Source organism: Acomys russatus, chromosome 16, assembly GCF_903995435.1.
Source record: "Acomys russatus chromosome 16, mAcoRus1.1, whole genome shotgun sequence".
NCBI classification, from domain to species: Eukaryota; Metazoa; Chordata; class Mammalia; order Rodentia; family Muridae; genus Acomys; species Acomys russatus.
This window is the reverse complement of record NC_067152.1, coordinates 15,651,841-15,722,457: the sequence shown is the minus strand read 5'-3', so window position 1 is coordinate 15,722,457 and position 70,617 is coordinate 15,651,841. Positions and strand designations below refer to the sequence as shown.

The following is a 70,617-nucleotide window of genomic DNA, read 5'->3' as shown; positions in this document are numbered from 1 at the left end:
AAAAAACCCCCGCACACCTAAGTGGCCAGTAAGCACAGGAAGATGGCTCAGCACAGTCCCTAGGAACTGTGACCACACCACACAGTAATTAAGACAAAGACTTCTAACTAAGAAAAACACAAACAGGAAAAAGCAGCTGCTCCTAAGGGGTCGGTGTAGCTGCTGTGAAACAGAGCGAAGGTTTCCCAAAACGTTCAAAACAGAATTCTCACAAGAACCAGCAAGTTTGTGTCTGGTTTTACACCCCAATGTCAGAGTAGGGTCACAAAAAGCTGTGTCCCCCAGGTGTTCACTGCAGTGCTATTCTTCCTAATCCGAGTGACCATCCAGAGCCTGGATAAATAAAGTGTGCTTCTACTTACATGAAGTACTTAGAATAATCAAAAGTATAAAGAAGGAAGTGGAAGAGGAGACGACCTGCTCAGTAGTTAAGAGCACTTGTTACATGGTTTTGAAGACTGGAGTTTGAAGTCCAGCACCTGGGTAATAAACCAGATGTCCAGCGCATGCCTGTAATCCCAGCTCCACGGTGGGCGAGGACAGGACCAACCACAGGAGTTTACTGACTGGCTTCTTAGCCTAACTGGGGAAACTCAAGAAGCCTGAGATCCAGGGAGAGAGACCTTGGCTCAAAGGAGTAGTTGGAGAGTGGTAGAGGAAGACCCCAATACTCTCTGCTGGTCTCTACATGAACACAAACGCTCTAAACCACACATAGACCAAACAAACCAAACAGAAAACAAATCTTCACAAATAAAAGGAAATAGAAAGATGGTTGTCAGGGTCTGTGGAAAAGGGAAATGGATTTTATTACCAAATGGCTATAAAGCGTCAGGTTTTGTTTGTTTGTTTAAGATTTATTTGTTCTGTCTGCATGTGTGCCCGCAGGCCAGAAGGGGCACCAGATCTCGTTATAGATGGTTGTGAGCCACCATGTGGTTGCTGGGAATTGAACTCAGGACCTTTGGAAGAGCAGCCAGTGCTCTTAACCTCTGAGCCAGCTCTCCAGGCCAAGCTTCAGTTTTATAAGATGAAAAGAGCCCTGAACATGGATACTGGTGGTGATGACACCAAAACTTCATGCGTGTATTTGACACAACTGAACTATACACTTATTCGTAGTTAAGGTGGCTGGGTATAGAGTGGTGCATGCCTGTGTCCCAGGCACTTGGGAGGCAGAGGCAGGCGGATCTCCATGAGTTCAAGGCCAGCCTGGTCTACAAAACAAGTCCAGGACAGCCAAGGCTACACAGAGAAAGCCTGTCTCAAAAAACAAAATCAAAAAACCCCAAAAGGCTGAGTATAGTAGTATACACAAGCCTTTACTATTTGTGAGTTGTAGGCCAGCCTATTCTTCATAATGAGTTCCAGACACGCTAGGGTTACATAGTGTGACCCTGGCTCAAAAACAAACAAAACAAAACCCCCAATGGTTAAGATAGTAAAATTTATGTTTTGCATATTTTATAATGAAAACATAATGGAAGCCAGATATCTTGGAATATTCCTGCAGTTCTAACTCTCAGAAGAGTGGGGCAGATGGATTCTGTTTGAAAGCCAGGCAGGCTGCTTAGATCCTGTTTCAGAGAAAGAAATGGGGAGAGAGGGAGAGAGGAGAGAGCAAGGAGGGGGAATTTTAATTCCTACAGCTGAGAGAAGACAGTCAAATGATAAAACCGCATGTTTCTGGTTCTCACTATACAAGGAGGCTTGGGAATTCAAGGCTGGTACTGGCTCAATAGTGAACTCAAAGCCAGTGTGGCTGACTGAAACCCTGTCTGAAATAAAATAAAATAAAATAAAACAAAACAACAACAAAACCCAGAAAACAGCTGCTGGGGTCATAGCTCAGTAAACAGAGTGCTTGCTGAGGACACGGAAAGCACTGGGTTCCACCCTTAGAACTGCACATCATGACAGGTGGCACGAGCCTTTCTCGCCAGTTCTCGGGAGGTGGGGGAAGAAGGGTCTGAAGTTCTAGGCGGTCCTCAGCCACAGAAAGAGTTTGGACAATCTCGGGAAAAGACTTGCCTTAAAACAAAACCAAAAAAATCTACTTACTTCCCTCTGCCAAAGTGACTTTTAATCTAGCTATTTCAGCGTTTGCAAGCTCCAGTTTCTGTACTCCTGTGACTGCTGCCTGTGTCTTATGGTTCTGCAGAAGACGGACAGTCTAGAGGGTGTGCGGGGGTGGGGGGCCCTCGGGATTAAAAGGATGAGTGTGAAAACTAACCCGAGGTCAGGGAGTCGACTGGAATCTGAGCAGTTAGAAACCTCGCTGCCCTCCCCCTCCACAGAAAGGCAGCGAGCCGCTCGTGATTAATCCCCAGGAGCCTGCTTCCTGTCAGGTGTCTAGGAAGACACACCCAGTTCCCCGGCCCTTCCTTCGGACACGCGAAAGTGAAAGGTTGTCCTCGAGGCTACCGACCAGCAAGGGTCCCTAGGGGAAAGGGATCCAACTCCCACAAATTGTCGTCTCACGTCCTCAAAAGTACACAACACATTGAGTAAAACGTAATAAAAGACAATTGACACTTGAGACTGGCTTACACATTTGGGGGTCGTGGGCTTGAGACCCGTAGTCCAGGCTGGCTTCAAACACACAAATGGGAGGCGATGTCGGGGCGGGGAGCAAGTGTGCGTGCAGTGGGGGGCGGCGGGGGGGGGGGGACAGCCAAAGCTACACAGAAAAACCCTGTCTCGACAAACCAAAAAGGAAAAAGAAAAAAGAAAAAAAAAAAAAAATTAACTTCTGGGGCTGTGAACGCAGTTGTTTGCTTCCAATACTTAGGTAAAAAGCTGGGTGTGGCCACCAAGGTGCCTGTAATACCAGATCTGAGCTGGAGGTAGGGACAGGAGGGTCTCCCCGGCTTGCTGGACCTCCAGTTTAGTGAGAGACCCTACCTCAACAGGACAGCTAATGTCCTCTGCCTTCCACAGGAGAGCACTGGTACATACACCCACACACCAGCTGAATATACACACAAACAAAACTTTAAAATGTTACTTATAAAAGTTGCACAAGCCGGGTGTGGTGGCGCACGCCTTTAATCCCAGCACTTGGGAGGCTGAGGCAGGTGGATCGCTGTGAGTTCGAGGCCAGACTGGACTCACTTAGAGACCCTGTCCTGAAAAAACAAACAAAAAACTAAAAAACATGAGCTTTTCCAGACTCACACATTTCACTTGGTCGAGGCCAATCTTGAAGTCTGGTTGTAAAATTCTCATATGATAACAAAATGCATATTTTTACTCTCCGGATATGCAAGCATAAAAGCTATTTTTAAAAAAATAATTTCTCCTTCCAAAGTAATGTCAGTGTAAAATTAAATGCTAAATTTTCTGCCATGTTGATGCAATGGAAAATGGCAGTTGTGCAGTTGTTAATTTGAATTGGATTGTGTTTTTTCAAGAAATGCGTTTATTCTGTCCGAAGGCTATGATAACCATTTTTCATGCTCACTATCTAATAAGCATCATAAACTCGATTTTCACATTTAACTGCAGCTTTTATTAATGCGATTTTGTTCATATGCTAATGGACAGGTCAGGGCTGCTTTTGGCTTTCTGAGTTAAGAGTTTCTTATGAACATTTCTTTTTGATTGCTCTCATTGTTTTGTTCAGTATTTAAGTCCCCTAAAAATGAAGAGTGTAGGATTCTGCCTGGATTTCATTTGATCTTTTCAAACTGCGAGTCTGAAAATTTTGTTGTTAATTTTCAAAGGACTGGTAGTTAAAACTTCGTTAAAGAATTAAGAAGACTCTGTTAGCAAATATGACATGGGTCAGGCTCAGCCAAGGCCAGCTCACTTTCACCATTTCTAGGTTCTGTTTTCTTCCTCTAGCGTGATCTTTGCTTTCTCTTTATTTTTTTTTTTTCTTCTTTTCTTTTTTTCTTTTTTGTTTTTGTTTTTGTCTTTTGATACAGGGTTTCTCTGTGTAGCCTTGGCTGTCCTGAACTCGCATTGTAGACCAGGCTGGCCTCGAACTCACAGGGATCCACCTGCTTCTGTCTCCTGAGTGCTGGAATTAAAGGCGTGCGCCACCACTGCCTGGCTCTCTAGCGTGATTGTGAGTGTGCTCCTTTCAAAAGCATTTAAACAAAGCTGAAAATTATATTTAAATTTTTAGGAAATTTCAATCCCATTTTACTAATGTTTTTATTAGCATTTATAATTTCACTGTGTTCCAAGAGCCTGAGAGAGGTGTGAGGGGGCAGAGTTGGAAAAATGGTGGTTCTGCATGGCTCAAGTTGGCTGAGAGGGACAACATCAGACGCTCTAATGGCACAGTGGGGTAGCTGGGGTTGACAACAATGAAGCATTTCAAAATAGCTGGGACAGATTTGAATGATTTTTTAAAAAATATTTATTTATTTATTTATTTATTTATTTATTTATTTATTATGCATACAATGTTCTGCCTGCACGTACACCTACAAGCCAGAAGAGGGCATCAGATCACATTATAGATGGTTGTGAGCCACCATGTGGTTGCTGGGAATTGAACTCAGGACCTTTAGGAAGAGCAGACAGAGCTCTTAACCACTGAGCCATCTCTCCAGCCCATTGATTTGAATGTTTTTGTTGCTGTTTTTATTTTTTGTTTTGTTTTTTTTTTTTTTTTGAGACAGAGTTTTCTTTGTATCCTTGGACTCACTTTGTAGACCAGGCTGGCCTCAAACTCATAACAATCCATCTGCCTGTCTCTTCCTCCCTGAGAGCTGAGATTAAAGGTGTGTGCCACCACGCCCTGCTAGATTTGATTGTTTATGGCACAAAGAAAGGATAAACGTCCAAGTGGTAAGTATGTTAGTGACTCTGATTTGATCACTACACATGGTACACACAGTGAAATGTCACACCAAACTCATAGACATTCACAATTATAATATGCCAATTAACAGTAAAAATAGAGCTGGGCATGGTGGCACACACCTTTAATCCCAGCAGAGGCAGGCGGATCAGCCAAGGCTACACAGAGAAACCCTGTCTCGAAAAACCAAATAAAATAAAATAAAAATAAAAATAGAAAAGCAAAAGCCAGCCTTGGTGGCACATGCCTTTAATCCCAGTACCCAGCACTCAGGGAGGCAGAGGCAGGATGATCTCTGTGAGTTCGAGGCCAGCCTGGTCTACAAATTGAGTCCAGGACAGCCAAGGATACACAGAGAAATCCTGTCTCAAAAACCAAAATAAATAAATAAATAAATAAATAAATTAAAAATAGAGGCCAGGCTTGGTGGCACATGCAAGTAATCTCAGCCCTCAGGAAGCAGAGGCAGGTCTGGTCTACATATCAAGTTTCAGGATAGCCAGATCTTGTCTCAAAAATCAGGAGGTGGGCAAAACACTCGCTGTACAAGCATGAGGTCCCAAGTTCAGATCCTTAGCATCAATATAAAAAAGCCAAGTACCGCAGCCCACATCTGTTACTCTAACTGAGGAGGCAGAGACAGCTTGGTCCTAGGGGCTTGCTGGCCAGCCAGTGTAGCTGAAACGATGACTGCTTTCCCAGGCTCACTGTACCACCCACTCTCTAAAACACACTCAACATTGACTTCTGATCTCTAGATGCGCGCGCACGCGCGCACACACACACACACACACACACACACACACAGAAAATATATTTTCACATTTGGGCTGGGGATGTTTCTCAGTGGTAGAGAACTTGCCTGAGATGTTTCAGGTCCTGGGTTCAATTCTTTAAAAAAAAAAAAAAAAGATTTATTTATTTACTAAGTACACAGTGTTTTGCCTGCATGTACATCTGCACACCAGAAGAGGGCACCAAAACTCATCATAGATGATTGTGAGCCACAATGTGGCTGCTGGGAATTGAACTCAGGACCTTTGGAAGAGCAGGCAGTGCTCTTAAGCTCTGAGCCATCTCTCCAGCCCCCAGGTTCAATTCTCAACACCACATAAAAAAAATTACGACTCTAGAATTTAACGTGCATCTCACTGCCGTTGTGTCTGTTGGTCTAGTTGCCAGTTTCGATCATGCTGTGGAACGGTGCCTCTAGACCCATGTATGTACAGACTTAACAGCAATATGAATTATTTATTTAATCTTACAAGTATGCTTCAGCTGTCTTTTGCAACAGTTGCAAATTCCAGAAGCATGCACCATAGAGAGATGACACCTTGTCACACACGAGTCTATCACTTTGCTGCTAGCTGGGAGGATCTGACAAGATAATTGCTACCCCCACCCCCCCCCCCCCCCCCCTTAGTACCTCCTCCTCCCTGAGCTCTGAAGCAGTGTCTAGCTGTGTGTTAGCAACAGGACTGTGTGGAACTCCTCTATACCGTCTTGCCTCATTCTCTCTCTGTCTCCAGGATGCAGGGCTAGAAAATGCAGAGAAGCAATTTCGTGGGATGGGAAGAGTCTAAGACTTGAAGAGAGATGTGCAGTGTACAGCTTGTAGAGTGCAGTATTGTTGTAAGAGCCCTGACATTGCTTGATGCACAAATGCCACAGATAATCCGATACTGGAGAGTTGAGACAGGAGGAGAGCCAGGAGTTTGCAGCCAGCCTGTGTTGCATAACATGCGCCAGACCAGCCAGTGCTACATAGAAACCCTGTCTAAAATATGTAGTGAGCAAGCTGGCTCAGCAGGGGAAGCTTCTCTCATGACCCTGGAAACCTGAGTTTAGTCTCCAGGGCCCACATGATGGAAGGAGGACAAAGGGACTCCTGCAACTTCTTCTCTGACCTCCACAGGTGTGTTGTGAATTGCTTCTTATGCCCAGTGAGAAATAAAAGCAATACATTTTATTTATTTATTTATTTTTAATTTTAAAATTTATTTATTTGTTTATTTATTTTGGTTTTTCGAGACAGGGTTTCTCTGTGTAGCCTTGGCCATCCTGGACTCACTTTGTAGACCAGGCTGGCCTCGAACTCACAACGATCCGCCTGCCTCTGCCTCCCGAGTGCTGGGATTAAAGGCGTGCGCCACCACGCCCGGCTCAAAAGCAATACATTTTAAAAAATAAAATTTATTTATAATCCCAGCACTCAGGAGGCAGAGGCAGGCAGATCGCTGTGAGTTCGAGTACAGCCTGGTCTACAAATCGAGTCCGGGATGGTCAAGATAACATAGAGAAACCTTGTCTCAAAAAACAAAAACAAACAAACAAGATTTATTTATTATTATGTATACAGTGCTCTGCCTGCATGCACACCTGCAGGCCAGAAGAGCGAGTCAGATCTCATTATGAGCCACCATGTGGTTTCTGGGAGTTGAATTCTGGACCTCTGGAAGAACAGACAGTGCTCTTAACCTCTGAGCCATCTCTCCAGCCCCAAAGCAATACATTTTCAACAGATAATTGTCTGTTGTGTTTGCTACAGATGGGGTCCTCTGAAGCTTGAGGGTCCTTTCTGTTTGCCACGGTTAAGGGCAGTGGCACTTTGGAGTCAGGCACGTCCAACAATAAAAAAAAAATAGTTATTATTTATGTGTGTGTGTGTGTGTGTGTGTGTGTGTGTGAGAGAGAGAGAGAGAGAGAGAGAGAGAGAGAGAGAGAGAGAGAGAGAGAGAGAGAGAGAGAGAGAGAGAGAATGGGTGCCTCTGTTACATAGTGTTCCCATATGGAGGTCAGAGGAAACTTTGGGGATTCTGTCCTGTCCTTCCAGGGTGTGTTCTAGGGCCTGAACTCATGTCATCAGGATTATGCAGCAAGCACTTTTACCCACAAAGCCGTCTCAGGAAGCCATGTCCAACTTTTTGGTTTTGCTTTGTTTTGTTTTCGAGACAGGGTTTCTTTGTGTAGCCTTGGCTGTCTTGGAGTCACTTTGTAGACCAGGCTGGCCTCGAACTCACAGCCATCTACCTGCCTCTGCCTCCCGAGTGCTGGGATTAAAGGTGTGCACCACCAAGCCCAATGCCATGTCCAGCCTTTTGACATTCCAACACAATGCTATGGTCTACAAAGTTCACTTTTCAACTGCTCAGCCAAGTTACAAAAAAAAAAAAAAAAAAAAAAAAAAAAAAAAAAAAAAATCCCATTGTGTTTTAGACAAGTTTAGAATTTGGGGCTGGTTTGTGTTCGTAGCTGCTTTGTGCCACAGGTTGGACACACTACAAATTGTCTCTGGAGCTGGTTCAAGGTCTCTGGAGAGTAAGAGCCCTGACAGGATGGAGCCAGGGAAAGGATCCATCAGCAGAGATCTAGAGAGCAGAGGCTAACTAAAGCCCCACTGTCAAGATGCCTCATTTCCAGGAATTGTTCCATGCCCCATGTGTGATTCTGTGCCTCTTCTTTTTAAAATGGTCCCCAGCTTACAAAATTTGTTTGAAAAATATAAGGCAGAGGGCTGGAGAAATGGCTCAGTGGTTAAGGGCACTGCCTGCTCTTCCAGAGGTCCTGAGTTCAATTCCCAGCAACCACATGGTGGCTCACAACCATCTATAATGTTATCTGATGCCCTCTTCTGCAAATAAAGCACTCATATACAATAAATACAATAAATAAATCTTTAAAAAGCCTGAAAACAAAAGACTTTAAAATATATATGTGTGTACACACACACACACACACACACACACACACACACACACACACACACACACACACACATGGCAGAGTACTAGGAGCAAGTGCAAGTGCAGGTAAAGGCCCATGACTTACGAGCACAAGGCCCGGGCCAAGCTCAGGCCCTGGTCACATGGGCAAGTTGAAGTTTTCTAGTGGTCACAGTCACATAAGTCAAAACAAACAGGAAAAGGTGATTTTAGGGCCAGTAAGATGGCTGAGTGGGTACACACTTACTGCCCAAAGATGCAAACCTGAGGTCAGGAACACACATAAGGTAAAGGAGAGATCCAACTCCACTGAGCTGTCCTATGACTTCCACACGTGCTCCACGTACGTGTGCTCTCCTCCCAGTACTTAGACATACACAATAATAATAAGTACATACACTTTTAAAGGTGATTTTTGTTTCTTTGTTTTTTGAGACAGGGTTTCTCTGTGTAGCCTTGGCTCTCCTGGACTCACTTTGTAGACTAGGCTGGTTTCGAACTCACAGCAATCTACCAGACTCTGCCTCCCGAGTGCTGGGATTAAAGGTGTGCGCCACCACACCCAGCCCTTAAAGGTGATTTTATTTTATTTATTATTATGTATATAGTGTTCTGTCTGGGTTGTGAGATGCCATGTGGGTGCTGGGAATTGAACCCGGGTCCTTTGGAAGAGCAGGCAGCGCTCCTAACCACTGAGCCATCTCTTCAGCCCCTAAAGGTGATTTTAATACTGTGTTTTAGCCATGTATGGTGCTATGTACTCTCATACTAAAGAAGGCATAGAAATGCAGATCTCTGTGAGGTCTAAGCCAGCCTGGTCTACACAGTAAGCTCTGGGTCAGCCAAGGCTACACAGTGAGACCCTCTTTGTAATTTACCTCTATGTATCTTGCTTCGATTGTCCCATAGCCACACAGGACTAGTGGCTACCATAGTGTGCACCACAGCTCTAGATAATCTCAATCTCCACCTTCTAGTATGTGCAGACTAGAAGGCTGTATTAGTTACCTGTTGCTACTGTAACAAATCAACCCAAAGTTGCTGGGCGTGGTGGCGCAAGCCTTTAATCCCAGCACTGGGGAGGCAGATGTAGGTGGTCGCTGTGAGTTCGAGGCCAGCCTGGTCTACCAAGTGAGTCCAAGACAGCCAAGGCTACACAGAGAGACCCTGTCTTGAAAAAAACCAAAAAAAAGAAAAAACCCCAAATCACCCCAAAGCTTTGGTATAACATTGATTTAGGATTGGGCAGATTAGACAGTAAAGCATTTGCCTTACAAGCATGAAGGCCTGGGTTGAACCCCCAGATCTCACATGAAAATGCCAGGATGGCAGCATACACTTGTAATCCCAGCCCTGGGGATGGGCAGGATCCCTGGGGCTCACTGGCCTGCCTAGTGGTGTGCTCCAGGCCACAGTCTCAAAGGACATGGATGACATATCTAAAGAAGACACTTGAAATTGTTCTCTGGGATACACACACACACACACACACACACACACACACACAAAGAACAAAGAAAGAGCTCAAATCCCATAAGAAAACTAGAGGAAGCTGAAGATCCATGTCGTGTATCATTCATCACTTTGCTGTAGCTGGGACAAGGAGCAGTTTAAAGGAGGTCAGTTTATTTAGGTGCAGCTTTTCATGGCAAGGTGGGCGTGGCTTTAGCCAGCAGGAAGTGGGGAAAGCCACTCCTCTCACTTTCCCCTTTCCTTCCTTTGAGTCTACCTGGGTCACCAGCCGAGGCACAATGCTACCCACATTCAGGGCAGATCTTCCCTTCCTAGTTAATCGTTTCTGGAAACACCCCCACATACACCCTCACAGGTGCACCTCCCGAGCTCCTAGGTGATTCTAAATCCAGCCAGGTTGACAATGAAGGTTCAGGATATTGGGGGAGTGGGGGTGGGTGGGGCTGGGGGTGGAGTGGGGGTACGGAAGGGGTGAGGGGTTGGGGAGAGAGATGGGGGTTGGGGGAGGGGGAGCCTGGCTCGGGAGTCACCTCCCCTGCTGTTGGGAACCTGTCATATTTTTGAATTTTTTTAATTTTTATTTTTTTGAGACAGAGTTTCTCTGTGTAGCCCTGGCTGTCCTGGGCTTGCTTTGTAGACCAGGCTAGCCTCGAACTCACAGCGATCCGCCTGCCTCTGCCTCCCAAGTGCTGGGATTAAAGGCGTGTGCCACCACTGCCCAGCCTCATAGTTCTCAATTCTTAGTTCTCAATTCTAGACTGAGGTTTTGTGTGTGTGTGTGTGTTTTAGCCAAGATCATTTTTATCGCAGGTTTTCAGGCCCCACCTACTGTCCTTCCCATGTGAAATCACAGGACGAAGTCCGAGGTTAAACTCTCACCCGTGTGCTGAGTGGTAAAGAGTGGATCATCCAACCAATGAAATGAACTAAGGTCAACCAGGCAGAATGGCTCATATCTGTAATCCCAGCACTTGCAAATCTAACGCAGGAGGATTATGGCAAATTTCAGGCCAGCCTAGGATGCGTTGAGAGTACCAGGTCAGCCAAGGCCAACAGCAAGGCTGTTTCAACTTCCCTTCCCCAAAAAGAGAAAGGTTTGAAAGGCCAACAAGATGGTTTAGCAGAGTCAAGTATTTGCCTTGCAATCTTGGCAACCTGAGTTGGATCACCAGGTGGATGGAGAGAACCAACTCTACAGAGTTATCCACTTGCTGGGTAGTGGTGGCGCACGCCTTTAATCCCAGCACTTGGGAGGCAGAGGCAAGCGTATTGCTGTGAGTTCGAGGCCAGTCTGGTGTACAAAGCAAGTCTAGAACAGCCAAGGCTACACAGAGAGACTTTGTTTCAAAAAAACAAAACAAAACAAAACAAAAACAGAAAAACAAAACAGAGTTATCCACTTATTTCCACTTCCCAACATCATGCCCATATAATGGCAACACGTTTTTAAGGGGAAAAGTGGGCCTAGGGTTGTAGCACAGAGTGCTTGCCTAGCATGCACAAAGTCCAGCACCACAACAATAAGTAAATAAACCAAAACAAAAAGATAGTGCATTCTCTTGTAGTAATCCTAGTAAAATCAGACAGCATCTCTGATGAAAAGACTGAGCATTGAAGCCAGGTGTGGTGCTGCACGCCTGTAATCCAGCACTCGGGGAGGCAGAGGTAGCCGGATCTCTGTGAGTTCGAGGACAGCCTGGTCTGCAAAGCAAGTCCAGGACAGCCAAAGCTGTACAGAGAAACCCTGTCTTGAAAAACAATAAATAAATAAATAAATAAATAAATAAATAAATAAATAAGGATTGAGCATTAACTAAGCAAAAACTACATTCTAACAAAAACAGATTATAAAGTCAACAATCAGCTGGAATAATAAAAGTCTGCTGGTCCAGCTTTCACAACACAGGCTTAAATGTGCTGTAAACCGTGATCACATAGAAAGTCCAATGAACTGTGGGGCACAGAAAAGCCTCATTGGGTTGTACATTGGTGCTAAAGCCTGATCTGAGGGCCATAAAGTGGCCAGTAATGATCTTGCCTGACTTGTTAAGAGTTTAGCATGGCTCACAGGAGATGCCTTAATGATCCCAGGCTATCTCACTGGTATCTTTATTATCTGTTAATATATGTCCTTGGAGCAAGCTAGGGGTGTCTGCAAATGCCACGGTCATCTTAGGCAACCTGGCCAAGAGCACTGAAAACACAAGGCACTTGACATGCCAACTGCCGTGGGTTGTGCCCTGGGAAGACAGCCCGTAGTGTGGGTGCTGCCAGGTTGTCTGGTTTGGCAGGCAGAGCTCAGAGACTGAGAGAGCAGGTTAACCGATGATGGTGAATTCATTGTTTAGTAAATAGGAGGCATGAGACACATCTGGTGTAATGAGTCGACAGAGGGCAGGACAGAGAGTCTGTCACATCCAGGGCATAGCTGGGTGGCACAGTCACCATTCCGAATGCCTTTGGGTGAGCATGGTGGCGCACAGCTTTAGTCCCAGCACTCAGGAGACAAAGGCAGGGGAGCGTCTGTGAGTTACAGGCAGCCCGGGTTACACAGAGGCACCTAGCGCACTGTTTGAAAACCAGCAAAACCTGCCTGGGTGGTGGTGGCGCACGCTTTAATCCCAGCACTCGGGAGGCGGAGGCAGGTGGATCTCTGTGAGTTCGAGGTCAGCCTGGTCTACAAAGTGAGTCTAGGACAGCCAAGGCTACACAGAGAAACCCTGTCTAGAAACAAACAAACAAACAAACAAACAAGAAACAGAAAAATCAAGAGTGACTGGGGAAGACACCTAAAGTATGCCAAGTGCACATATACCACATGCACGTACTCCTTCCTCCCACATAGACAGAAAATGTCTGAATGATGCCTAACACCTAAGACACACAGCCATTTGTCACAGAAGCACTTCGCACTGATTGCACCACACGATAGCCATTTGTAAACCTGCCAAGACAAGTATGTGAAACCCCTAAGTATGTCAGAACTTGTAAGCGAGGGACCACTATTCCCTCTAAGTGTGACTGTGGGGCTTGTTCCTAACTGAGAATTTGACACTTTCCTTTCTAAGGGGAGGGATAGCTAAAAGCATTTGCCACCAAGCCTGATGACTTAAGTCCAATCCCTAGGACTCACATGGTGAAAAGAGAGAACCAACCCCTCCCTGTTAGTTGTCTTCTAACACACACACACACACACACACACACACACACACACACAGAGAGAGTAAATGAAAATTAAAATAGAGGGAGAACACTGGGGATTAAAAGCTTAAGGAGGCATAACCAGGCATGGTGGTGCATGCCTTTAATCCCAGCACTTAGGAGGCAGAAGCAGGCAGATCTCTGTGAGTATGAGGCCAGCCTGATCTACAAAGTCAGGACAGCAAGGGCTGTTACACAGAGAAACCCTGTCTCGAAAAACCAACCAACCAACCAAGTAACCAAACAGACAAAAAGTTTGAGGAGGCAGCGGCTGGAGAGAAGGCTCAGTGGTTAAGAGCACTGTCTGCTCTTCCAAAGAACCTGGGTTCAATTCCCAACACCCACATGGCAGTTTACAACTGTCTGTAACTCCAGTTCCAAGGATCTGACACCCTTATACCAATGCATTAAAAAAAAAAAAATTGAGGCTGGGTGTGCTGTCTCACACCTTTAATGCCAGTACTAAGGAGCCTGAGGCAGGCAGATCCCTGGGAGCTCGAGGCTAGGTTGGTCTACAAAGTGAGTCCAAGACAGTCAAGGCTACACAGAGAAACCCTGTCTCGAAAAACCAAAAAAGCAAAGCAAAACAAAACCAACTAAACAAACAAACACACAAACAAATAAACAAAAACCCAAACCCAAACCAAACCAAACCAAAAAAAAGTAGAATCGAGTGAGAAACTTGCTTCTTGCTGGTAGTTTCATAGTGCTGAAAGTGGCCATTCAGGCCACTGGAGTAGAAAAATCATTACTACTTTTCTGTAGTAGTGGAGCCTTTATTTCACCATGCTAACCTTCAGGAAGATGAGCTCCCTGGTGCAGCAGTGGCATGAAGGTAATGGGGGTGGGGGGCAGACAACTACTTTCTGACTGGAGTTGAGGCCCGGCCTGCTCCACAGGAAGGAATTCACACTTGGTACTGTGAACCTGGTCAAACTCCCATGGTTCAAGAAAACAGAGACCACAGGTGGATACCTATTTCTGTTGTTTTACTAAATGGACATGCTGTCAAATTTCCTTCTAAATATATTTATATTCAAACCCCATAGATTAATGGTGTTCTCAGTCTTGGTCAGGAAAGCTTGTTCTTACGGTGGGCAGCGGTTAATGCAAAGCCTCGTAAATAGTTCAAGCGCTGAGCGTGAGCGTGAGTGTGAGTGCTCAGGCTAGATGGACCATTTATGTTGACCTTCACAGTGCTTAAAGAACAGCACAGAAAAGGTGGCAGAAAGAATGCAAGAGGCCAAAGATGGGGAGAAGCACTGAGAGATGCTGTCTCCTGGACATGACATGGCCATTGCACTAATGAACTAACAGCAGCTATGAATATCCACCTGCACAGGACGTTTACAGGATCAAAGCCAGTCAGCATTCCTGCATGGATGCGGGAGGCTCTCATGAGCCCCCAGCCCTAGCTGAGAAACTACTAGCAACTGATGGCTACTGGAGAGGGGTAGTCATTTTTCTTTCTTTTTGTTTTTGTTTTGTCTTGTTTGGTTGGCTGGTTTTTCAAGACAGGGTCTCTCTGTGTTAGCCTTGGCTGTCCTGGACTCACTTTGTAGATCAGGCTGACCTCGAATTCACATCAATCTGCCTACCTCTGCCTCCCGGGTGCTGGGATTAAAGCACCCAGCGTTTGTTTGTTCTGAGACAGGGTTCTTTGTGTAGCCCTGGCTCTCCTGGAAGTTGCTCTTTAGACTAGGCAGGCCTCAAACTCAGAGATCTACCTGCCTCTGTCTCTCGAGTGCTGAGATTAAAGGCATGCGCCTCCACTGTCCAGTGGTAGTCATTTGTCTTTGGCAGTTGGTAGGCGGCCCATGCTCAGGTAGATGGCTCCATACCCGTGCACTAGTTAGGGGCACTAACTAGATTCAGGGGGTCATAAAAGAAATGAAGGTGGAAGGAGATGTGTTGGGAGTCTGGAGGGAGTGGGAGGGGATAGTGTGGGTAGATGTGATCAAGACGTACTGAATACATGCATGAAAATAACAAAGAATAAATAAAAATGGTTCTGTGTGTGTGTGCACGTGTGTAAGAAATATCAGGGCTGAGGAGCATAGTTCAGTTGCAGAGCATCTGTCTTGCACGCGCAAGGCCCTGGCTCCCATCCTCAGCACTGACAAGATAAATGCATATGACACTAACACTGGTTTTTGGAGAGATTTTTTTCTTCTTACTCTAGAAAGTCAGTTGCTGACCTTGATATTAAACCGAAGGGGAGTTTATTAAGAAAATGACATGGGGCTGAGGAGATGGCTCAGTGGTTAAGAGCACTGATTGCTCTTCCAAAGGACTGGGGTTCAATTCCAAGCACCCACATGTCAGCTCACAACTGCCTATAACTCCAAGATCTGACACCCTTACACAGACATACATGCAGACAAAACACCAATGCACACAAAATTAAAACAAATAAATTATTTAAAGAAAATGAAATATAATTGCCGGGTATGGTGGTGCACGCCTTTAATCCCAGCACTCTGGAGACAGAGGCAGGTGGATCTCTGTAAATTTGAGGCCAGCCTGGTCTACAAAGTGAGTCCAAGACAGCCAAGGCTACACAGAGAAGTCCTGTCTCGAAAAACCAAGGGGGGGCGGGTAATAACCAAATGTCAAATTTAGCTGTGCTGGGCTTAGAAGACCAACAATTCCACTTGTAGTGTACATAAGAACATAGGTGGGGGGCAGGGGTGGTGGTTCAGTGGTTAGAGGAACATGCTGCTCTTGTAGCGGACCCAGGTTCAATTTCCAGTACCCACCTGGCTGCTCTTAAGCAACTTGTAACTGCAGTTCCAGGGGCTCTGACGCCCTCTTCTGGACTCTGAGGTCACCTGCACTCATGTGGTGTACATATGTAAATGCAAGCATGGGGGCTGAAGTGATAGCTCAGGGGTTAAGAGCACTGGTTGCTCTTTTAGAGTGCCTAGGTTTGATTTCCAGCACTCATATGGCAGCTCATAACTGTGTTTTGTTTTGTTTTTAGTTTTTCAAGACAGGGTCTCTCTCTGTAGCCTTGGCGGTCCTGGACCCACTTTGTAGACCAGGCTGGTCTTGAACTCACAGCGATCCGCCTGCCTCTGCCACCCTAGTGCTGGGATTAAAGGCGTGCGCCACCACCTCCCAGCTGGCAGCTCATAACTCTGGTCCTATATAATTTCAGTTATATATCTGTAACTCCAGTCCTAAAGGATCTGATGCCCTCTCCTGGCCTCTTTGGGCACTGCATGCACATGGTGCACATACATACCCATAAACAAAATAATAAAATTCTTTTAAAGATCTTTAAAAGAAAAGATAGGTGGTAAGAGCAGTGAGAGGGAAAATGTTTGATCATTGCACAGACATCTGAGGAAAACTACACTTCAGTGAAAAAGGAAAGGAAGTGACTCCTTGAGGAGAGGTGACTCACAAGAAGCAGGTGGCCTGTTGATTCTGGAGAACAAGAGGCAGCTGTGCAAACAGTGTAGGGGTAGGCACAGCTCGGAAGAGGGTTGCTCAAGCTTGCTATGTGTTTGTTTTCATGGAAAAGGAGCCTGTAGGGGCTGACACTGGGCAAGCTTGTGAACAGGTGGCAGAGTCACGGATGGCTGCTGGATGGAGTTGAGAGGCCAGACTTGGGCAGGCGAAGGGGAAAAGTCTGGCGAGGAGGGACAAAACAAGGCAAGCCCTTGGTCCTGGGAGAACTGAAGGGTGCTCAACAAATCATCACGGGGCCTTTGGCTTAAAGAGTAAGGTGGGAGCCAGCTAACAAACATCAAAGATGATCGATCCCATAACAAACCAGCTTTGTGCAATGCTGCCAGAACATTTCAGTTAAACAGACTTCTGGGTTTGTTTTGTTTTGATGTGTATGAGTGTTTTGCCTGCATGTAGGTCTGTGCATCATGTGTGCTCCTGTTGCCTGAGATGCCCCAAGAGGGTATCAGATCTCATGGAACTGGAGTTTCACATGGTTGTGAGCTGCCATGTGGGTGCTGGGAATCAAACCTGAGTCCTCTGGAAGAGCAGCCAGTGCTCTTAACCACCTAACCATCTCTCCTGGTCCTCTTTTTTTCTTTTCTTTCTTTCTTTTTTTTTTTGCGGGGATGGGGGTGGGGAGGGTGGGGTTGTTTGTTTCGTTTTGTTTTTTTTCCGAGACAAGGTTTTTCTGTGTAGCCTTGGCTGTCCTGGACTCGCTTTGTAGGCCAGTGCTGGGATTAAAGGCGAGCGCCACCACTGCCTAGCTTAAAGCCCTGGATTTGATTCCAAGCAGCACTGCATAAAACTGGGCATGGTGGCGTACTCCTTTAGTGCCGGCATTTGGGAAGCAGAGGCAGGTAAATCGCTGTGAGCTCGAAGCCAGCCTGGTCTACAAAGTGAGTCCAGGACAGCCAAGGCTACACAGAGAAATCTTGTCTCAAAAAACAAAAAACAAGAGCCGGGCGTGGTGGCGCACGCCTTTAATCCCAGCACTCGGGAGGCAGAGGCAGGCGGATCGCTGTGAGTTCGAGGCCAGCCTGGTCTACAAAATGAGTCCAGGATGGCCAAGGCTACACAGAGAAACCCTGTCTCGAAAGACCAAAAACAAAAACAAAACAAACAAACAAAAAAACAAAATCCAGGGCTTCAGACATGCCAGGCAATCACTCTACCAAGTGAGCTACAGTGCCCCCCCCGCCCCCCCCCCCCCCCCCCCCCCCCCCCCGCACAATCCTGGAGACAGGGGGTAACTATGTATCCCAGGCCAGCCTATTATCATCTTCCTGCCTCAGCTGTCCAAGTGCTGGGATGACAGACATGAACTGCCATCAAGTCTGGCTTGGGCTAAATTTCCTTTAATGATCCTTTCTGAAAACAGAATCAGTCCTAAACCATGTGACAGGGCTAAGGCTATGTATAGATCTGCGAGAAGACCAAGAGGGTTCACAGATAGGAAAAAGAGTGGGGGAGGAGACACAGCAGAGGCTAGCATTCGGGGAGGTGGGATGCAACTCTCTAATGCAGTGGTTCTCAGCCTTCCTAATACTGCGACCCTTTAATCCAGCTCATGATGTGGTGACTCCCAACCATAAAGTTATTTTTGTTGCTACTTCATAACTGTGTTTTTGCTGCTGTTATGAATTGTAGTGTAAAATCTGTGTTTTTCAATGGTCTTAGGTGACCCTTTCGAAAAACTTGTTTGACCCTTCAGGTGGGACAGGACCCACAGGTTGGGGACTACTGCTCTAAGGCAAAGTTCACCAGCTAGCTTTGTGGGTTCAATTACTTTACAGAGCAAGCCTAAAGTCTGGTGCTGGAAAATCTTCACATGATGTCCTCAGGGATGGCTGCTTGGCAAAAGATGAGGACCCTTTCTACCATGAGTTGGAGAAGGTAGGGGCTCCACTTCTCAGAATCTTATCTCATTTTGTAACTGTATATTATGCGAAACTTTCTCATTAGTCCTAAGAGTTTGTCAAGAGACTTCCTTTTTCTTCTTTTCATTCTTTCTTTCTTTTTCTTTGAGACAGGGTCTCACCATGTAGCCCTGGCTGTCTTGTAACTCATGTAGACTAGGCTGGCCTCAAACTCAGATATCTGCCTGCTTCTGCCTCCCAAGTGCTGGGATTAAAGATATGCACCAGTTTCTGGCCTATACTAATTTCTCTATGCTGAGCACTGCTGTCAGCCTTCTGAGGCATCATGAAAACTGATTAGTTGCTATATTGTAAATTTGAAGCCAGTTTGACCATCATGAGACCCTATCTCAACGTCCCCCAAACTGATTAATTAACCCTAGAATTTTCTCAAAGTACTTCAAAATACTGTGAAGCTAAGCTGGGCGGGACAAAGATCTACTTAGCTTTCACTGTTTCTTGCTTGTTTTGGCTTTTTGAGACAGAATCCAATGTAAGTGGAGGCTAGCCTTGAACTTTTGACCCTTCAGCCTCTACCTCCCAAGTGCTAGGATTCCAGGCATGAGCCACCAAGCCTGAGCTCTCCCTGCCTCTGTTTCTGCTCTTGGTTTCTCTCCCCACTCCCATCTCTTTCTTTTCTCTCCTTCCTTTCTCCTCTTCCTTCTATTTATTTTTGAGCACCGGGGATTGAACCTAGCACCATATACATGTTGGGCACTCTACCACTGAGCTATACCCCCAGCCAAAATCCATTCTTCAGTCTTTAATGGCTGCCAGCATCACACGACATCCATAAATATGTGCGCACCACCCCACCATTGCTGAAGATCTAACTCGGAATCTGTCACATACCAGGCAAGCACTTTACTAAGCTAAACCCCTAATCCAATATAGACAATGTTTATGTATAAGTTAAATAAATAAAAGGCAACGCCTTGTGAGCTAATTCCAAAAGAAAGTGAAAAATATGCATCTTAACTCTCATGTCACTGTCCCATGTTCCTGTCCCTCAGGAAAGGGCCATAGCTGGTCACAGTGGAAGACAAGTTCATAATCCCATCAGTACTGTCTGACTTAGATGGAAACAAGATTTTCTTCTGTTTCTGCTTCTTTCTCCTGCTTAGCCCAGGCCTTGAGCTCTCATACCAGGTTCTTGCTTCCTTACATTGTACAGAACCACACGTGGGTCCAGGAAGCTGTCCTTCCTATTTCTGCATTAGGTATTATAGAAGCCTACAAAGGAGACGTGGAAAAGCCCCACGAGTAGGCACAGGTTCTCTCAGGTGTGGGGTTCTCATGATTGATGTTTTCCTTGCACTGCAGTTTCCGACCAGAGCGTATTTCCTCTGGAGATTATCTGAAGGGATTAACACTGAGTGTTTTCCTCAGCAGATCTCACCCTGTGGTACATCTGACTTATGTGTGAACTTGGAATAAATACAGGTTTGCCTCACCCGGAAATCCTCTGCAGTGGGTCTGCAGTGAGAAGCACAGACATGGGGTTCTAACAGCCCAGCAGGCCACTCTGCCAGCATTGATGGTCTCCCTGGTCCTCTCTCCCCGCCTCTCCCATTTCTCCCAGGTCTCATGTAACATTGGGTGAACTACGACCTTGGCATCCTTATCCTCCTGCCTCTGACTCCCAAGTTCTTGGACCACAGGTGTGCACTGCCTCGCCCAGTGTATGGGGTGCTGGGGATTGGCTCAGGACTTCCTGCATTCTAGGTAAACACTCTACCAACTGAGATTTATCCTATGTTTTTGTTTTTGTTGTTGTTGTTGCTGTTGTTGTTTTGAGACATTTCTCTGTGTAGCCCTGGCTGTCCTGGAATTCACTCTGTAGACCAGGCTGGCTTTGAACTCACAGAGATCCACTGTCCTCTGCCTTCCAAGTACTGGGATCAAAGGAATGTGCCACTACCTAGATCCTTTATTTCTAAAAAAAAAAAAAAAATAAGCCATTTTCTTTTTTCTCCCCCACTCCTCTGTGCTAGGGGTGACATGAGAGCCTTGCATAGGCTAGGCAAACACTCTGTCACTGAAGTACATATCCAACCCTATTGCAATATGCCTTTGCTTAATTTTTTTTTCTGATTTTGTTTTTAAAATAACAATGACAAACATTTTATAAAAGGAAAACTAACAATTCCAAATCAATTGTCCAAGCCTAAACATATTATTTTTGTGGCTCCAGTCTTTGATCATGTGTACAGATTTGGCAGCACTTTTATCATTAAAAAAAAAAAAAATTCAGCTGGGTGGTGGTAGCCCATGCCTTTAATCCCAGCACTTGGGAGGCAGAGGCAGGCTAATGAGTTCAAGGCCAGCCTGGTCTACTAAGAGAGTCCAGGACAGTCAAGGCTACACAGAGAAACCCTGTTTTGAAAAACAAAAAAAAAAAAAAAAAAAAAAAAAAAAAAAAAAAAAAAAGAAAAGAAAGAAAGAAAAAAAGAATCATGCAACCATATAGTGCCAGTAATTGCATAATATTCCGTTGAGTATTCCCCTACTAGTGGGCCTTTGAGCTGTGCCTTTATTTTTAGTTGTAGAGAAAATGACAGCAAAAAGTTCAACATGTGTGGATTTGAGTTTTCTTTCCAGTCAGTTCCCTTGGGCAATTTTGTGGGAATCTGGTTATTGGGTCAAAGGATATGAGCTTTTTTTTTTTTTAATGACTCTTGTTAATGATTACTAAATTGCTTCTCCACTGATTGAACAGATCTTTAGAGTGCCAGCTCCCTGGCATAATCCCTAAGGTTTCAAGCATGGGTGGCCAGCACTACAGATCTAGTCCATTTTCTCATGACAGATGGACGACGTAGCTCTATTTTGTCACTCATATTACATTACCAAGAAGTCAGGAATCCTAACCAGGATGGAGTGGATAGTGGCACTGCAGCCTGACTCAGGGACTGTCTCCGGTATTGTCCCTGCATCATCTCTGTTTCTCAAAGAACTCTGGGAAGTTGGAGCTTTCAAGAAAATTATTAGCCGGGTGTGGTGGCGCATGCCTTTAATCCCAGCACTCGGGAGGCAGAGGCAGGCGGATCGCTGTGAGTTCGAGGCCAGCCTGGTCTACAAAGCGAGTCCAGGACAGCCAAGGCTACACAGAGAAACCCTTTCTTGAAGAAAAAAAAAAAGAAAAGAAAGAAAATTTTTATTTGAGAGGGCAGAGGCAGGCGGATCTTTGTGAGTTCGAGGCCAACCTGGTCTACAAAGAGAGTCCAGGACAGTGCCAAGGATACACAGAGAAACCCTGTCTCGAAAAACCAAAAAAACAAAACAAAAACAAACAAACAAACAAAAAACCAGAACAAAACAAAGGCAGGAGGAGGACCAGAGTGTGCCATGATCCACATGTTGGGGCACTCTGGGCTCTAGGGTTGCTAAACTCAGGGTGTCAGGCCTGCATGACCAGTACTTTTAGCCACTGAGCCATCTTGCTGGCCCAGAGGATCTTACTGCCTCTCACAGATGAGAAAAGGATGGAGAGAAAGACCTAGTAACTTTCCCAGAGGTCACACAGCAAGGTGGTACTGAAGTACGGCTTGAACTCTGTCACCCAAAGAATTGAATTTCCTATCACCGTTTTCTGAAGTAGTGAGATACTTCAAAAGTCATAGCTGCGTTGGAAAAAAAAAAAAAAAGGGGGGGGGCATATAACAGTTTTGGTAGGCTGAAGATGACCACAGTGCTCTTTGGCCACTGCCATTAAGAGGTAGAGTTTACCCTGGCTCCAAGAGTAAGAACATTTGCTGCACAACCACAGAGACCTGGACGCAGCTCCTAGCATCCAGGGAAAAAGCCACCATGGCCACAGATACCTAAAGGGCAGAGACAGGAGGACTGCTGGGACTGCTGGTTGCTGGACTAGTTCCAGGTTCAGTGAGAGACTGTCTCAATAGAATTAAGTGGAGAGGGACAGCAGGACATCCAATGGCTTTTGCATGCACGGTCAGTAAACATACACCACACATCATGTGGTCACAGAGAGAAAGGAGGCGGGGAAAGGAGAGAGCGCTACGTATCATCAAGCTATTGACTCCAGGGGCCCATGGAGGTACCAAGATTCAAGGTGTTCAACTCACTTTTATTTTTTAAACTTTTTTAAAAAAGATTTTACTTATTTATTATTATGCATACATTGCTCTGCTTGCATGTACTGCAAGCCAGAAGAGGGCGCCATATCACATCACAGATGGTTATGACATGACTGCTGGGAATTGAACTCAGGACCTTTGGAAGAGCAGGTAGCGCTCTTAACCACTGAGCCATCTCTCCAGCCCCTTCACTCACTTTTATAAAGTGATCTCTTCAGCCGGGCAGTGGTGGCGCACGCCTTTAATCCCAGCATTCGGGAGGCAGAGGCAGGCGGATCGCTGTAAGTTCGAGGCCAGCCTGGTCTACAAAGTTAGTCCAGGACATCCAAGGCTACACAGGGAAACCTTGTCTCGGAATACCAACCAACCAAACAAAAAGTAAATAAATGGTCTCTTCTTTGCACATAATCTGCTCATATCCTTTCATGTACTTTTAAAAATTGTCTGAGCACAGGTTGGCCTCCAACTCAAGGCATTCTTCCGACTCTAGCTGCCTACTAGATAGGATTAAAGACCAGATCGGTGTGTCACTGTGTCTGGGTCTCACACGCACTTTTTATAATTCATTTTTGTATCTTTTGTACATTCACGCACATATGTGGGTGTGAGTATGTACATGGAGACCCGAGTAGGAATTCCGGTGTTTTCTCTACCGATCTCCACCATAGTACTTTGAGACAAGGTCTCTCAGTGAATTAGAAGGTTGTTACTTGAGCTAGTCTCACTAGCCAATGAGCTTTGGGGATCTGCTTGTGTCCACTCCCCAGTGGTGAAGTTGCAAGAACACACAGCCTCACTCCATCTTTTATTTGTTTTTGTTTTTGTTTTTCCCAAGACAGGGTCTCTCTGTGTAGCCTTGGCTGTCCTACACTCACTTTGTAGACCAGGCTGGCCTTGAACTCACAGCAACCTGCCTGCCTCTGCCTCCCAAGTGCTGGGATTAAAGGTGTGTGTCACCACGCCCGCTCTCACTCCATCTTTTATGTGGGTGCTTAGGATTTGAATTCAGGTCCTCCTGCTTGTATGGCAGTTACGAGCCTACTAGGCATTCCCCCCAGTAGGTCACATGTCCTTTAAACCATTTCTAGAAAGTTCATAATATCTAACAAAGCACAGACGCCCTATAGTTAGTTCACTGGTTATGGGATATAGTGAATGACAAGAAGAAAACAGACTTTTTTTTTGAGACATGGTCTCACTATGATTCCCTGGCTGGCCTGGGCCTCACTATATAGATCAGGCTAGCCTTGAACTCAAAGATCTGCTTCTCTGCCTTCTGAGAACTGGGGTTAAAAGTGTGAGTCACTATGACTGGCCTAAGATAATCTTGATGTATACCCAACCTGGCTTTGAGTTCAGGGTCCTTTTCTTTGCTTCAATTGTCCATGTCCTGGGATCTCAGCTGTTTGTTTTCTGAGAATTGTCAATTCTCAGGTGATTTGCTGTTGTTGTTGTTGTTGTTGTTTTTTTTTTTCCTCAGATGATTTGATCCATGAACATGGACCCTTGGGGATATGAAAGGTCAACTATATATCACTTCCTTTTTTTCTTTTTTCTTTTTTCTCTTTGGTTTTTCAAAAGAGGGTTTCTCTGTGTATCCTTGCCTTGGAACTCACTCTGTAAAACAGGCTGGCCTCAGACTCACAGCGATCCACCTGCCTTTGCCTCCCAAGTGATGGGATTAAAGGTGTGCGCTACTAACGCCCGGCTTGACTTTTTTCTTTTATATCAGATTTTAAGGCATCTATCAGGCAGAATTTGGTGTTTATAAACCCACAATTGTTTTTGTTTCTTCATACGCATACATTCGTCAGCCATGTAGTATGGGTTTTAAAAAATGTTACATAGAGGGCTGGAGAGATGGCTCAGGGGTTAAGAGCACTGTCTGCAGCCAGGCGTGGTGGCGCACACCTTTAATCCCAGCACTTGGGAGGCAGAGCCAGGAGGATCGCTGTGAGTTCGAGGCCAGACTGGTCTACAGAGTGAGTCTGGGACAGCCAAAGCTACACAGAGAAACCCTGTCTCAAAAAACCAAAAAAGGAAAGAAAAAAAAAAAAAAAGATTACATAGATGTGGCTAGAGGAATGACGGCTCAGTGGGTAAAGTGCTCATCCCATAAGCCTGAGGACCTGACTCCAGATGTCCCAGCACTCATATGAAAGCCAGGCATGGAGGAGGCACAGATCTGTAAAGCCAGTGCTGTGGGGCAGAAAAACGTCAATCCTGGGAGCTTGGGACTAGCCAGCCTCGCTGAAAAAGTAAGCTCCAGTTTAAGTGAGAGACCCCCACCTAAGACAGACAGACAGACAGACAGACAGACAGACAGACACACACACACACACACAGACAAGTAGAGAGCCATCAAGATAGGTTCACTGGTAAAGACAAGCCTGGTGACCTAGTTTGATCCCTAGAACCTACGTAAAGGTGGAGGTAGAAAATAAACTCTATAAAATTGTCCTCTGACCAACACATAGATGGCATGTCATACGTTGCCTCTATACACATAGTAATCTCTCTCTCTCTCGCTCTCTCTCTTGCTCTCTCTCTCTGGTTTTTCGAGACAGGACTTCTCTGTGTAGCCCTGGCTGTCCCACTGTCCCAGACTTGTTTTGTAGACCAGGCTGGCCTCGAACTTACAGAGCTCCACCTGCCTCTGCCTCCTGAGTGCTGGGATTAAAGGTGTGTGCCACCACGGCCCAAGGCCATGTAGTCTTTAAATGGCACACCCAGTATCAAATTAAAGAAGCAAAACATAATTAGTTATTGCTGACAGATATTAAGTTGATTCAAAATGTTTTATTTTAGCCAGGCACTGTGGCACACATCTGCAATCTCAGCATTTGAGAGACCAAGCCAGGAGGAATGGTGTGAGTCAGTTTGAGCCATCCTGGCCTATATAATGGCTTCCAAGCCAGCCTTGGCGGCATAGCAAGGCTCTATCTAGAAACAACAACAATGATAAAAATGAGCCCATGTATGGTGGCACAGACCTACAATCCTATCTCTCAGAAGGCAGAGATAAGGAGATCCATGATTAGCTCCAGGCCACCAAGGTCTACACAGCCATCATCTCTCTCCAAGTAACAAAACTTGCAGTTAATGTTTCCAAATGTAGAGTTACAAATCTAGCTACTCTGAGATCCTTGCATGGTCACAATGTTTCAATGCCCACACCCTCTCTGTTCTCTAGGCAGATCTACAATGGTTTGTATGCGGAAGCGTTTTTTTCTGGGGTGAGGGTTTCTTTCCCTTTTTCGTTGACAGTTTTATTATGTTGCCCAGCCTGACTACCAACTTGCTATGTAGCCAAATTCAAGGACCATCCTGAACTTTTCTGTTGTTTGTTTTTGTTTTTTTGAGACAAGTGAGTGTTTCACTGTGTAGCCCTGACTGTCTTGGAACTCACTCCATAGACTAGGCTGGCCTTGGATTCTCAGAGATCCGCCTGCCTCTGCTGGGATTAAAGGCATGGGCCACCAGTGCCCAGCTGACCTTGAACTTCTTAGCCTTTTATTTTTATTTATCTATCTATCTATCTATCTATCTATCTATTTCTTGAGCTTCTTATCTTTGTGCCTCCACCAGTGTGCGGCCACGGCCAGTTTGTGCAATGCTGGGAATCAAATCTAGGGCTTTGTGCATACACAGGCAGGCATTCTCTCAGATAAGCTGAATCCCAGCCCCAGAGATCTACCGCGCTTTAGAATGAGAAGAGCCAGAAAATGGTTCTAGAGAGATGGCAGGGCAAAGTGTGGAGGCTGAGGACAATGGAAATTCGCCTCCAAGGTGCTAGCTCCTATACTGTACCCCGCCTCCCCCCACCTCTCCTGGAAAGAGGGCACCTTGGCCATCTCACTCACAGGGAAGCTCAGGTTTCCCTGAGTTACTTGAGATTTCTGGATTGCCCTACTGCAGTGGTGTTCAGAACGGCTATGCAATCTCCCCAGATAAACACAGCACACGGGATTACCTAGATCCAAGCATCCAAGTAGCTGTACACTGGCATCCAGCAAGCTTAGTAGCCTCTGGGAGGGTCCTAACTGTTCCCTCTCAGGAATCCAATGAATGAGCTAATGGGCTTGCTTTTCTACCTGCATGAGCTTTGCCACCCCAGAAAGCTTACGTTAGCTTAGGCGGGTAGCTTTAGGTAGACTCCACCCTGCTAAGAGTGTGTAGATTTCTGTATGCTCCAGTTCTAAACAGAAATGCCCAGTGGAAGAAGCTGGGAAGTGGAGGGGTGGGGCTCTGGGAAACGGCCCATTATACCTAGGCCAGCTACACACTGAACAGGAGAAGGGCAACCGGGACTGGAGAAATTCCTAAGAAGTAGTTCTTGGTGGCCACTGGCCTGGGCTATGGTTAGCTGAGGCCCCTTCATCAAAGCCACCTGCACAAGGGCCCTTGCCCTGTGAGACCAAAGGAAAGGCAGGTAACCCCTCCCTTTCCTTTGATGACTTGGTCTCTGAGGGCTCAGGAGAGGAGGGTACTGCGTTAGTTTATGAAGGCTGCAGTAGCTGAGTTCAGTAATGACAACTAGAAAGTGACTGTCACCTGCTTCTGGAGGAAAGCTTGTGTCAGTGTGTGCCCTGGCGGCTGTAGAGGAATGGTTCCCGGCGTTTCCCCAGCCTTCTCTTGCCTTCCGTTCTCATATGGTGATCTCTCTGTCTCACTGACTTCGTGACTCTACTTATAAGACCACCAGTCACACACCCAGTGGATGGAATAAGTGTTTCTTCTTATAGCAATGGTTCCCAAACTGCGGGTCGTATATCAGATATCCTGCATATCAGATATTTATGTGACGATTCATAACAGAAGCAAACTTACTTACGAAATAGCAACGAAAATAATTTTATGGTTGGGGGGTGGGGTCACCACAACATTAGGAATTGTATTAAAGGGTCGCAGCATTAGGAAGGTTGAGAACTGCTTTTTTTTTTTTTTTTTTTTTTTTTTTTTTTTTTTTTTTTGGTTTTTTGAGACAGGGTTTCTCTGTGTTGTTAGCCTTGACTCTCCTGGACTCGATTTGTAGACCAGGCTGGCCTTGAACCCACAGCGATCCACTTGCCTCTGTCTCCTGAGTGCTGGGATTAAAAGCATGTGGCACCATGCCCGGCGAGAACTAACATCTTCTTAGAATCCTAGTCCTACTGGAATAGTGTGACCTCCACTCAGCACTCGAAACAGTCTAAAAATCGGGATGCATTTGGATGCAAAGGGGTTTAGGACTTTATCTTTTTTTTTAGAGGACACAATTTTCCTCATAACAGATGCTTTTCTCTGTGTAAAACTGCTCCCTGAGGGCCTGGGTAAAGCCAGTCCATTAGTCAGTGGGTTGTGAGTTGAAAGCTTGCCTTTGTTGCTGGCTGTGACTAAGGGATATGAAACAGGAACACATTATAATAGGAGGTTTTGAGGTGGAAGGATTAGGATAAAGACTTTTGCTCCATGCTGGGGATAAAGTGTTGGGGAGTACTGGTTACTCACATGTGGTTAGAGTTGTCCCCCAACCTCTCTCATTGAGCCTCTAGGAGTATCCCCTGCAGATATACAGGCCTGGGGCATAAGTAAGTGCGTTTTCTTTGTAGGGGACTTGGAGGTAGTGTGGAGAGCAGGAGGAGCCCCTTTAGTGTATACACATAAAGGAGATAGCTCAGATTTACCCTCCCTTGGGATGTCTTTGTGGACTCTTCCAACAGAAATGGGAGGACGTTTCTCACAGATGTGTCCTTGAGATGCAGAGATTGCTAAGGTGAAGACTAAAGGGACTTCACAGGAGGTTAGGATGTAGCTTTGTTGGGAGAGTGCCCTGGGTTTGGTCCCCAGTCCAGGCCACATAAACCAGAGTTGTCACGCACATGTGTGACACCAGCACTCCAGAGCAGGTGGCATCTCATCAGGCCTACACACCCAGATTTTAACAAGCGTGCTGAGGGTCTGAATTCTCAGGCCTTCATACCTGTACAAGTGCTTTTACTGCTTGTGCCTTTAAGAGATCTGTCCAGCCCTTTGTTTTTATTTTTATTTTTCCCTCTCTTTTCTTGCTCTTCTCCCTTTCTTCTTTAAAACACCCCCACTTTGAGTCAAGTATGATGATGCACAGCTGTCCTAGCATCTAGGAGACTAACATGAAAGAATCACAACTTTGAGGCCAGCCTGAGTTTCCTAATAATAATCTTTCTAAAGGAAACCAACAACAGCAGCAGCAACAACAACAACAACAAATCCTCAAATGTGTGTACAAGTAAGTGTGTGTGTGTTCCCTTTTTACACTTTTTAAATTTTACATATTTCCATTTTCTACCCCTTCTCCTTTGATGCCCCAGATTTGCACATCCAACCCAGCTGCTATTTGCAAAACAACAGGACAAAGTTAATGGGTCCCAAATAAACCAAAAGCTTGTCTACTGGTACTTCCCCTATTCTTGCTTCCCACAGCATCTCAAGCCAGAGGGATTAGCATCCCCTGCTGCCCTTTCCTTAACCACAACAACTTGAATGAGTCTTGTCCCTCCACTTCCTACATCCCACAGAGTCACCAAAGTGTTGGATCGTCAGTTCAGGCTAACATTTAGTCTCAGATGAGTTAACCACTGTGCCTTCTTGTCTGCTCTCTTCTGCCATAGCCAGCCACTAGTCCACTATTTACAGAGCGGGTATGGCTGGACTTTAATTTGGGGTGGGGTGGGGTGGAGAGATGGCTCCATCTCTAGGAGCACCTTCCAGAGGCCCAGAGTTTGGTTCTCAGCCTCCACATGGAGGCTCTAAATTGGTCTGTAGCTCTAGTTTCAGATGCTCCTAACAACATCATCTGGCTTCCACAAGCACCAGGTAGGAACACACAGTGGTATATGTACTTGTATGTGGACAAACATCATATACATAAAATAAAAATCTTTTGAAACATTTTTTGGGGGCACTTATTTTGAGACAGTATCTCAACTTTGTAGCCCAGCGTACCTTGAAATTGTGACAATCCTCCTGCCCCCGCTTCCCAAGTGGCGGCTCATGAAATAAATGAGTTACACATGAAACTATATATGAAATTATATTTACCACTCAGTAAGCATAAAGTCTCTTTTTAAAATTTAAATTCACATTTGATCACCAATGAAGAGGCACGTGAGCCGGGCGTGGTAGCGCATGCCTTTAATCCCAGAATTTGGGAGGCCCAGCAGGCGGATCACCGTTTGAGGCCAGCCTGGTCTACAAAGCAAATCTAGGACAGCTAAGGCTACACAGAAAAACCCTGTCTCGAAAAAACCACCCCCCCCCCCAAAAAAAAAAAAAGAGAGAGAAAGAAAGAAAGTGGCCCATGGCCTCTATAAGGCCTACACTTGGGGAGGTGGAGGCAGGAGGATCGGGAGTTCAAGGTCAGCCTCCGCTACCTTGCCAGTGTAGGTTACATGAGACGCAAGTCTCCAGATATCAAAATAAACAAGCAAGAAACAAAAAGTGCCTGGGATTTAAGGATCAGAGCAGGGCTAGCGGGCAGGCGGAAAGCCCGTCCTTTGCAATTGTCTGAAGGTAGTTTATTTTCTCAAGTTGTTGGGGGAGGAAGTGACTCATGGTGACCATGAATCTTTCTTCGAAGGCAAACTTTCCAAAAAACCCAAATCATTTAGAGGAAAGTCACTTCGACATCACTGAAGTTGAGAAAATGGGAAAGCAACTTGCATTTGAGTGCTACACAGTATCCATATTACTGATCAATTAATGGCCACCTATTATACTAGCAATGCTATACTATAACTCGCAACATTACCGGGAAACTAAATTCCTAGGCAAGGGCAACATTGTAGCCTTGTCCCTCACTATTCCAAGGCAGGAACCTGGCTGACACCTGGTTAGAAGCAGAGCCCCGACACCTGCCAAGTTCATTGTGCCCAGCACGCACACACCGGTAACCCAACCCTGCCCTTGTTGCGAGACGTAGGGTCGGCTACACCCGCGGAGACTATAATTCCTCTCGCGAGAGCACCAGCAGGGCGGGACCGAGCGGCGCCGGGATGTCAGCAGAGCGCTCCAGACCGCGCCCCTCTTGGCGCAGCCGGGAGAGAGGCGCGCGCAAGTAGGGGGAGGGAGCGGCAGATGGTGCGCACGCGCAGAAGAGCTAGCTGGCAAGGGGTGGGGCGAGGGCCCGAGGGCGAGGGGCGGGGCCTTGCGTCGCGCCGCGGGCACGTCGTTGCGCGTCCTCAGTATTTAATGTCTCTGTGTTCGCCCGGCCTAGGCTAGCACGTGGGGGAGCGGCCGAAGCGCGGTGTAAGGCTGCGGGGCAGGGCCGCAGGCCTAGGTCGCGGCCGGGGGGTGGTGGCGGGAGGACTGTGTACCTTGACGGTCGCCCGGGAGCAGGTAAGTGGCAGCTGGCACGTCCGCCTGCGGGCCCGGAGGGAGAGCGAGTTGGGGTGATGGGGAGCCTGGGGTGCAGGTGCATGGTGCGACGCGTGCGCCAGGTGCTCCAGGGACGGAGAGGCGTGTGCACGGCGCCTGCTGTCAAGCGGGCGGGCTTGTACCTTGGTGGCCAGCGCGCCCCCTGGTTCTCCTCCCGTGTCCGGCGGTCTGCCTGCGGGCTGCTGCTGACAGATAGCGGGCGCTGAGCTCGGGGCGCCGTTCTGAGCTGCTGCTTCCCCCCTCCCATCCCCCGCAGTCACTGGCCTCTAGGATGGAGATGAAGGCGCAGTTCCCCGGGCGCCCCGGTGCGCCTCAACTTTCCCAGTGCTGGCTCACCCTCCTGGGTAGCGAACCCGACCGCGTCCCACCCAAGGTCGTGCAGCCTCTCTAGCGTTTACTTTTCAAAGGTCGTGTGTACCTAGTTTGAGCGTGGAGAGGAGGCAGCAGGGCTGCCCTGTCCAGGACCCAGTGCCCACGGCGAGAGAAGAGGTCCTTGGGGACCCCTTCCCTGGCCGAGGGTTCGAAGTTGGAATTGGTCACTTTCAGAGCTTCGCCTAACTTCTGGGCCCGGTTGACTCGCTCTGGGTTGGCCGGGTAGTGATGGCAAACCGGATCAGGTAGGCAGTGTTTCTGGAGTTCAGTGTCGCGAACTATTGGAACGGGCTGTGCTGTCGCAGCGGGGAGGCTGAGATGCAAGACAGGTCCCTAGCCTATTGGCGGCGGAGGACTGTAAGAACAGAGTTAGGGTCTGGAGGTCGAGGGCTTCGGTGTCTGAAAGGGGATTAGAGTTTGTGGCCCCGTAAGCGTGTCCCAAGAGGTGGAGGACCTCTAACTCGAGGTGCCTGCTGATTTCTGGCCTGGGGGGAGTCTAGGCTCAGTGATCTGGAGGGACTTTGGGGGAACTTTGCCAGGATTATAGGTAAAAAAACGAGACCTCCGGACGCGTCGAGGGGCCGACTTGTGTCTACTACTCCTGTGCCCTACGTTATGGCTTTTCCTGTTTCCTTTACGCGGGAGGAAGGTGCTGATGATTGGTATTGGGCTGTGCCTAAGAGACCTCTGGGAAGCCCTGTGCATAACAGCATCTTTCTCCGGGAAATGCCTCGAGCGACCAGTACCTTTCTACCCTTGGGCTGTGGCTAACACAAACCTGGTGGACTTCGCTCCAGGTGCGAGTGGAGGCTTCTCAAACCTGGTGGGGTAGGGTGTATGTGTAGGGCAATTAACTGAGGTTAAACTGCCGCTCTTTCCCCTACTGAAGTTGAAGCTGCTTGGAATTTAAATTTAATGCCTGCAGTGAAATCAGGGCTGCTGGACCTAATATGTGTTGCTTTGCCACCTCCCTCTATACCCGTGTATTGCAATTACCATCCTTGAGCGCCGGTCACAAAAAACCTATTCCTTCTTGAAATCAATAACCCGCATGCTCGTTTAACCGCAAAATATTTCCCAAATTAGTAACTGTGGGGTTTTTGTTTTGCTTTAAACTCTTAACTTTAGAAAGTGAAGCTTAAGAGTTTTAGGGCTAGTTCCCCCCCCCCCTTTTTTTCTCTGTAGCCCTGCCTGTCCTAGACACTCTTTGGTTTTGTAAAGCAGGCCAGCATCTTATTTACAAAAGATCCACCTGCCTCTGTTTCCCTGAGGGCTGGGATTAGAGTGACTGTCTCCCAGCTCCCATTCCTCTTTTAAAGCTACAAAACACTTATAAATTCTGTGAAGGAGTTGCTCTCGTATCAGATCATTCTCTTACTGGCACTTAAGTGGCTCACCTGCAGATTATTTAGGACTCTTTCAGAGCCGGAGGGACAAGGGAAGTTATATGTTTGGGGAGCTTTTTCTAACTTGGTGTTGAACCGTCTCTCACCTCTAACCTGTTTTGTAGGTTCTGGGTAATTCCTGGGTGTAGTCTTGTGAAATATAAAAGAAATGGCCTTGGGTTAGAAGAGGTCCTCGTAGCCTACGGGTATGCAAATCAGTAAAGCCTCAATTTGGGAATTCAGTAGGTCTCGGTCTGCAGTGTGGGCGTGGCTAATCTAGTTAGTGAGTTTATGTCTACACGGCGTTCCATAAGGGAGCCGCTCGCATCTCCCAGCTGTTTGTAGAAATTGCATTCACACTTGGCCACTGCTGGGTGACAGCAGAGATACAGGTATCTGTTGTACGATGCCTGCTCAGATGCTAAAAGCGATGTGTCGGGTTGCGGAACATCAATACTTTAAAGCAATTTGTCTGGCTACCCGGTAACCCAGATTATATTTGGACCTGCTCCCTAGGCTGGTTGTAGTCAGAGTTTGTGGAGGAAGGTAGTTTTAACTTCCACTTTTTCCTTTCTCGTTCTAAATATGGATGGAGATCATATTTAAGATTTGAAGCTGGGCGTAGTGGTGCATACCTTTAGTCCCTGCACTCGGGAGACAAGAGGCAGGAGGATTGCTGTGAGTTCAAGGCCAGCCTGGTCTACAAAGTGAGTCCGAGACAGCCAAGGCTACACACACAGACCTTGTCTCTGAACCCCTCCTCCCCATCGCCCCTCAAAAAATTCTTGGGACTATGCCTGGTATATGGTAGGCATATACCATACTTAATTATGGCATCCCTCCCACGCAATCCTTGTGTTTGACTCACACAATTAAAAATAAAAGCACTCCCTCCCCTAGTCTCTGACCTGGTAACTTGGTTAGAAGGAAAAGGGGGATAGATTCTGTTCTCCATGCTTTGCCACCTAGCCTCCTGGGTCAACGAGTCTTCATCACATGGACGTTTTCAGGCCTCGGAGCTCATGTGCCTGGAGAACTGCTCTGTTTTCTGTGGCAGTTCCTTCCTTCCTAATGTTCCTTGTGAGTTTGCCGTGCGCTGCCCTCTCTGCGGCCCAGTCTTTTCCTGGGTGGTGTGCGGTGGGGAGTTTGTGGCTGGCATTTGTTTCTTTGAATAGTCACCCTAGGGGGTTCTGTGGACCCCACGTGCCACTGAAATCATCACATCATGTTTGAGAGTTGCTAATCTCTACAGTGTGGCGTCTTTAAGTCCTAAATCCTGCTTCACGAGGCTGGAGGCTGATTCTTCCCTCTGGTGTAGTCAGTCTCATCTTTCTTAGACAGTCTCGTCCTTTCTCAAGTACTTGAGAGTGAACATAGGAGCCTTATGCATGGTAAGTAGTGTACCCTTGAACATTAGCCCCAAGTGGCCTTTTCTTAATTTTATTTTATTTTTTGGGGGTGGGGGGGAACAAGAGTCATGCTATGTATGTGAGGCCAGCCTAAACCCACAATCCTGCTTCACACTCCCACGTGCTGGGGTTACAAGCACATACCAGCACTGCTCACCACTTTTCCTTAACTTAGTTTTTCTCCTGATGGTGCATGTCATCTGTCCAGGTCCTCCTCGTTTGGATGCCCTTTCAGTTCTTAGTAGTAAACGTTCTGTTCCCTGTCCTGTATGCTGGCCGCTTGTGTTCGCTCAGCCTTGTCATCAGAGCCCATTTGTGTCAGGAGCAGAGCAAGGCAACGAGGTGAGTTCTGGAGGAAAAGCATGCAGTGCTCAGGCCAGAGGAGGCCTGTCGCTGTCACTCTCCAACTCCCACCAGCCTGTTGGCCCTCTATCTAGGGTCTATTTTTTCAATTGATAAAGGAGACTTGGTGAACTAAGGGCATTAAAAGTATTCTAATTATGGGCTGGAGAGAGCTCGAGAGAGCTGGTCAAGTCTCAGGCTTATACCTGAAGAGTAAGTATTCTAACTCTGCTGTGGGAGTTAGGGTGAAGTATCTGGGGCCAGTTAGAGGATTCTGGTTGCCACCTCCCTCACCAGGAAAAGTTTTGGATGGTGCAGGTCTAGAATATTCTTTGTCCTGCTCTGAAATCTTAGTTGCCTCAACCTGTAAATGTCTAAAAACCACGTTTGTGTTTTAGTGTCCACAAACACTGTCACTTTCTTTCCATGGCATGCTAAGAAGCAAGTTCTAGTCTACAGTGAGGAGGGCAATGGTCCCTTAGGAAATAGATTGAGAAACAGTCTTACTGAGAGGCCTGGGGACAGGAGCATAAAGCAGAGCAGACAGACCTGCAGCCGTCGGGTAGCCACTTGTGGTTGAGAATGTGTTCATTACTGGTTCTCTAAGACCTGTCTGTGTTCAATTGTCCTTAATCTCCAAAATGTCATGTCACCAGACCTGATAGCTTCCAAAAGGACCTCAGTGTGAAACCTCTCCGCTCAACAAGTTTGAATTTTCATTCTGTGCCTGTAATACACAGGGTTTCTCTGTGTAGCCTTGGCTGTTGTAGGACTCACTCTGTAGACCAGGCTGGCCTCAAACTCGGAGATCCACCTGTCTCTACCTCCTGAGTGCTGGGATTCAAGTAGTGCACTGCCATGCCCAGCCACCTTTTTTTTTTTGTTAAGGCAGGATTTGCCTGTGTATCTCAGGCATGTGCTGTATAGCCCCAGCTGGCCCAGATCACTGTCAGAACCTTCCAAGCACTGGAATTACAGACGTTACAGACATGAGCTACTGTGTCTGAATTCTCAGCAGCCCATGCTAATGTTAGATGTCCTTTTATAGAAGGCAATGGGAAAAGAGTAGTGGCTACAGTGTAGATCCTGAAATGCTGGCGTGGGGTGTGCCTATGGGGAGTGGACTTTATTCTAGGTGACCCTTTTCTTTTTCTTCTTTCTTTCTCTTTCTTTCTTTCTTTCTTTCTGAGATACAGTTTCTTTACATAGCCCTTGCTATCCTGGAACTCACTTTGTAGAGCAGGCTGGCCTCAAACTAAAAGATCCACTTGCCTCTGTCTCCCAGGTGCTGGGATTAAAGACATGCACCACCACACCTGGTTTAGGTGGCCATGTTTTGTGACAAAACTTTTCCTGGGGAGATCACATAACAGACCAAAGTGGATACCACCTAAGTCCAACTTGGTGAACCTATGAGTTTTATTGGAGTTGCTTATAGGGGCAGAAATGATTCAAAAGGCAGCCACATCACCGAGGCCCAAGCCCACATGGTGACAGCTCACAAAGCTGGGAACCTGGAGTGCAGTGCACAGCCTGCAGGCAGCTCAGCGGGTTGGAGAGTGTCCTTTCCAGGGGACTCTAGTCTAAACCTCGTCCATACAGCCAGTCTCAGTTTTTGCAGCTTTCCTGTCTTCTTTGTGATTCAGGTTTTTTCCCTCTTGAGAGGGTCTTTCAGCTTTTGTAGTTCACTCTGACAAGGAGGAGCCTAGTGAATCTCTTCAGTTTTAGGGAGGTCTTGAAGTCAATTTTTAAGTTTACCCCCATGCAGGAGGCAGTGTTCTCGTCCGGGAAGAAACTGTTACTACAACAATCTATCTGGTTCTGGGTCTGCTTTGTTTGCACCTTTCCAAAGTGGCCTTGAATTTGATGCTACAAATGTGCAGCCTATTAGAATGTTCTACATTAATTAATCTGTTTATTTATGGAAGTGGGCTTGTACTGTGTTGTCTTGGCTCCTTGGCTCAAGGAATCCTCTTTCAGCTTCCCAAGTTACTAAGACTACAGGTGCACACATACCCCTGTGTCTACCTACCTGGCTTCCTTGTTTGTTTGTTTCTTTTTTCTCCCCCCCCCCCTCCCAGACAGGGTTTCTCTGTAGCCTTGGCTGTCCTGGACTAGCTTTGTAGACCAGGCTGGCCTCGAACTGAACTCACATCAATCTGCCTGCCTCTGCCTCCCAAGTGCTGGGATTAACGGCGTGTACTACCACGCCTGGTTCTTGTTTGTTTTAAACCATACTGTTTTTATCCTTTCATCTCTGAAGTTAAGTATCTCTAGTTTGAAACTGAGATTCCCAAATAGGGAAGATAAGGTGCCCCCCCCCCCTCCCAGAACACTGGATGGGTGGACTGGCTTTGGATCTGGGTTAATGTATTCCTTCCCCCTCCCCCCCTCCCCAGACAGGGTTTCTCTTGTAGACCAGGCTGGCCTTGAACTGACAGAGATCCTCCTGCCTCTGCCTCCTGCTGAGATTAAAGTCCCACCATGCCTTTAATCCAGGACAGCCAAGGCTACAGAGAGAAACCCTGTCTCAAAAAACAAACCAACCGACCAAACCAAACCAAACAAAAACCAAGGACTGGAGAGATGGCTTAGCAGTTAAGAGCACTCACTGGCTGTTCTTACGAAGGACCCAGCAGTTCCCAGCACCCACATGACAGCTCACAACTGTGTGTAACTCCAGTTCCAGTGGATCATATGCCCTCACAGATTAACATGCAAGCAAAGCACAAGGCATATAAAAGAAAAATAAATAAAATTAAAAGCAGAGAGCTAGCATGCCTTTCATGAGATGTGTATGTGTGTGTGTGTGTGTGTGTGTGTTTTGTTTTGTTTTGTTTTGTTTTGAGACAGGGTTTCTCTGTGTACCCTTGGCTGTCCTGGACTCCATTTGTAGACCAGGCTGGCCTTAAAGTGATCTGCCTGCCTCTGCCTCCCAGAGCTGAGATTAAAGGCACACACCACTATGCCCTGGCTCTTCCATGAGATGTTTTTTTTTTTTAAAAAATTCATCCCACAGACTGAGTCTGTAAGTGTTTTCAGTCACTTAAGCCTCACTACAACACTGTGGAGCTAGCTATGCTGGTCCCATTTCACGGAAAACTGAAGTACAGATCTTACTCTCAACTCTTTACAGAGCCCTGCCATCATGAAGGAAATGCACTGAATAAGAAAGCCTGGGGACTGGGAAACTGAGCAGGTTACAAGACAACCTTGAAGTCACTCATTCCTTGGCTAATAATAACATTGCCAGTCAGACTTCACATGGAGGTCATGAGACCATCCCCTGGCCCTCTGCAGGCTGTTACCCAAGAAAGGAGGAGACAGCAAGGTCGGTCCAAGGCAACCCCCAGACTCTTCTCTCCAGCCTTGGCCTGGCTGTACCTTTGTGAGCATGAGGGGCAGCACCCCATTTGCAGGCAGCTCTTGTCTGCTGTTCCTCACTTGTCACTCTCGCAGAGATGGAGCAGTGACTCCCAACTTGTCCAGTTGCCCTGGAGAGGGACCAGCTCTTGAGGATAACCTCCCGGCTTTGTCCTTTGGCTTTGGTGGAACCCACTCCACCAAGCTTCTGGTTATTTTTAGCAGGTGGTATCCTTCAGGAGAGTGCATGTGGCCGCAAGTGTCCAGGACAGGTCCTTCAGTGGAAGGAGGAGACTAAAGCCACCTTAGAAACTGCTGTAGCAGCTGAGTGCTGGGCTGCTTAAGAGGTCTCTGAGGTAGCCTTTTCTATTCTGGGTTGGGGCTGGGCCAGAAAGGCATGTGACTGAGGCCAGCAGTGAACAAGGAAAAGGGGCCAGGTACTCTCTTAGGAAATGAGAGACCCTTGTTACCCCAGAAAAACATTAAACCCTCGCCCCCCCCCTGCCATTCCCCACCCCATCCCTGCCTAAACCTAAGGGTTGGCCATGGAATAGCACAGAAAGTCTGAAACCATCTGTTGACTAGCAGTCAATTACTATTTTCTTCTGGCTTTCATCAAAGTACAAACACAGGGAGGCAAAGTGGCCCCAGGAGGTAGGGGTGTGTGTGTGTGTGTGTGTGTGTGTGTGTGTGTGTGTGTGTGTGTGTGTGTGTGTGTGTGTGTGTGTGTAAAACCAGGAAAGTGTGCGGGTGTGTCCTGAGCCTCATCTGCATCCCACACCTCTCAGCCCCGCTGTTTTTTGCTAGGAAGAAGCCACTGAGGCGGAAGAGGGATGAGAAAGGAGTTTGACAAGTTTGCCTGTTCCTCATACTTGTCTCTCCGCTCCCCCCTTCCTCCTTCCCTCTAACTCAGCTGCCAACTCCAGCCCATCTATCTGTTTCTGATTAAGAAGGCTTCACACCATATAAGGCCCTCTGGCCTGTGCTTCATGCTGGCTGCAGAGCAAGGCTGTTGTTGCAAGATCTGGTTCGAAGGAGTAGCGAGGGCTTATGTGAGGCTGTGAGTGCACTGTGCGTGTGTGCACCTCTCTCTAGGGGCTGGGCCCCTTAGTGAGCTAGACCCACTTGAGGGGTAAGGGCTGAGGACACTGGTCCAGCAGTGGCTCTCTAAGCTAATGTGCAGTGGATTGCAGGGATTCCCAGAAAACATGCTTGCTGAGACTTTGGGTAAAAAAATGAGCCAGTTTACCCACAAAGCATACCTGTTATGTTTCTAGCCAGGGGCGCCATGATTCTGGAGGCAGTTTATGAATTCGGAACAGAACCCCTTACCACTTGAGGACAGTGGCTCCTCTGGAAGTGTGCCCCAGTATGTTTCTGTGAGTCCCATGGTTCCTTAAGTGTGGAGCCAGCCATTCCTCCAACCCCATCTTGGACTCTCCTTGCCGTCCCTTGAGATAGGTGACTTGTTCTGGCCTGTGACTTTTTCTGCACCGCCTTCTCCTGGCATGGCTCCCCACTGTTCCAGCTCTGATGTGCTGATGGCCACTCTCCCAGGAGGCTTTCTCTCACCCTTCTGCACACAGCTTCCCATCCCATCTACTCTCCCTGTCCTTTCTCATTCCAACCACAGGGCCCAGAAAAGATGGACAAGCATTTCTTGTTTGTTCATTCTCAAGACAGGGTATCTCTGTAGACTTGACTGTCCTGGAATGGAACTCACTCTGTAAACCAGGCTGGCCTCAAATAAAGATCTGCCTGCCTCTGCCTCCCAAGTGCTAGGACTAAAGGTGGTGGCACTAGCGTCTGGCCAGCAAACTTTTCTTAATCCTCCCATTACTTTTACATGCATGGGCAATATGCCAGGGGTGCCTTAGGGCTCTGTGCTCTCAAGCAGTTCAGAGACTATAGGCATATTACATTAAGTTCTTCATTGCATCCTATTGCGTTTTAATATCTGAAATGTGAGTCCTCTCCCTCCACCCCCCTCCCCCCCCGCCCCACATTTGCTGCCTGAGAGAGACAGCCCCTTGCCAGCCCCCATGGAACTAGCTCACGCTTGGTATTGATGGGTCCTGAGGGGTCCTGCTACTTAGGGGTGGGGAGACTGTTGCCATGGTTCCCAAAGCTCTATCAGTGAGCATGGTTTCGTCCTGAGTTTTCCTCTTAGTCTCAGGGTGTCTGAAGCGAAATTGCCATCGGTTAGGAGAAAAGAGAGGGTTACAAGTTTGTGTGAGTTGATGCTGCTACATGTTCGTCTTGGTTAGCAAAGCCACCATGTGGCAATAGAGCACCTGTTGCGTGAAGTTCCGGCAGGGGGTGGGTATGTGTGTAGTCCCAGTGTTTGGGAGGCTGAAGCAGGAGGATTATGGGTTTTGTTTGTTGTTTGTTTTTTGAGACAAGGTTTCTCTGTAGCCTTGACTGTTCTGGACTTTGTAGACCAGGCTGGCCTCGAACTCACAGCAATCCGCCTGCCTTTGCCTCCTGAGTGCTGGGATTAAAGGCCTGCACCACCGCCTCATGGCTTCTGACTTTTTTTAAAAAAAGATTTTATTTATTTATTACATATATAGTATTCTGCCTACATGTACTCCTGCATGCCAGAAGAGGGCACTAGATCTCATTATCGATGGTTGTGAGCCACCATGTGGTTGCTGAGAATTGAACTCAGGACCTCTGGAAGAGCAGACTGTGCTCTTAAGCATTGAGCCATCTCTCTAGCCCCCCTATACTGGCTTTTTGATTATGCACAAGGTTTGAGAAGATAGCTCTTTGCTGGGGCTGTGTGACTCTGGCACAGGGCTCACCCAGACTGTACCAGACAGACCCTGGGTTTGATTCCCAGACAGTCCTTTTCCCTGTGAGAGTACCACGGAAGCAACTTTAGCTTTCCTTCCTTCCTTCCTTCCTTCCTTCCTTCCTTTTCTCTCTCATTATTTTGAATTGTGTATGTGCATGTATGCATGTGTGAGGCTACCTGCCTGCTGTGTATGAGTACCCAAAGAGGCCAGAGGAATTGTGTTCCCTGGAGCTGGACTCAGAGGTGGTTGTGAGCTGAGTGTGGGTGCTGGGGCCTGAACTCAGCTTGGAGTTGTCTCTCCAGCTTTCTAGTTGTCCTCTTGACTTTTACCTGTTTCTGGTCTGCTTCCTTTCCTTTGTAGCTTTTTTTTTTTTTTTTTAAGGAAAATACTATCTGGTTTCCTACTGTGAAAGAGTGTGCACTCTGCTCATTCCTACACCTGCTTCCTCATTTTCTCTATATGGAAGTAGCATGATTTGATAGTTGCTATTCATAAACATTGTCTGTGATTACAGAGTTCTCAGTTTTTTCATATTCTTTGTCTTTTTTTCTCTGTGTAGCCTAGGCTTGTCTGGTGTTCACTGCCCTCCTCCCTCAGCCCTCCACCTCCACCCCAAGTACTGGGGCTATGCACACATGCCATCATGCCTAACCTTACTTGCTTTCCACTGATTGTCTTTACTAGCTCCCTGCTTCTCCAGAGCCCCTGCTATTGTGGCAGGCTCATGCTATTGGTGGGAAGGCTTTTGTGGTTAAACATACAGGCTCCTCCTAAGAGTTCCGTGTCGCTCTGGGGATGTATCCCTCTCTGATGGCTCTGTCTCCTCTTCCTCCTGGGAATTTTCTCCATCTGTTGTGTTTCTTCTTGGATGTGATACCAGGAAAGTGTGCGCATGCAGAGGGATGGCTAGCAAGAAGCATGCTGATGTGTGCCTAAGAGCAGGTGCCTCTGAAGGTGTGCATTGGGGGGCATGTGACACAGGAGTGGCCCGCAAGGACAACTAAGCCAGGAAGTCCCTTCCATCAAGCTAACAGATGGCTTTACCTTCTGGAAGTTGTGAAGGGGAGGGCTGGACTTGAGCACTTGGGCTTTGCAAAAGTGGTTATTGAGTGCAACCGAACTGTCCTTGGCTCTTAAGTGTTCAGTCCTCTCATTCCACACAAGGATGCTGGAACATCCCTGCCTGAGGAAAATGGCACCGTGCTTTCTCATAGTCCTTCAACCACCAGATACTTTTCCTGTCCCTGGACCAGCCAGTAGCAGTGTGGGCAGCAGAGCAGCTTACTGGGGGGAGAGGTCATGTGATTTGACCTCCAAAAAGCTGTGGAAGATTCAGAGTTTCTTGTTCATTTCTGCCCTGCTCTGCCTGGTACTTGGAGTTGTCAATAAATATTTATTGAATAAACACTTTCCTCATACACTTTTGATTTCTTGGTTGCTGACATTGCATTAGTTGTTGGCCACATATCAACAGCTTTTCTTACCTCTTGTAAAGCCACACACCGTCTTTATTAGTTTTTGTTTGCTCAGTCTTGAGTCAGGGTTTCTAACTTATGATCCTCCTGTCTCAGCCTCCAGAGTGCTGGGATTATGGCCTTTAAGTAAGCTCATGCCTTTGGGGCAGGCCTGTGTGGTGGTGCCTTCTGCTGTGAGGTGGGAATTCCATGTACCCAGGAGTACATTCCTGCAACTGCTTTGCCATCACCCAGATCCTTTCAGAACGGACTTGTAACACCAAGTAATAATAAATAGCCTAAGATGAAGGCCAGGGTGGACCCAACACAGTTTTCAAAAACACACCTGCTTCCTGTGGTGAAGCAACTGGGGAGACCACTGTAGGAGGGTCTGACTGTACTCTCACATTGCTGGAGAGGACTGAGGCTGGGCCTGTCAGCAGAGAGAGGTGGACACTCTGCTCATGGGTGGTTGGTTCTTTTTGTTACCACGTTCTTTTTTCTTCAATCTTTATTATTTGTGTGTGTGTGTGTGTGTGTGTGTGTGTGTGTGTGTGTGTGCGCGCGCGTGTGCATGTGCATGTGCGTGCACCATGTGTATACAGTGCCTTCAGGAAACAAGAAGGCATCCGATCCCTGGGACTGAGTCATGGAGGGTTTTGGAGCAGTGTGGGTTCTGGGAATTGAACCTTGGTCCTTTGCAATAGCGGCCAATGAGCTCAACAGCTGAAACATCTCGCTAGCCTTTGTTATAAAACCCTGTAAACCGGAAGTTAGTTAATTACTGATGGGTCTGGCAGGGAAAACCCCATGTCTAGAATGGGAGTTTTGGCTTTCAGCTCTTCCTTTCAGCTGGTCCTCCTGGTTCTAGACCTTACTATTTCCTTTATGGCCAGATAAGTTTCACCAAGCAGCTCCTCCACTTAGATGGTCTGTTGAGCTTCTGCCCTCTTACTGTGAAGCAGGCTGAGAAAATGTTCCATGGTGTTCTGATGACTGGCCCACCTGTGCCAGGAGTTAGAGCTACCCTAGGGTGCATCTATCTGTCTTGTCTGCCTGTCCGTCTGCCTGTACTGGCTTGCTTGCTGCCCTGTTCGGCCATCACAATGGAGGGTGTAGGGCTAACCCTGGGAGGCCAGCTAGCCCATTATGAGCTAACATGGAATTTTGAGGGTGCTTTCATGAGTCCCCAGGGATGAAGGGAACACCGGGACTGGGCCAAGACCAGCACACTGGAGGCATGGCTCCATCACTGTGACCCTAGGCCTCAGCCATGCTGCTGTGGGAGAGTGGCCCAGGCTCACCATCACCCCCAGCCTCAGTGGCAAAACTGCACTCTGCCAGCAAGGTAGGTGGTGGCCCTGTAGCTTTGATCAGGACCTCTCATGTCTTGGGAGTTTCTAGAAAAACCCTCAAGTAGTATGCTGACGTGCAGGCTGTTGCCACCAGCATGTGGACATTTAAATGAACTTTACATAAGATTAGAAACTTTGAGTTCTTCAGTCATTTTGTCATATTTCAAGTGCTCAGTAGCCTCCTGTGGCTAAGTGGCTGGCTGCCAGTGTTGGACAGCAGTCACCACATGGGGAGTACCCAGCAGTTACCTCTGGTGATCTGCCCCACTTTGACCAGGCTGCCATCGCTTGGACTGTAAAGGTCACAACTTATTTTGCCAGGCCTCCTCACCAGCTCTTTAGGCCAGCTCCTAGGACACCTTCAGGCTCTGGCCAGGGAATTTGCTCAAAGGGTGATGCCCACCCTTGAAGAGAGAATGTCACTTCTCTCACGGATCTATTGCAACCTATAGAAGTCCTTGCCTTAGAAAAAAAGATTTACTTATTTTTATTTTGACTGCATATATGGATGCGTATATGTGTGCCTGGCACCTAAAGAGGCCAGAAGAGGGTGTCAGACCCCCTGGAACCACAGTTAATAATGATTATACACCTCCCTATTTGTCCTGGGAACTGGACCTATGTCCTCTGGAAGAGCAGAAGTGCCCTTAACCACTGAGCCATCTCTCCAGCCCTAATCCAAGTCTTTGAAAAAGCTTTCCTTGCCGGGTGTGGTGGAGCATGCCTTTAATCCCAGCACTTGGGAGGCGGAGGCAGGCGGATTGCTGTGATTTTGAGGCCAGCCTGGCCTACAGAGTGAGTCCAGAACAGCCAAGGCTGCATAGAGAAACCCTGTCTTCAAAAAACAAAAAACAAAGCAAACAAACAAAAAAAGCTTTCCTGGATTCCTCCAATACTTGTGCAGGTGGTGTCTGTCTGTCTGTCTCTGTGTGTTTCTGTCTCTGTCTCTGTCTGTCTGAGATAGTCTTCTACCTGGATCTCCAGCTTCTGGTAGAACTCTTTATAATAAGCAACATGCACAGATCTGAATACGTGGGTGAGCAAGGGAGCAGCTGAGCCGAGAGTTGGGAAACCGCTGCGGATAGATGGAAACTGGGTTCTTTCTCTTGCTGCCAGATGGGAGCCATGATTGCATGGTCTTCCTCCCCTCAATTCCTACTCCAGGAACTTCCTTGTGGAGGCCAGCAACCTGCTGGAGATACAGGAGAGCCAGCGGGGCCAGCTAGGCTTTCAGTCCTGGTTGCCTGCCCAGGGGAAGAAGGTACATTTTATCAAGAGCAAGCTGTGCTGTGCTCTGGAGATAGATAAAGTGGCCAGGGCATACACTTTCTTGGTGGTCACCTCTGGAAAAATGGGAGGAAAGTTCCAGTTCCAGTCAGAGGGTGTGTGAACAGCAGTTCAGAACACAAAGTGGTGTGATCCACCCACCAGGGCCAAGCCCAGAGTGGACTTGGGCTCTTGGCTCCTAAGCTGTTTTTACGATTGACTTTTCCTGTCAGTTACATGCAGCCCTTTCCCCCAGTAACTTCAGCCAAAACTGACTGACTTAGTCACTGCTTTGTGCCATTCCCAGGGATTATCTTCTTGTTTGGAAGGCTCTAGACTGCTAAAGACTGTTACAGGTTTGTCAGCTGGTTGGGGAGTGAAGCCATTAAGACCATTCTGAGCAGCCACAGGTACTTCTGGAAAGAGAAGGGATCCTTTTAGAGCCTTGAGTGAGCAGATGCATGCGGAGGCCTGCTGGCTGTAGCACGTGCCTGCCTTCAGCTCTGTGTGACCGCTTGGCCACCAGCCAGCATGCGTCTATTCCTGGGCGAATGGACCTGCTAAAAATAAGCAGGCAAGAGTTTAATTCCAGCAGATTCAAAATAGCCGAGTGTCCTCCTCACCAGCCTAAGGCAGGGCTGTGAAGCGTCTTTGTGGGAGGCTTTCCCTGATCGCAGGCAGCCTGCCTCCTGGGAGAGAAACTGGTTCCGAGACAGTCTCCAGTTAGCTGTGGGTGTAGTGGGGGCTTTGGTACCTGTAGTGTTCAGTCCACTTGGGAAATTCAGGTTTAAAAACCAAATGCTCAACACAAAGAGCAACTAACAGGCTTCGTTACAGAAGGAAGGTAGTGGGAAGCCCTGCGGGGCTGAAGGGCGTGTGCGTGCACTCGTGTAGCTTTGTGCACCTGGACTGTCAAGGGACATCGGTGCATCCTATGTCACCTCTTATAGACCTGTTAGACCATGTTAATTGGGGGCAGGGCGAGGAGGGAGATATTTGACGACATGAGACTGGCATGAGTGTGAAGGAGAGGGGCTATTTGTTTCCTTGATTGGTAGGAAGTGGAGGTGGTGGAGGAGCATCAGTTGCCTTGGACAGGCCCCCGTGGGTGCCTCCTAGCACCAGACACCCTTAAAAAGACACTGCTAGGCTCAGTGGGTCACATTCAAATGCTTGTGTAGCTGCTGATCCCAGGGGCTCCAGTCTTGGTAGAGAACAGCTGTTGTCTCCTATCCCACCCACTGTCTTGGAAGCAGGGGACAGACAAATCCTGCCCTCTGTAGGTCTCTTGGGGGAACTCCCTCACACATGTCTCTGGTCTTTGTCTGGAAACTGCTGAGCCACTCACCCCCCTCAGCACCAGCTCAGACTGGCTGCAGAGCGGTGGGCACTGTGAATCTCTGCTAGGTTCCTTGTATTGGCTGGTCCTGGTTAGTGTTCAGCATCACTTAGGAGGCCAGCCGGCACAAGAGAGGGAGTCTGGCTGGGAAATGTCATGGCAACTGTTTTCCCTGGCTGTACTTTGAAGCTGCTACAGTAGACGTACCTGCACTGGGTAGGCTTGGGACTTGGAGCCTCAGTCTCTGGGGAGCAAGTCCAACGGGGATGCTTAGGTAGGCAGTGGTGGTGATAAGCTGATGTGCTCAGAGCCGCGGTTCTGGGTATTCTGTCTGAGCTAGGACTGGGCACAGCTGGTGACGTAGTGGAAGGAGGCCATTGGCACAGTTGGCCTGGGCCTTGGGCATGTCGGGCTGGACTAAAACCAGACTGGAGGGTGTGCTTTTGGGCCTCTCCTTAGTGCTGTGAAGCTAGCTTCAGGGGACTGGGGAGATAGAGCTGGGTGGCCTGTAACCTGAGGGAGAGGTTGGGACTCTGGGCATCAATTTAGTTCCAAAGAGCAGAGCTCCTCAAAGCTGGACTGGAAGCCATTTCTTTCTTAGGTACCAAGCTATCCATCATACTCAGGACTGTGTGGTCTTCGCCCTTTGTGTGTCAGAAGGACAGATGCTCTTTGGAGTGATTGTGTGTGTATTCTTTTTGTCTACCTTATTCCACTGGATCTTTTTTTTTTTTTTTTAAAGACAGGGTTTCTCTGTGTAGCTCTGGATGTCCTGGACTTGCTTTGTAGACCAGGCTGGACTCGGAACTCAGAGATCCACTTGCCTCTGCCTCTCGGGTCCACTGAGTCTTTTTCCTGAGACCAGAGACCCTCTAGAATTCTGTAGGAATCACACGAGTGCTGCTGGGAAGGGATTTCATAGTTAGTAAAAAGTCAGGCAGGAATTTATAGCTATGTCCAGACTCCAACACCACTTCCTGCTTTCGTGTGCCTGCTGGGCAACGCTTTCCTGACTCCAGGCTGTGGGCTCCTGCCTTGTCCCAAGCTCCAGTTTTACTCCTCAATAGTGTCAAGGTGTTTCTATTTTATATGAATGGCACTGAACATGGATCCAGTGAGTCTCATGTGTTTTCTTGTGTGTTGGATGCTGCAGATAACAGGTGCTCAAGCCTGACTGAATACTAGGATCACCTGGGTTTAAAAGCCAACCAAATCTGGTGTTGATTCTTGCTTCTTGGATCTGGATTTAGTTGGTTTGGGTGCCACCTTGGCCTTGGGCCTGGAAAGCTTCCTCAGTGTCTGGGTGTGCTGGCTCACACTTGTAGCCCCAGTGGCAGTCACAGTATTTGAGAGACCAATAAAACAAAGTAAAATCTTAGTGAGGGGGCTGGAGGGGTGGCTCAGTGGTTAAGAGCACTTGCTTCTTTTGTAGGGAGCTTGAGCTTGACTCCTAGCACCCACAGGTGGCTCACAGCCATCCATATGTCCAGTTCCAAGGGATCGGATGCCTTCTCCTGACCTCTGAGGGCATCAGGCATGCACACACACGTACATTCAGGCAAAACACTCAAACACATAAAGAAAAAAAAAAAACAGCAAAAAAAGCTTCCTCAGTGATATATGTGGATCAAGTTGGAAAACCATACATGCAGAGAGCTTTCTGTCTGTAGATAGAATCTAGGAGAAAAACCACACTACGAATGAGTTCACATTCACACTATGCAAAACCCACTTGCAGAAACTTCTCCTTCTCTGGCTGAAGGCTTAGTCCTAATCAAGTCTCCCCTTGTAGCTTCGTTTTCATTACAGTGTTTTCTGTCAGTGCACAATTTCTGTAACCAGTACAGCCATAGAATGGTTGTTTCTACAGTGTGTTTAGCTGCCATTGCTCTGAAAAAGGCTACTTGCAACTTTGTTTCAAACGATAGCCTAGTGGGGGTTCTTAGGGCCCTCTGCCCATGCGTAGTTGTTTCTGTTTCTTGTGTTTGTAGCTGTGGGCTTGCTGGGTCATGGGGTGTGCTCATGAGGTTTCCTGGGCTGTGACTGATGCTCTAAAAAGCTAGCATGAGTTCCCTCATTCCTTAGCTCACACGGCATATCTTCCCCCATGGATCAGCCAACCGACAGGTGGGATGGGAGTTAGGTTCCCATCCCTCAGCTGCATCACACTGAGGTTTCTAGCCATTCAGGCTGTGATAGGATGGGTGGGCAGGTTGAGAGTGAAATGGCATGGAGTGGCGCTCTGCTCGAGTCTGAAGCCACAGGTAGCATCATGGGAGGTTTCTTCCCAGAGGGGTGTTTTCAAGTCGTCCGATTCCTGCTCAGCTCTGCTCTGCACTTAGCAATCTCCTTGCTTTGCCCTTGGATGTTTAAAGGAGGTCCATCTTTACAGCCGGAAGGGCTTTCTGGGATGGTCTCTTGCCCTGCACTGCATCGCCTGGTCCCAGCATTCCTCCTAACTGTAGTGTGCATAGAGCTTTTCTGGAGATCTTGTTAAAGTACAGATGTGACTCAGTAGGGACACACTTCTAGCATGTTCTGGGCTGTGAGTAGCACCTTTGATCTGTAGCCCATACTTGGGAGAAACAGTAGTCCTAGAACAGTGTTCCTAACCTCTGATGGACCAACTGGGGACTGCTGAGGCATTTACACTGTCTCTCTGCAACCAGACACAAACATGGTATACATGTAATGTACCATGTCAACGTACGGTTCCTGTACTCCAAGTTGGTTTTGTTTGTACTGTGTTTTTGGAACAGAATCTTACTGTGCCAGTGGCTGGTCTGGCACTTACTATGTAGACCAGGCTGGCCTTGAATTCAGAATTCTGCCTGCCTCTGCTTCCCAAGTATTGGGATTGCAGGGGCATACCACCATGCCCAGCTTACTGTACTCTCTCTTAATTGGCTTCCATGATGCACACACCTCTTTTCTTCTCCTCACTTTCCCTAGGCATAGCTACCTCACCTCGCCGCCAAGATGGCAATCCAGTTCCGCTCACTCTTTCCCTTGGCGCTGCCTGGAATGCTAGCGCTCCTTGGCTGGTGGTGGTTTTTCTCTCGTAAAAAAGACCAACTCAGCAGTAATGAAAAGGAGGTGGAGACACTGAAGGTTGGCCCTCACATCAAGGGCCGGCTCCCCAGTGAAGAGGCCTGTCCTGTTGTCCTATCTGTGCCCCCCAGTGTCACACAGCCTCCAGAGAAGGAACAACTCTCCGTGGGCAGGCCGTCTACAGAACCCCCAGCCTTGCCAAGGACACGCCAGGTCCGCCGAAGATCAGAATCCTCAGGCAGCCTCCCCAGCAACATAGACACAAGGTCGCAGCCAGGACTGCGCAGAGATGACAACTCAAAGGTGGAACTCTCCCTGATGGGGGATGAAGCCAAATCTGTTCCTCTTGGATGCCCCTTCCTTCCAAAGGACGTGCCCTTCCCCTGTGAAGCAGTGGGAGGGTGCAAGCAAGAGTCTGCACTGGGCAAAACTCCTGGAAGGGGCAGGCTCAGCCAGTGTGCAGCCTCTGGAGAGAAAGCAAGAGAGACAGGCAGGGCAGAGGGGACTGGAGATGCTGTGCTGGGGGAAAGTGAACCTGAGGAAGGCCTGCTGTCCCAGGAGTGTGTCTCAGAAGTGGAGAAAAGTGAGGTTCCAAGCCAGGCCTGGGGAGGTGAGGGAGAGAAGGTGAGCAGTGCTCCCCGACAGATGGCTGAGCTTGCAAAGGAAGAAGAGTATGTTGGAAAGTTGCCAAGTAGCTTTGTGGCGCCGGTTCACTCAGAGCTGGTTAAGGATGAAGAGGTGTTGGTACCTCAGGTCAGAGGTAGCAATACTTGGGACAGAGACCTGGCTGGAGAGCTAGACAAAGATGAGACCTTGCCTAAAAATGATCAGATTGAGCAGGCTGCTTTCCAGATCGTCTCCCAGGTGATCTTGGAAGCAACTGAAGAGATGCGGGCCACCACAGTGGGCAAGACTGTGGCACAAGTGCATCCAACCTCGGCCACTCAGCCTCAGAGGCAGGAGGAGAGCTGTGTCCCAGACAGTCAGGGAACTGGCGTGGGACAAGACCCCCCAGATCCTGCTTCCACCATAACAGGTGCCACTGCCAGCCCATCAGCAGAAGCCCTGCCACCAAAGACCTATGTGAGCTGTCTCAGCAGCCCTCTGTCAGGCCCCACCAAGGACCAGAAGCCAAAGAACTCTGCACACCATATCTCCCTGGCCCCATGCCCACCACCAGTTACCCTCCAGGGACAGTCTGTGGATGGGACAAATGACCTGGAAGGAGATGACACCTTTGTCACCTGCACGTCCAACAACGGCCAGAGTGTCCTTTCAGTGACCTCCTTAGGGCAAGGCTCAGATTCTGTCAGTACTTCGGGCTTTGAAGACTCTGGCACAGAGACCATCTCAAGCCCCGGAGACAAGGCTATCACCCTGCCACTGCCAGACAGTACTGAGCCTTTTAGCAATGGGGTGCTGAAGGAGGAGTTGTCAGACTTGGGGACCGACGATGGATGGACCATGGATGCAGAAGCAGATCACTCAGGAGGTAGGAGGGCCTTGGGTGCTTTCTTGGTGACCTTGGGAGGGCTCCCATTATTTGCTAGGCAAAAGTTGCTGGCCACCCTTCCCTCCTCTTGTGCAACAAAAACGATGCCGCCCATCTCTCTAACTCCCTTATCCAGCCACCTGCACAGTTGGGCACCTCAGGGAGCTGGTGGGTACCCGAGAAGTCAGGTGACCACGAGACCCCAAGGCTGTGAGAGTTGTCCATGGGTTCGCTAGCCAGGGAACCTCCCCAGACCTTTAGAAGGGACCAGGGCTGTTGGGTCCACCAGTCAGCCTTAGTGTCTCCTCTCCTTTGGACACGCCCTCTGATGGGCCTTTGAGAACAAGGCCTCCTTAGTGGTCCCTCCTAAGCGCCCGGGATGGGTGAGCATCTCTCAGTGGCTGATTTCCTTTACTCACGTGCTTGTTCCATGTCTCCACCTGCTCTCGACCAGAAGCCCTCACAGGGTAAGTTCCCCCAGGACAGCCGCAGCTTTGAGCACTGGTGGGAGGCTCGAGCTGTCTTGGGTTGTTGCTGTGACCTCCTCCTTCGCAGAGCCTCAGCCGTCCTTTTTCTGTGCAGTTGCAGTTCCACCCCAGGAAAGAGGGCACTTTGGTAACGAAGGGTGCGCTGGGTTTTTCGAGTGCTGACCCCAGCGTAGACAGTTCAGACCGCTAACTCACAGGTCAGCAGCTCGTGACCCTGCTTTGCAGCTCCCCAGGGGTACTTTGATTTATCTCCCAGTGACATCCACGTGGCTCATGGCTTGTTTGTCATGGAGCATCCCCAGCCATTCAGTTCCATCCAGGAAACTTGGGCATTTTTCTGGGTGTTTTACTACTGTCATTAGAACGTGGGGGGACCACACATTTTGTCACCCCACAATACCGTTGATTGAGACCATGATGATTTTACATACCTCTAAAAGAAAGCAAATCCTGCCCATTGTTCTCCTCCCCCACCTCCCCTGAAACAGGGTGTCTCTATGTAGCCCTGGTTGTCCTGAATACACTTTGTAGACCAGGCTGGCCTCAAAATGAGAGATCCACCTGCCTCTGCCTCCCAAGTAAATTCTGCCCATTGTAACTGTGGGAGGCTGGACACTGTACCATACATTTTATGCTGGAGTTCTAAAAAGCTAAGATAAAAAATTTGCATCTTAAAATGGGCAAAAAGGAAGGTTTTAAAAAATTTGTAAGAATAACGTGTTTCCACTTGCCTGGTGCCTGTTACTGTGATGAACGAGCCCCTCAGCCTTGTGCCAGTGCCGGATGGATTGTAGTAGCTGCACAGATGCCTGAGGCTTCTGGGCACAGCTCTACAGAAGAGACCATAGTCAGTGGGTGGGGAGGGAGGGTGGCCCATCAGTCATAGCCTGGGAATAGTAACTGGTGAGTGCTTGGTGGCTGCCTAGCAACACCATCTTCTCCTTAACCCTGCTCTGTGTGCTCCCCTTGAGGTTGAAGCTAAAGGGGTATGGGGGTGGGGGTCAGACCGGGGGAGCTAGAAACAGTCAATGAATGCAGCCCGCTAAAGCCCTGGTATGGTTCTGAGTTACTCCTGGGAGCCATTGAGATGCAGGTATTGGCCAGTCCAGTTTTGTTTTGCTTCCAGAAGGCTGGCCACGGAGCTTTCTTGCATGGGTGGGAGGGTGGGGGTGGAAGAGGTCCATGCCTCAAGCCTAGTATTGAGGGAGATGACTCTTCCTTGCCTAGAGCCAGAGGACCACAGTCTTTTATCCAGTCCATGGATTGCTTGGGAAAGAATTATGTCCTGAGTTTGGGGAAACCAGGTGGAAAATAGCCTAATTAGTTGGCTCTCAAGGATGATCTATTTCAGGCCATCGAGTTGGTATTTCAGCCAGGGCTGAACCTCTTAGCTTACCCTGGACGGTCCCTGGTGTTTACTTGGTCTTTTCCTTTTCTTCTTTTTCTTTTTTGCAATGGTCCTTTCTTTTGTCATGGCCCAGGAAAGAGTTGAGCAGCCCGAGTTGGTGCCAGAGCCACATTTCCCACTGTCCTCTTGGAATAATGAGCCTCGGTCTGTCTCACCAAGCCACCCCATATTCAGAGCTTTACAAGCCAGGCCTAAGGGCGAAGGGAGGAGGCTCACCTGCCTTTGTCCTCACAGCAGGGCCCTCATCAGGACTGAGAATGGGACCCTTATTAGGCTATCTTACTGTCTTGTCCCCCTACCCCAGGGCTCCTCCTCCTCCCCTGAAGCTAGGCCTGAGACCTTGGAGACTTTGAGAGGCTGGGACATTTGGAAAGGGACCAAGGTAGTTGTGACAAGAAGGTCAAGGCCAGCTCCTGAAACTGTGTAGATCAGTGGATCATCTTGTTGGCTCCCCTCCCCACTATATATACACCCTTCCCCAGGTATACAGTGTGTCTCTTTCTAGCTTACCACGTGTGTGTCTGTCCCAGCAGCTGTGGCTGGGCACGGCTGCCAAATAAGCAAGCAGGACTGTTAAGTGACAGGCTAAAATTAGGTGTATGGGTACCCTAAGCCTCCTTTCATTGGGTTTTACCAAGCCTTCTAGTCTGTGAGCTGAATGGTGTCTGCCAGGCTTAGAGAGAGGGGGGGGGGGATGAATATGCATGCACATGCAGAGGGCCTCCCAGTATTTTGAATTTGGGAAGCTGTGATAGGGCTAAGCTGGCGTCTGTGTGTGTGTATATATGCCGCTTCCTCCCCTGCAGGTTCTGACGGGAACAGCATGGATTCAGCGGATAGCTGTTGTGGGCTTACCAAACCAGATAGCCCCCAGAATGTCCAGGTAGATCCCAACCCTAAGAAGGTCGACCTCATCATCTGGGAGATCGAGGTGCCTAAGGTAAGGGTGGTGACATTCCTTTAGGCTAGATTCTGTGGGCTCTCAAAGTATTCTTAATGCCAGGGTTAAAGGAGGCAGTGAGTTAGATGGACCAGGCTAGGAGGCTGCAGGTGGACCATTGGCCACTGTCCTTCCCTCACTCACATGCTTTGCTGGTCCCCCAGGTTCCTCTGTGTGGCCTGGGGCGCAGATCTTAGGAATGCTAGCAAACATCAGCCTGAGGACTGGGCATCAGGCCCCTACCCTGCTCTGCACAGTGAAGTGTACTAGATAACTGAGCAGAGCTTAAGCCGCCGCAGAGAGCAGAAAGCCTAGAAACAGAGACACAAAGGCAGGCCAGCTCTAGCTCTGCCTGGGAGCAGCTTTGAGCATGCTCGCCTCTCCCCCACCAAACTCATACCCTGTGATTGTTGAAGCCAAGATTGTGGTGTTTTAATTAATACTTTTAAATATTTAACAATTTAATTTTCCCATGCTAGTCTTTAAAAACATTGTTTTAACTGCATTATTCATCGTATGAGTGTCTGTTGCTTCACCAATCCCCAGTGCCTGAGTGGTTTCTAGCCCCTTGCTGTTAGAACTTAACAACTTATTAGTGTTTATGGCTGGGGCTCAGAAATAATTGGCAGACTGCTTACTCCCAGGGCACTTGGCTCCGTGCTGAGTTGGAGAGCTGGCTCAGTCTGAACTTTCAGGTCAAGACTCCTGTGCTGACCCCAGGCTGCTGGCTCCTGTGGTAGTTTCCTTCCCCAGTGACCTTGTTAGCAATCCTACCCTCAGTGGTCACAGAGGGCATGCTGAGGCAGGCTTTGGGTGAATGGGGACCATGTCCCTTGCCACCCTCCAGGGCTGGGGTCATTTAGAATTGTTGAGGAACTCTGGCATCTTCTGTTTGCCTTAAACTCTGGTGCACTAGGCACTTGTACATGCTGTTCCTTAGTGGGGCTCATTGTCCAACCAGTTCCTTTGTCTGTGGTCCCTAGTGGACATGAAGGGGCAGGGATATGAGGAGGTCAACCCTTCTAACAGCAGAACATTGAGAGAGAGAGAGAGAGAGAGAGAGAGAGAGAGAGAGAGAGAGAGAGAGAGGGAGAGGGAGGGAGGGAGGGAGGGAGGGAGGGAGGGAGGAGGGAGAGAGAGGGGAGAGAATGTATGTATGCTATCTTGGTCTGGGCCACATGGTTGGGATGAGATGCTGCCACCTTCAGCTGCATTACCTTAGCAGCTGGGGTGGGTTCCCGAGTGTGCTCTGGCTTGTTTCTCTTCCTGTGTAAGATGATAAATTTGTCGACCGTAGGTACTATGAGTGAACGTAAGTGCTTAGAAGAGTTCTGAAAAATAATTGCTGATACCAATAGTGTGAGCTTGACTTTACACAAAACAAGCCTGGGTCTTTGGGAGGTGAGGACTTGATTTCCTGTTGCCCTCACCCCTCTTTCTTTCCCTGGAAGCATTTAGTTGGTCGCCTGATTGGCAAGCAGGGCAGGTACGTGAGTTTTCTGAAGCAGACATCCGGTGCCAAGATCTACATCTCCACCCTGCCTTATACACAGAACATCCAGATCTGCCACATAGAAGGTTAGTGCTGGTGCTGCCCCGTGCCTGGCTCCCATGCCTGAAATCTAAAACAGTAGCATCCAGGTTGCCACTGTCCATTTGGAATGTTAGCCTCTGAGCAGAAACAGTAGGTGTCTAGGTAGAGGGCACGCTGGGTCCAGGTGCTTGCAGGAAACTGGCCATCTCTGTTTGGCCAGGATAAGGATGAGGGCTAAGTGGACAGAGCCAGGGTCCTGGGTCACAGTGTCTGTCACCCACATTTTCCTCACAGAGCACAGGTACCTTCTGGTCGAGTCCATTTTGTCTTTCTCATCTGCCAGTCTCTTTTTCTGTTCAAAGCCTGGGTCAGAATGGCAAAGGTGCCAAAGGGGAGTGGACTTAAAGCGAAGCCAAGTGTTTGGCCCTTGGGAAACCCTCTCACATTAGAATCCTGTGGGGTGGCGTGTGGGTGGGTCTTGTTTGCTGCCTCTTTTCTTGTACCCACAGAGGCCGTGTGTCCTGTCCCTTGCCCTTAGGCTCTCAGCACCATGTAGACAAAGCTCTGAACTTGATTGGGAAGAAGTTTAAGGAACTGAACCTCACCAACATCTACGCGCCACCACTGCCTTCCCTGGCGTTGCCTTCCCTGCCGATGACGTCTTGGGTGAGCATGCCCTCCAGGGTCTCAGTTCTTGTCCCTTCCCCTAAACTTATCCCACACAGGCCCATGAGCCTCCTGTGTGTGCTCTCTGCCTCTGAAGATAGGATAGAGTGTTCCCTAGAAGCCAAGGCCTTTTGACCCCACACTCTCCTGCCACCTACCAAGGCATGCTTTTTTTCTCCCTACGCTTTTGACTATGGAGGAATGAGCCAGTTGGCTGGGTGTGGGGCTTCTAAAAAGCTGGGGCTGTACCTAGAGTCACTTCCCAGTGCCAGAGGCCTGGGTAGGATCTGCCAAGAAGGATTTGAGTGAGACTTAGGTGGACTACTATGTTCTTTCTAGTCAGCTGGTCTGAATAGCAGCCCTGGTGAAGGATTCCCTCCTCTTCCCTCTCCCCAGGAGCTGCCTAGGTTGTAGTTGGTAAGTGCAGAGTCACTAGCCTGGAAGCCCAAGAGGTTAGCAGAAGGGAAGGTAATGTCTCCAAGAGCAATGAGAGGCATGCCTCTGGCCTCATCAGGCCGCTTGCCTTCACTGGGAGTAGACACGCAGTTCTGTGGGCTACAGACTGTTTACTGCATTTCACAGATAGGCTGAGCAAGCTGCTTCAGGAAAATTGCCCCTTTGGGTTTTGTTTAGGATGGGCCGTGTTTCAGCTTTATATTCCCCCACCAGAGACACTTGTGCTATGGGAGGGTAGGGCGGGAGGTGTTCCTTTCTGTGGGCATTAGGGAATGGGCTGGGCCCTGCTCTATGCTTTACTTCTGAGCCTCTCTTTGTAAATAATGGAATAGCTAGTGGGGGTAGTTTTCTTCCCTTGCATTCTGCTTGTTCAGTGGGGCCAGGGAGGAGACTCCAGGTGCTTTGAAGTCAGCAGGCCCTGGAGGTCCCATAGAAGTCAAGGGACGTTCTTCTTGGACCGCCAGGCTTGATGGTGCAATCCAAATCCTGTGTGCAGAACCTTGCTTTGCTGCCTATAGCATAGAATCAGGAAAAGTGGTGATAGGGTTTCTCTGTGTAGCCTTGGCTGCCTGGACTTACTTTGTAGATCAGGCTGGCCTTGAACTCAGAGAGATGTGCCTGTCTCTGCCTCCCGAGTGCTGGATTTAAAGGTGTGCGCCTCTACTGCCCACCTTTTAAAGACCCCTGTTAGGACTTTTTGCATAGGGCCTTAGCAGCTGAGCATACCTACAGACCCTTGCCCAAAGCAAAGATATTGGGGGTGGGGTGATCTAAGGGCCGAGTAGAAGGCAGCAGAGGAGTAACTAGGACACCCGCTCTGTCAGACTTTAACAGAGGGCCTGGCTTGAAGCTGCTGCTTGTTTTGAGACAGGGAAATTCCTCCAGCCGGTGAGCTCTGGAGTCAGCTGCAGGTCCAAAGGGGCCTGAGGCTGCCCACCAGGTATTCCCAGGCCTGTTGTTCTAAGCAAACTGCTCACTCATTTAGAAGTGGGAGGAAGGGAGGGCATGCTCCAGGGGATGGACCCCTGCCCAGCATGGGTTGAGGATTCAGCAATTGGCCTCTGACTGCCTTGGAGTAGAGGTGCCCGTGTCTGACCCTGAGGTGAGGGTCCCTCTAATGGCAGGTCTTGGTATTACAAGACAACCACCAACAGCCCTCTGCTCTGTGGCGCCATGTTATTGATAGCTGTGCCAGTTTACGGACTTGCCCTGGGGCCTCGGGATGTATCTCAAACAAGGGAAGAACTGATAGAGTGTTGGCTGCCTCTCCCCGCCTCCAGCTCATGCTGCCTGACGGTATCACTGTGGAAGTCATCGTGGTCAACCAGGTCAACGCTGGGCACCTGTTTGTACAGCAACACACACACCCCACCTTCCATGCGCTGCGCAGCCTGGACCAGCAGATGTACCTCTGTTACTCTCAGCCTGGAATCCCTACCTTGCCCACCCCGGTGGAAAGTAAGTGCCACCTTGCGAGTCAGGGAGAGCCCTGGCTTCTAGTTAGGCAGAGACCTGTAGCAAGGTGTGTTGCCCCTTCTGCCCTTGGTGTGGACCAGGAAAGACTGATCGGGACTCCCTCGTGGACAGCATCCCTCAGTTCTTGCATTGCCGTGGAGTTATGCTGAGTTGAGCTTTCTGACTGGCTGATGTTAGCTTGTGTTTCGCTGACTGACCAGGCAGTAGGAGTGGAGTGGTGTTTTGATGGACTCAGATCATAGCCCTGACACTTTATGTCTTTTTTAAAAAATATTTTGTAAGATTATATTTATTCATTTTATGTTATTGATGCCCATGCCTGTGGAGGGCAGAAGAGGTTTCAGGTGGCCCCGAACTGTAGTACCACCATATGGGTACTATCATCAAACCCAGGTCCGTGTGCTCCTAACCAGTGAGCCACCTCTCTAGCCTGAGCTTTGTGTCTTCCAAGTGGTACCCAGGCTTGCCCACCAGGAAGTGGAGTGGCTATGCTCTCCATGTAGGGCACTTCAGGTATATACTTAGCATTTGTGCAGTGGGCTGGGTTGTTGCCACATGACACGTGAGGAAACCATTCCTGAAATGAAGGGACTTTCTCAGGCAACACTTGAGCAGGGCTGGGATGTTATCAGTACCTTTGTTGCTTTTATCAGTGGGGAGGGGGACTAAATGTCAAAACACTCCTCCCAGGCTCCTCATGGGCTTTGAGGCATGGGGGAAATTTTGAGGTTATCTGTGCCCCCGACCCCCTCCCTCCCCCTGCCCCCCCCCCCCACTATGCCACTTTTGGAAGATCAGATTCTCTAACCCTCTAGCCAGAAGTAAAGATAGAACAGGAGTTTAAGGGTAGCTGCATTGTAGCTTCGATGTCTGGATCACGACCAAGTGTAGTCAGCTGCTGTGACCCTCACCCCTATGGCTGCCCAGCTTGGTGGCTGCCTGGACCACTGTGTACTTCCCAAAGCAGAGGCAGATGGTGTGAGCTATAGACCTAGGATGCCCTCTGGTCAGGCTCTCCGTTGGAGTTGTGGGGTATAGTAGACCAGACCTTAGGTACTGGACCACTGAGCCCGGCCATGCTTGGTAGTTCTTGATTCTCTCAGGGACTTTTCCTAGGGCACAGGGGCTGGGAGGTAACTCAGTCAAGATGTGAATTTGATTTCCTCTATTTAAGAAAAAAAAAAAACTGTATGTCCTGGTATATGCTGGTGATCCCAGCACTGGGGAGAGATAGACAGAATCTTTGGGTTCACTGGCCAGCCAACATTTAAAAAATAAAGGCATAGCATCTGAAGAATGACAGTTAAGTTGTATTTGACCTCCACACCTGTGCACATACACACCAAAGGCAGGCCCTCATCCCTGTCCACCAAGTTTCTTGTTGTGCTAGTTTTAGGCTGCAATAAATTTCAGAGTCATAGATCTAGACCAAAGGCCCTTCAGGGTTGGGTGGTTTTGAGGATACGCTAAGCTGGATTTCCTGTGTTCTGGATTTTGCTTTGCTTGTCTTGGGCTGTGGGAGTTTTTGTGGAGGATACATTCATGTTGTCTCTGTCCCTTCCCTTGACAATGTGGGAAGGTGGGGAGCAATGACCAGGGTAGCCCTCAGCCCTGTCCTAGGCCACGCGTATTCCACACACTTGTCCTCCCACCCTGCAGTAACGGTTATCTGCGCTGCCCCTGGTGCGGACGGGGCCTGGTGGCGAGCCCAAGTAGTGGCCTCCTATGAGGAGACCAATGAGGTGGAGATTCGCTACGTGGACTATGGTGGATATAAGAGGGTGAAAGTCGACGTGCTCCGGCAAATTAGGTGAGTGGGACTCCTTGGCCAGTCACAAGTCACCCCTGCATGGCATGGGGTGCATGGCTCCGTTCCTCCCAGCTACAGATGGGGCTGGAGTCTTTCTTCCTGCTGCCAACCTTGTGTCAACAGTCAGGCATAAACAAACATGATGGCCTGCCTCAGCTGCACAGAACTAGAAGGCTGCTCCGTGGGAGAAGCCCCAAGTGTCAGGCATGAAAAATGAGAGGGACACATGTGAGTTTGGTGAAGGATGTCCCTCTGAGCCATCAGGCTTGTAGCAGTAGCCCGCTCGCATTCAGGTGTGCACGTCATCCTGGGCTGTAGCTGTCACTGTTTCCAGTGGAAGGTAAATTCAGACACATGTTAAACTCAATCCTTTCTTACCTTTCTAGGTCTGACTTTGTGACCCTGCCATTCCAAGGAGCAGAAGTCCTCCTGGACAGCGTGGTTCCTCTGTCAGGTAACGGCAGGGCTTCCTTCCTTCCACCTACAGCCTGTATAAACATGGTTGGTGCCTCTGTTAGCTTCTGCTTGAGTAGATCGGGCCCAAGGCCCAGGACCTTGGATTTCTAGCAAGGCCCCCGGCAATGCCAACGCTGCTGTGGCCCCTCATCCAGGGCCTGCTGCTTTACACTTTACCCAGCTGCTAGCTTGAGGGGCTCCAGTGAGGAACTTCACAATGTGGTCCAGAGAGGGCAGGCTTGGTCAGCACACTGCTGAGGCATGTGGGGACTGTGCTGACCTGTGTGTCTGAGACCAGAAGTATGGCTAGAGCTGGGGTGCAGATGTTCCGTAGCCTTAGTGCCCTTTGGTGTGATGACACAGCACTTGATTTTCAGGTAGCTGTGAGAGTTCCATGTGTACTAATGTAGAAAGCAGTCAGGTCCAGCTTTTTATGGCTGTAGGTAGCAAAGTCTGCTTAACCTGTCACCTTCTCCCATCCAGAGTAGTTTAGGCACACTAGACATGCTACAGTATACGAGGCATGCTGCTCTACACTTGCAATCCTGATACTCAGGAGGCCAGAGCAGGAGGATTACCATGAGTTTGAGGCCAGCTTGAGCTAAGTACACAGCAAGACTCTGTCCTTAAAAAAAAAAAAAAAAAAAGGAAAGAAGGAAAAAAAGAAAGGGAAGCAGAAACATTACAGTTTAGCTGAAGTGCTGTGAGAGCACTGGTCTCTGTTTCATTTCCCTTCCCTTCGTCCTAGCTTTGTCTGTTCATCTAAGCAATCTGGCCAGGCCCAGGGAGACAGGCCCTGCTTTGTCGCAAAGCTCGCCCGCCACACCGTCCAAGCTCTTGCCTCCCACCCCACCACTTCCTGCCTTGGGCATGTTCTTATACATTACTTTTGTAAACCGTCCCAGTAGAAGACGCCTCAGAGTCCTGCCTCTTAGAGGGAAACTGCCCATACTGGGCCAACTGCTTGGGTCAGAATGCCACCTGCAACATGGTGGGAGCTGATTGGCCTTTGGGGATAAGCCTTTGTCTGTTAAGTGGGCGTGCCCTTCTGTCTTCTGGGGCATTGCTGGTTTGGTGGAAGTGCACACACTTATTCATCACAGCTGGCCCTCAGATAGCTGGGGGTGAGGCCTGCCTGCATCATTAGCAGCCTTTCTGTCTGCCCTGAGGCTCAGGAGATGCATGTATCCAGGGCTTCTCTCTGTTCAACCACTTGAGTACCAGAGGCATAGGCTCTGCTGGCAAGATGGCTGTCCTAGGCGCAGTCCTGAAGTCTGCAGCGCCTGCAGCGGCCTGCAGGTGACAAGACTGCTTTGCCCCAGCCAGCATCTGAAACCGCCTTCTCTTTCCTCTCTTACAGATGATGACCACTTTTCACCTGAGGCGGACGCAGCCATGAGTGAGATGACAGGCAACACAGCACTGCTGGCCCAGGTGTGTGGTTGGGGCGGGAAGCCGGCCAGCCAGCCAGAGACTGTCAGTGGAGGTTCCTGCCTAGTGCAGCTAAGTGTCTAGGCTTCTTGAGGCCTGACATTTAAATTCCTGTGTCCTATGGTCATGACCCTAGAGTGACCAGCAACCTTGAAGGAGTACATAAGCCAGGCCTGGCACACTCCTATAACCCTAGCACTCTGTAGGCTACAGCAGGAGGATTCTGAGTTTGAGGCCTGTCTAGGTTACATAATAAAACTTGCCTCAAGTTTTAAGTGTGCCCAGCCTAAGGTGTTTTCTGTGCCCCTGTCTCTCCAGGTGACAAGCTACAGTGCAACTGGCCTTCCTTTGATTCAGCTGTGGAGTGTGGCTGGTGATGAAGTAAGTCTGCCCCTTTTTACCCAAGTTGCTGTCGGCAGCGGTGGGCTGACTGGGTGCTAGTTCTGGTAATTGTTAGATGACACGACTGTGGGCTGGTGCCACTCAGAGGACACTGGATGCCATGGTTGGGAATGGTGACGGTAGTGTCGTGTGCTAGAAGCGTCTTGTAGTGCCATGAAGCTGGTGCTGTTGAGTATATTACTTCTGGGACAGCCTCTCGCAACCCAAAGTGCCCTGAGTGCCCAGCACGGGAGACCCTCCTCTGCCCTGCCAGGACCTCTGTCCATTGCTCCTGTCTGTATTGTCAAGGCTAGGGTTTCTTCAGAATATTAGAAGTTGACCCTTTGGCACGGCCAACACCTGAGTAGAACCCTGTTGTAGTTGTGCTCTGGGTCTGTACCTGCTCCCTGACTGATGACTGGAGACTTGGCTAGGAGGACCCTCACTGACTCAGACCCAGCCCAAAGGTGCCATGCAGAACTCTCAAGAAAACTCTGTTTTCCAGGTGGTGTTGATAAACCGGTCGCTGGTGGAGCGAGGCCTTGCACAGTGGGTGGACAGCTACTATGCCAGCCTTTGACCTCGGCCCCCTGAGCTGTTTCAGTCTTTTTTGCACTGTTGAGGTTTGGCTTGGCACTCAGGACAGAGATTTAACAACAGAGTAACAAACGTTGTTCTCTCGAGTCTTCTTTCCCCCATTCTGTAGTCCTGTGCGGAAGGCGATTCCTCTCCGAGGAGGAGCTTCGAGGTGGAGCTACGTGTTCCATTCAGAACCTTAGGACGGCGTTTCAGCAGCCAGCTGGTGTAGCCGGGCTGGAGGCTGGCTCCCGGGAGGTCTAACCAGGCTGTCCTGTTCCATTCCTTCCGCTCTCCCCACCAAAACCCCACACCCTGCAGCAGGCAGGCCAGGGCGGGTGTGGGGCTGGCTGAGAGGGTCAATTTCAGTCTATATTTAGGGACCGTAAAGCTCACATGGATGAATTGATGGTGTTTAGCCGGTTTTTATATACTTCCTCCAGGTCTCTAGGAGCTCAGACTTTTTTAAACATGGATGTAAATAAGGAGCAATTGTCACACCTGACCCCAGTGAGCGGGGAGAGGGGAAGCTATTCTCTTGCCAAGCCTGGTTGTAATTTGTAACCATTTTCTATTTGTGCAAACTATGTAAATATATGTTTAAAAATGTAATATTTTGTAAAAGACACACTGGAGAACAAAGGGAACTCAAAACTCTTCCACATTTTTCACCTGGAAACAGAAGTCCATCCCATGGAGTGGGGCCGCACCCCTGCTGCTGCTGCTGCTGCCGCCGCCGCCGGGGTCCCACTGCTTCCCCTGCACAGGAAGCTGTAGGGGAGATTGTCATTTGGATATTTTTTTTTTTCCTGTACACATTAATTTAAAAAAAAAAAAAACTCATTGAATTACCTTGCAGTGGCGTGTTTGACTCTTTTATAGACTGTCTTTAGCATTGTGCAATTTAAGAATAACTTAAGTATCTTGGACTTACATAAATCTTGAATTGTATAAACTATAACTTGGAGTCCATTTTTCTTAAGTGGCAAAGATTTGTGGCTGGGGACTGAGGAGGTGGTTGTGAGAGGTGTGGTCCCTAGGAGGGGTCTATCTGTGGCTCTCCAAGGACCATGATAAAAGAGAAGATCCCTTGTCCGTCCCCCCCCCCCCATGGAAGACATTTTGGCCAGTTCTTCCTCTTACCCCACCAGGTGGCAGCCCAGCTTCCCCAGGCCTCTGCATTCAGAGAGCACAGGGAGAAGATACAAGAAGGTGGGGGAGAGAGGTGCAGGCCTCTGTGGTCCTGATATGTGGAGGGGTAGATTCTTGGTCTTTCAGATAGTAAGGTGTCGTCGTTGGAGGGTGGTTCCATGGGACGTGCGTGGGAGTTGGTGGGCCAGTCAGGAAGGATGTGTACTCTTCAAAGCACCCACTCTTCAGGGAGGGGGGGTTCCTCCAAGACTCCTGCTGCTAGTGGTCACCCGGAAGCATCTTAGCATGAACCAGAAGCTTGTGGGGATGAAGGGCTGGGTTGCAGCAGTACAGATTTCTTCCAGCTTGCTGCAGGTGTTAGTGTCCTCAGAACCCCCAAGAGACTCAGGAGGAGTGGCTGGTCATTGAGCCTGGGTTCTGGGGTTAGTGCTACAAGTACAGCCTTGTTACACAGGATCAACACAGCACCCAGCTCTTGAGAGCTGACATTACTTGTAGCTTAAGGTAAAACAAGATGAGGTGCCACAGGTGTAGAGTACTTCCCACAGTGACCTGTGCCTCGCTGTGGTGATGCAGAGTGTGCAGGCCATGAGGCAGGAACCCATCATAGTGAGCTACTTAGAAAGCAGTGCAGAACCAAGTAACAAAGCCAGCCATTCCTCAGGCTAAGCAACATGGAACCCTCCTCACCTTGGTTGCACAAGGGGATAGTTTAAATCACAGGAAGCAGAGGAGAATACAGGAGCAATAGGCGGTTTTGTTTCTGTCTTAAGATTTAAGTTGGGGCTGGAGAGATGGCTCAGAGGTTAAGGACACTGATGCTTTTCCAGATGTCCTGAGTTCAATTCCCAGCAACCACATGGTGGCTCACAACCATCTGTAATGTGATTTAATGCCCTCTTCTGGCCTGCAGGTGTACATGCAGGCAGAGCACTGTATACCTAATAATAAATAAATCTTTAAAATAGACTAAAAAAATTTAAGTTAAACATGAATTAAGCCTGGAGAAATTTGTAACATCCGAGCCAAAGGGTGAATGAATGTTTTTAATGTGTGATGACGTAGAAGGAGAAATTAATCTCCCTTGACAATGTCATGGGTAGACGAGAGAATCTGGGTCTCTTTCTAGTTGGGTGAAATATAATAGAAATACAACCTGATTCACCAGTGTGACAATATTCTGAGAGCTATGATAAAGTCAAGGAATTTTAATGTTCACTTCAGCATATAACAGGCACAAACATTAGTGAGGAGCTCCGCAGAGTTCAGGATCTGGTGTGGACTTCCAATCAGCAGCCTTTTTGCTCGAACTGTCCACGTTTCTGGGCTCTGTTGCAGCAACTGGCTTGTGGCTCCTATCTTGGGCAGCAAGACTGGACCAGTCTCAGTAGCAGCAGCCTTAGTGGTACTCGAAACACTATCGATGGACCAGCCATCACCACAGAAGCAGCATTCTGGAGGCAGAGGCAGGAGGACTGAGGCCAGCGTTGGCCTGTATGGTGACTGTCAAAACCAAGACGGGTCAGGAGATGGCATCTCAGCACCAGGAGAAGGCATTTGCTGTGCAAGCCTGATGACCTGAGTTCAACTCCCAGTTTAAAACTCAGGGTGGAAGTAGAAAACCAGCTTCCAAAAGTTGTCCTCCGACCTCCATATTCATGTCACAGCACATGTGTGACCATTACATGTAGTAGTTTTGAAAGCGCGCTTGAGAGACATGTTTGTAAAAGTGTGTGTGTGTGTGTTCTTGCCGTATAGGCCAAGCTGGCCTCAGACTTTTCAATCCTATGTCCTAGGATGCTGGAGTTAGAGACGTGTGCCACTGCCTTGGCCTCGAGCCTCTGAATTGTGACATTAAACCAGTGAACATTATAAAATATATTTTGATCCAGCTGTTTGCCGTCTTCACTGCACACCTGCACCTTACACAGCTGCCCCTGAGGTTTTCATTTGGACTCCATTTGGACTATGTCTGAATGTTTTGCTGTTAGGACATGCGAACCCAGGACATGGGAGAATGTGTGTGTCTTCTTTGCCTGACAGCATTGTTTGGCTGTGCATCTCTGCTTAACTGGGTGTCCCTTGCCAAGAATCCTGCCTTCTACACACACACACACACACACACACATACACAAAAGTGACCTTCACAGTTGCACATAGGGATACTGGCTGACTATGAGGTGGGGGCCGGGGGTGGGATGGGGTGGGTTCTGTCATGCTTTCCTTCCCCCTCTGCCCAGTGTCAACCATGTTTCAGAGTAAAGGAGGTAGGGGTGAGGGGCCAACAGGATGAGGTTTGTGTACCATCTGTGATCTCTAGCTCAGCCTGCTTGCTGCTGTTGGTTTAGGCACCTCTCATAGCCAGTGTTTTATTGCTGTGAAGAGATACCATGACCAAGGCAACTCTTTAGTTTTTCAAGATAGGGTTCCCTCTATGTAGCCTTGGCTGTCCTGGACTCACTTTGTAGATCAGGCTGGCCTTGAACTCATAGGGATCCACCAGCCTTTGCCTCCTGAATGCTAGGATTAAAAGTGTGTGCCACCACACCCCACCACACCCGGCTAGGCGACTCTTATAAAGGAAAACATTTACCTGGGAGGTGGTGGTGCACAGCTTTAATCCCAGCACCCAAGAGACAGAGGCAGGTGCATCTCTGAGTTAGAGGCCAGTCTGGTCTACAAAGTGAGTTCCAGGACAGCCATGGCTACACATAGAGAAACCCTGTTCCAGAAGGCCAAAAAAGAAAAAGAAGGGGGCGGGGGACCATTTTAAAGGTTTAGTCCATCATTGTCATGGCACACAAGCAGATGTGGTGCTGGAGAGGTTGAGTTGAGTTCGGCAGGAAGAGACAGACAGTGCCACTGGGGCCTAGATTGGGTAGTTGAAACCACAGAGCCCTCCTCAGTAACACAATTCTTCCAATAAGGCCACGCCTCCTAATCCCTGTCAAATAGTGCCACTCCCTAATGACCAAGCGTTCAAATCTATGAGCCTATGGGCACCCTTCTAAATCAAACATCCAGCCTCAATCTTTGAAGACAGAACTCTGGCCTCAGGACCACATATGTGCTATATTCTTTTTTTTTTTTTTTTTTGGTTTTTTGAGACAGGGTTTCTCTGTGTAGCCCTGGCTGTCCTGGACTCCCTTTGTAGACCAGGCTGGCCTCAAACTCACAGCGATCCACCTATGTCTGCCTCCCAAATGCTGGGATTAAAGGTGTGCGCCACCACCGCCCGGCTCATGTGCTATATTCTTGACTTGGTGCAAGTTCCCTGCTCTCTGTTCCTCACTTTAAAAATAAATAAAAGGAGGTGGTGGGAAAATGCCAGTGTGAGGACCCCAGATCCCACATAAGGCTGGATGCTCTAGTGTGCATCTGTGTTCCTAGTGTGCCCATGACAGGATGAGACCCAGAGAAGCCCCAGGAAGCTCTTAGGGCAGCTAGCCTGGTGTAGCTGTGTGCAAACCTGTCTCAGGGTAGACGATGACCAGCCATCACTTGCCGTTGTCCTAACCTCCATACATGTGCTGTGACATTAGTGCACCTGTGCCTGTGAATGTGCACAGCATAAGTGGCTAGCTATACATCTTAAGTAAGTGCAGGTGGATTTTGGAAGCCTTTCCAGGGTCTATTTGGGGGACTAATCTGTTCGGCAAACAAGAGCCAACTGAAGCTTTCCTCTTAAGGAGGTTGGTTGACTTGTATCCGTACAAAGAGAAGGATTCTGAGATCTTGGCTGTTGAGAGTAGGCCCAGCTGACATCTGGTGGAGACAGCCGGCTTCAGAGAGACCCTGGTGCTCTGGGCAAGGAAGGCTAATTTCTCCTCCCTGAGCTGGGATGGAGTTCTTGTCTTTCTCTGGTCTCCCTGGCACGATGACAGGGAAGGCATTCAGACTGCTCCTATGGGTTTCTCCACCAAGTGCCTGGGTATGTACGCCAAGCCTGCTAGGGGCTACAAAGCCGAGACAAACCCAGAGCCTTCGGGAAGCATCTCTGAGGAAGTGTGCCAATGATTCTATGGCAGATGGTGCTAGCTTGAGTGGGGCCCTTTCTTCACCTTCTGGTGGGGTCCTGTAACTTCTGGTGAGGTAGGGACTAGGCTCACCATCACCTGAGCCTGGCCTTTAACCTGTGTCCTCTGGGGCCCAGGCTCTGCTCTCTGTGGGTGCTTGGATGCCAAAATTCCCCACACAAGGGCAAGCCGCTGCACCTGGGTCTTTATTTTCATTTGAGTGACTTGGGAGTCCATTCCTTCGCTCATCAAAGGTTGAGTACTTCCCCAGGGGCGCAATGCGTGCTGGCTGCATATTAAACACTATGAAACCTACCAAGGTTTGAGGCCCACTCTCAGATAGCCAGATTTAACTGGTTTGAGAAGAAGCTACTCACTGAAAGAGGATTAGAATTACTGCCTTTTGGGGGCTGGAGACATTGTTCAGCAGTTAAGACCGCTTGCCGCTCTTTTAGACGACAGGTTCTCAGCACCTATACTGGCCAGTGAGCTTCCAGGCACGGGAGGCCTGATGCTCTCTTCTGGCCTCTGTGGGGACACACACGCACGTATACATACAGACAAATCATAAAAATACATATTTTAAAAATATTATTACTTGGGGGCAAGCCTGAGGATCTTCTCCTCAGAACCCACATAAAAAGGCCAGGTGGGAGTTAAAGAGATGGCTCAATGATTAAGATCACGTCCTGCACTCAAGAGAGGTCCTGAGTTGAGTTCCTGGGGCCCACACCAGGAGGCTCGTAACCATCCCTAACTCCAGATCCAGGGGCTCTGGTGTCTCTGGCCTCTGAGAACACAGCACTCGTATGCAAGCCCACTTTAGAACAGAGCAAATGCTTGGGAGTCTGGAGTGTAGAATGCAATGCCCCCTCACATACGCGCATACCCAAAGTGGCCTTCAAAAGGCAAGGGCAGGATGTTTTTGGGTCCTGGAGCTCCCTTGTGCCCTGTCCAGTCAATCTTATTTAGTTCCATCTGGCTTGTGTTCACGCAGGACAGTGTGTGAGTTGCTGTGTGGTCGGTGTCGTTGTTTGTATGTATCGCACTGGGGACAGGCTGCAGTTTGTTGACCCGCCCTTTGGCTCATGTTACTCAACCTGGTTTTAGGCCATCATGTGTGAACTCCCCTATGCTACTTAACTTTTTAATTTTTAAAAAATAATTTATTTATTTTTCATTTTTCATGTGCATTAGTGTGAAGGTGTCAGACCCCTTGGAACTGGAATTACAGACAGTTGTGAGCTGCTGTGTGGGTGCTGGGAATTGAACCCGGGTCCTTCGCAAGAGCAGGCAGTGCTCTTAACCACTGAGCCATCCCTCCATCCCCTACTTAACTGTTTTCAGTGCTGTGGTAGCTGCTGGCAGTGTGACAAATGTAAAGTAGATTTTATTAGATGAAGCGTGATTGTGAAATAATGTCTTAGACGTAGTGGGTAAAGTATACATGTTTTATTTATTTGGTTTTCAAGACAAGATCTCATGTAGCCTGAGCTGGCCTTCCTTGCTTTCCCTGTTAGCCGAGGGTGACCTTGAACTTCTGGCCTTCTCATCTTCACAAGTGCTGAGAGCACAGTAACGCATGCATGCACCACCATGCCCTGCTATGCAGTGCCAGGGATCAAACTTAGACCTTCATCCTGGGTAGGCAAGCATTCGACCAACTGAACCACATCCCTGGATTCCTGTTTGACTTAAAAATATCATTTATTTATATGGATGTTTTACCTGAAAGTATGTCCATGTATCACATGCCTGCCTGGAGCCTGGAGAAGTCAAACGAGGGTATCAGATCCCCCTGGAACTGGATTTACAGATGGTTGTGAGCTGCCATGTGGGTGCTGAGAACTCAAACCCTTCCAGGAACAGCCAGTGGTGCTCTTAACCACCGTGGTGCCTCTCTAGCCCCGCCCTCACCCCTTGTTGTTTAAGGGGTGCCTAACACAGTCATGTGTGCATCTCAGACTTTTTCTGCTATGCGGTGCTAGGTGGAGGACCATCTATATAAGAGGTCATGGTCCTTCAGGCAGTGTCTCATTACAGAGGCTCAAGTCATTTGCTTCACTTTAGCTTATAGCGCCTGCAAGTGCCTGGGCTCCAGCACAGGCCCACTGAAGCAGAAATTTGAGACCTACAGTTTTTTTTTTTTTCCCTCAGTAGTAGGGAGTGAACACAGGTTTTCACGCATGGTGTTCTCTCACTGGGTTACATCACTAGGTGTCTTTTTACATTTTTATTTAAGACAGTTATTTAAGCTGGCCTCGAACTCACTTCATAGTGGAGGTAGCCGAGGTAGGCCTTGACCTTGTGACCCTGTCCTTTTCTTTTTCTGTCATCTTTTGTCCTTTGACTTTGAGTTTCAAAGTCCCTATATAGATGGATGACCTTGAAACTTCTAACCCTCCCACCTCCACCTCCCAACCACCAGGGCTGGGGTTGCAGGTGTCCACTATTCCCAATTTAGGTGGTGCTGGAGAGTGAAGCCAGGGCTCCGAGCATGCCCTGACATGTTCTCTATCAACAGAGGTGCCCACCCAAGGCCAGCGTTTTTTCTGAAGCAGCTGTGTTTCCCTCTGGGTTGAGACAACACGGAATCCTTGGTTCCTGTGGTAAGATGGTTTGGGGCTAGAGATAATTATTGTGCTGCCTGGGTGGCGGTGTGCCTTACAGTCAGATGTACCTGGAGGTCAGCTGTCAAAAATTAGGATTTAGTTTAGGCACCGTTTAGTTTCTATACTCCAAACAGCCAGCTTCTTGTTTCATTTTACCCAGATTTGGCAGGACATACTTTGTGATGGCCGTACTCTCCTGTGGTAGTTTGGAGGGAGGAATGAGATCATTTAAACAGTAAAAAAAAGTAGAGGATGTGTTTTTGAAGGAGTGGAGTGAATCTTAGGCTCCACACAGGACAGAGTGCGGCTGTTGCAATCTCTAGACACTAGATGGCACCACAGCACAGGCTACTGTAGGTATCCCTTCCTTTGGCCTCATCACTGTCTGAGAACAGAGGGTCTCCAAGCACTGTCTCATTATTAGACTTATTAAGAATGCAAACTTCCAGCTCGTACCCCAGACTTACTGAACGAGAACCGTGTGGCACTCAGTCCAGGTGCTTTT

At 48.5% G+C, this 70,617-nt stretch overlaps 1 protein-coding gene across 4 annotated transcripts; it reads left to right on the top strand.

The window, feature by feature from the left end:
* Window positions 1-30,858: 30,858 nt before the first annotated feature.
* Window positions 30,859-62,562, top strand: Akap1 (A-kinase anchoring protein 1). Of its 4 annotated transcripts, none has more exons than XM_051158264.1 (12): window positions 30,859-31,042; window positions 34,456-34,589; window positions 49,120-50,710; window positions 53,413-53,546; window positions 54,998-55,124; window positions 55,619-55,746; window positions 57,483-57,660; window positions 59,338-59,488; window positions 59,875-59,942; window positions 61,305-61,378; window positions 61,694-61,756; window positions 62,262-62,562. In XM_051158264.1, exons 3-12 carry the CDS (start codon window positions 49,147-49,149, stop codon window positions 62,334-62,336), a joined length of 2,562 nt encoding a protein of 853 aa, XP_051014221.1. In that variant the 5' UTR covers window positions 30,859-31,042; window positions 34,456-34,589; window positions 49,120-49,146; the 3' UTR covers window positions 62,337-62,562. The 4 variants fall into 4 exon arrangements, with proteins under 4 accessions (XP_051014221.1, XP_051014220.1, XP_051014222.1 ...); XM_051158265.1 differs by lacking the exon at window positions 30,859-31,042 and adding an exon at window positions 31,216-31,698; XM_051158263.1 differs by lacking the exon at window positions 34,456-34,589.
* Window positions 62,563-70,617: the final 8,055 nt, after the last annotated feature.

Coding starts and splice junctions, on each gene's coding strand:
- Akap1 (XM_051158263.1), top strand. CDS start 49,147: ATGGCAATCCAGTTCCGCTCACTCTTTCCCTTGGCGCTGCCTGGAATG. Junction 59,489..59,874: donor GACGTGCTCCGGCAAATTAG/GTGAGTGGGACT, acceptor TTACCTTTCTAG/GTCTGACTTTGTGACCCTGC. Junction 61,757..62,261: donor GGAGTGTGGCTGGTGATGAA/GTAAGTCTGCCC, acceptor TCTGTTTTCCAG/GTGGTGTTGATAAACCGGTC.